Consider the following 72,089-nt stretch of genomic DNA (forward strand, 5'->3'; position numbering starts at 1 on the left):
TGGTTTGGTGATGATGAACTCTTTTAGTTTTTTCTTGGCTGGGAAGCACTTAACCTACCCTACCATTCTAAATAATAGCTTTGCTGGATAGAGTAATCTTGGCCATAGGTCCCTGCTTTTCATGACTCTGAGTATTTCTTGCCAATCCCTTCCAGCCTGCAAAGTTTCTTTTGAGAAATCAACTGACAGTCTATGGAAATTCCCCTGTAGGCAACTAACTGCCTTTCTCTTGCTGCTTTTAAGGTTCTCTCTTTATCTTTAACCTTTGGCATTTTAATTATGATGTGTCTTGGAGGGGGCCTCTTTTCATCCACTCATTTAGGACTCTCTGTGTTTCCTACTTGCATGTCCATTTCTTCGCCAATTAGGGAAGTATTCTTTCATTATTTTTTCAAAAAGATTTCCAATTTCTCGCTCTTTCTTTTCTCCTTCTGGCACCCCTTTGATGTGAATGCTCAGCCTCTTAAAGTTGCCCTAAAGGCTGCTTACACTCTCTCCGTTTTTTTGGATTCTTTTTTCCTCTTGTTGTTCTGATTGGTTGATTTTTGCTTCCTTATGTCCCAAGTCGTTGATTTGATTCTTGGCTTCATCCACTCTACTGTTGTTTCCCTGTAAATTGTTCTTTATTTCAATTAGTGTATCCTTCATTTCTAAAGGGATCTTTTTTATGCTGTTAAGGTCCTCACTAAGTTCCTTGAGCATCCTTATAACCAGCGTTTTGAACTCTGCATCTGAGAGATTGCTTATCTCCATTTCATTTAGCTCTTTTTCTGGAATTTTGATCTCTTCTTTCATTTGGGCCGTGTTTCTTTGTCTGCTCATGTTGACAGCCTCCCTGTATTTGTTTCTATGTATTAGATAGAGCTTCTATGACTTCCTGCCTTGGTAGCATGGCCTAATTAATAAGTGTCCTGTAGGGTCCAGTGGCACAGCCTCCCCTATTACCCAAGCTGGGTGCTCAAGGTGTGCCCTTCATGTGGGCTGAGTACACCCTCCTCTTGTAGTTGAGACTTGATTGCTGTTGGCAGATCAATGGGAGGGATTTACCCAGGCCAGTCAGCTGCAAGGACTGGCTGTAACCACTGACTATGAACCTCCACCCTCCGTGGAGGATCAGCTGTGCAGGGATAGGGTGGTGGTGCTCCAATGTGGCCTGTAGCTGTCCACTGGGTGTGCAATCTCTGGGGTTTCCTGGGTGGTGCAAGCCAAGGTCAGCCCCTACCTGTGTTTTGCCTGGGGCCACTCTGCCTGAGCTATAAAGCATTCTGAGATGGCTGCTACTTGTGCTGGCTTGGAGATTCCCAGGTGAAGCCCAGCTGTGAATCTAGGCTGGTTGCTGCTAGTGCCCAAACTATGGCCACTTACCAAGAGGTACAAGGAGTAGGGGCTTACTGAATCTGGCTTTCGCTTGTTTTAGGGGATTTAGGAGGTTGTAAAGCATGAACCAAGACTAGCCATTCATATGGAAAAGTCACTGTTAACAGCTTGGCTGAGCCCAGTAAGTTGGATGGGACAGAATCTCAGGCAATCTCCTGGGTGGGGCAAATGGTGTTAGCTGGGTTGATGGAGTCTCACATATGGCACCAGTCTGCCAGTTCTGTGGAGGGAGGGTTCAGAAAAGGGACAATGGCCTCTGCCTGCCTTTCTGTCCCACAGCTCTCACCTTGATGTCAGACACATCAGTTCTTTCCTGTATGCTGCCTTTCAAGCTGCCGTCCTGGTGCTGGAGCTCAGACAGTGTGAATCTGAGTATGTCCATGTGTGGATTCTTTAAAAGGAATTGCTTGGGACTCCAAGTGGAGGTTCTTCCACTGACTTAGTTGCCACTGGTTTTGGCAGCCGGAAGTTATGGGGACTTATCTTCCTGGCACTGGAACTTTGGGCTAAGGGGCATGGTGTGGGGTAGGGACTCCTTGCTCCTGAAATATTCCTCCCAAATTTTTATCTACCACACGTGGATGTGGGACCAGTCTGTTCCGTGTCTGCACCCCTCCTACTAATCTGGATGGATGGGGTTTCTTTAATTCCGTAGTTGTCAGACTTCCATTCAACTTGATTTCTGATGGTTTGAGTGACAGTTGTTCTATATTTTAGTTGTAACTTTGATGTGGTTGTGAGAGGAGGCGAGCCGTGTTTACCTCTGCTGCCATCTTGACTGGAAGTGTCCTATAAAAAAATGACCTCTTCTTATCCTTAGAGAAAGAATCCTCTGTGAAAGACTATATCTAATGTTAACTGCTGAATGAAGTTTATTTAATTTTCTTGTTTCTCTTGTTTCCCTTTTGATCTACTGTACTGAGCTTTAACTCAAGTGTATAAACCTGATTTGAATGGAATTGGAGCTTCTGACCTGTCATCAGGATCAGATTGCATGGGTAATAGTCCTTGTAGAATTAACTTAAAGATAGGTCTTTATGAGCGTGTGTCTCTCTCTATTTATACACACACACACACACACATTTATGTATTCATAAAGCCTACAATATGCTAATGTATATGTACATGAGATATACATATATACAATATATACATACGTGTATGTATACTATATACTACATGTTCCAATATATGTATGCTTGTTTAAATTCTGTACATTAACTTTCTAACTAAACAATAGTTTCTTATAATAAAGTTTGTAATACCTATTTTAATGCCTTTAATAGTAATGTACTTGAATTTTAACATTAGTCTCTCTCTGAGCATAATGTAATACAGTGCACTAATGTTACTGAACAGCAAGTGGGTCCTGCTCCGGCCATTGTCCTCTAAGCAAAATTCCAGAGGCAAAGGTTTGGTGTAAAGGAAAGCAGTCTTTATTCAAAATTTTGGAATAACAGCTTTCCACGTGCATCAGTCACTTAAGCCTATCAATTAAGGCTAAACTCTTTAACATCTGAGTTCTCCTATCATTCTCCCTGTTAGTTTGAATTACCCTATTTCTATAGGGTTAGTTTACAAACTAAAACAACATAAGACACAAAAGCTACGCAATTTTGGAAGAGTGGCAGGCTTCTGCCTCAGAGCTTGTCCCCTCTAGACCACCCAGAGAGGAACAGCACTGCCACCCTCTGCCAGGGCAGCCCGATCCTAGGCTGCGCCGCCGGGAGTGCCTTCCCATCCAAAATGCCGTCTGTTGGGAAACGCAGGCAGCTGCAGCGCGATCACCCAGGTGTCCTGGAGCGAGAGAGCCAGAGAGCCAGCCAGCCTGCCAGCAGGCCCAAGAGCCCGAGAGCCCTTCTTTTTCTAGCCGGTATTTCCACGTGCCCTGGAAGCAGTCAGCTTCTCAGCCACTCCCTCCCAGACTGTTTACCTTTCCCTCAGGCAGCCTCCCCTTACAGCCCCCTTCCCCTTTCCAGTGAGCTGATCAGATCTATCATTAATAGGTTGAAACCATAACAGATTGCTATTTTTGTAGGTCAAAAGGGTCAAATGTTGGCAACTGATACGGTACAATATCCAATCATTACGTAAGTGCTCACGTGCCTACAGCGTGCATTAGTCCAATTACTGTCGGAGACTAAAGAATGAGAAGGATGTATTTCCACTTTGGAGCTCCTAATTTGTGCACTGCAACGTGAATACCAGGTAGAAAGTGGTCCGTCCTTTAGGAGTGAAAAGGCAGCACCCCGATTTCGAGGCGGGAACCATACTTTCAAGGTAATTTTGTACATTGTTACAGTGCCTGAAAGTCCACAGAAGCCCATAAAAAGCTCCATCCCCAAGAATCTTTCATTTCCCCAAGCCTCCTGGGCCAAATTTAGAGCCCTTAGTCTGGAATTCAAAGTACTTACACAACATTATTCCTTTCCCCTTATGTTTATACCTCTGCTTTCCCGCCTCTGCAACGTTTTTCCCTTCACTCGAAAGTCGAGTGTAATGGTTAAAGGTGCGGGTGCTAGACTCACGTTGTCTAGATTCAAATCCCACTTCCCCACTTATTAGGTGTACAACTACTGGCAAGTTGTTTGATGTCCACGTATTCTCCCATAAAAGAGGGGTAGTATTAGTGTAACCTCACAGGACACTGTATGTTAAGTGAATTATACATAAAGCACTAGAAGAGAGCCTGATGCTGAGCAGAGTAAGAAAGGAATAAATGTTGTTTATTATTATATTATCTGCACATCCAAATCTTGCTCATCTTTCAAGGCTCCAGGCAAGGGCCACCTTCTGCCCCCAGTGCCAAAGCCCACTCCAGTGTCCCCAGTTTCGGTTCTCTTTTCTGTCTCTCATTCCCCACAGTACCTCTGTAACTGTCATATGACACTTAATTTTCATTAGCATCTATGTCTCATACTGTGTCAACATAAAAATGTCCAAACCAGTAGAGAATTTTTATAAAAATTTATTTGAGCCAAACAGAAGGTACACCTGGAAGCAGTCACTCAAAAGATTGAGATAAATGCTTCTGAGAACAACAGTTTGCAGTTTCTTTTGTATCTTTGAGATTAAAGGGGTAGCATCAGGATGATTACATGAAACCACGTCAAAGATCCCATTATCTCTTGCATACTTTTAGTAAAGAAGCTGTACGTCTGCGGCATGACTACCCACCATGACCTGCCCACTTAGGAATTTATGATGAGATTGCCCTGTGAGGTTACTTTCCATAGAAACACGCCCCCCCCCCCACCCCCCCCCCTCACCCCCTGCCCCATCCAAAACTGCAATGCAGAGCCACTGCAGACTCCAGAGGTGAAGGGCGCTGTCCTGGAGAACACTGCCCTCGCTTCAGGTTCGGACACCAGCCATACTGCACGAGGTTCCCAGGCCACCTGCCCTTCTCTGACCAACTAGCTACAAATTCAGGGGTTCCCACCACCTCCTCAGGTGTGCTAGGAGGACTCACAGAATTCAGGAAAGCACTATGGTTATGATTACAATATTATTATAAAGAACACATATCAGGACCAGCTAAGTGAAGAGACAGCCTGGGGAAGGGTCGCCATCACTGCGTTTCCATGTCCTCCCAGAGTGGTTTCAGGACGCATCCGCCAGGCGCATGGATGTGTGTTCACCAGCCAGGAAACTCACCCCAGCCCTGGGCGTCCAGTCCAGAATTTTTACTGGCGTTTCATTATGTAGGTCTTATTGAGTGTATGATTAATCGTGTGTTTGAACTCAATCTGCTGTCCCTCTTCCCTCCCTGAAGATCAGGCTACTATCACCTGGATCAAAGCCCCAACAACCCCCTAATCACACGGTTGGCCTTTCCATCCTGAGTCATCTCATTATCACTGACTCAGGCCTCTCGTTATCATAAACCCAGATGTGATCCAGGAGCCCAGCGAATAGCAAAGGCATTCCTATCACTTGCAAAATTCCAAGTATTTAGATACCCCCTCCCAGGAATTCAGGACAAAGATCAAACAGATTCTTTGTTATAGAACAGCAGCTCCATTTGATTCATCTTTGAATCCTCTCTGGTGTCTAGAATTAAGCTTTGCACATAATAGGCACTCGCGTTTATTAAAGGAATGGGCAAGCGTGGGCTTTAGGAAGCTAAATTTGTGTAGGATGGATTATAGAGACCAGGTAAGGCTATTGTAATAGGCCTGACAGTAACTCATTGATCAATATTCCATTGATGGCAAGACTGAAGAAATATAAACCTTAAAATGTTAAATCTTTCTATTGCTCCCACCAACTATGAAGTTCTACATTAATTTCCCACATGTTGAATTTATCCAAGAAAGCCTTCCATTGGGGGAGTTAAAAGTAGTCTTAAGTGTGAAGAACTTTGACCTCTCATTTGTTTACCTGATTAAAATAAATAACTTGTAATAATATTGCACAGACGGATTTTACTTAATATTGCCACTGACATATATTCTCAGGATCTCTGAGATGGCTTATCATGATCTATTCACAATATCTGCACCCCATGATACTGGGGATTTCCTTCGAAATAAAGAATTGCGGAGGAAATGATGGGGGTACAAATGAAATACAGCTGTTCGGGAGTTACTAATTCACTTGGGCCGGGCGGGGCAGTTATGCACCGTGCATCTCGGCTCCTACCGCAGCAGGCGCCCCCGAAATGGCTGGCTCCGGGGCACAACAGAGGACGAGCTGCAAGAGACTTTTGGCGGTACTGCCTCTGCCCTGGGAAGAGTGGATCGCAGGGAATGTGAAGTTCATGGGGACCATAAACGGAAAACAACCGCTGCACAAGCCCAGATGGAGGTGGCTGTTATGAGATGTAACTAGCAGTATTGCAAATAGCAAATTGGCAATAAAGACTTCACTTTTATGAGGCTGACAGGAATCTAAGTGATTAGCATCGACCACAGGAAGTAAAGCATCCTGGATCAGAAGACAGGAGCCCCTAAACAGTATTCTTTTTAAAAAGAAAATCATTTTAATCTAATGTTTGTACATACAAAAATATATATCTCATGTGCATGCAAATTTCGAAGCCCAAGTGAATGAACACGTTTGAGCCTCCTGTCCAATTTAAGAACTAGAGTGCTACCAGTTACACCCTCCCACACGCCTTTCCTTCTACCCCCACCCGTGACAAATATTTAATACCCTGAATATTCTGTTTACTGTTTCCTCGCTTTTTATCACTTATTGCGAATCCCTAAGCTAGTGTTTGGACTTCATAAAAATATCATCATGTCTGTTCTCTATCGGAACTTGCTTTTTTTCCACCTCACATTATGTTTTAAGCTTTAAGCATTCATAGAGATGTGAGGAGCTGGAGTTCATTCATTTTCATGGCTATGTAATAATTCATTGTTTGAATAGACCACAATTTATCCAGCCTGCGGAGGGCTGTTCTCAGCGTTCCAACGTCCTGGCCACTCTCACACACATCTCCTGGTGTACATGTGCAAGAGTTTCTCTGCGTGGAAAACACTGGACACCCTGTATGTGAATGTTCAACTCTACACGATAAACAATTCAAGGTAAAGTCAAATTGTTTCCTGAAGTAGTTGTTCCAGTTTATACTCCCAGCAGCACTGGGTAAGCATTTCCGTTCATTTACATCATCTCCAATTGTTTATGTTGTCAGATTTCTGAATTTTTGCCAACCTAGTGGGTATAAAATGATATCTCACTGAAGTCTTAAATGGCATTTCCTGGTTACTAATGAGGCTTAACCTCTTTACCTATGCTTATTTGCCATTTGTTTTTCTTCTTCTGTGAAATGCCTGCTTCCCATTTCCCCCCTTATAGGGCTGTCTATTTCGTAATCGATTCTGCAGGTGTTCTTTATATACTAAGCAGTGTTCTTTACCATGTATCAATTTGTTGATCTTTAAAACTTTAGATGTATGGCATTTAGAACGGAAAGGACCTTGCAAAATGTATAGTTTATCCCTCTCACATTACGGATGAGAAAAACTGAAATGCAGAGAAGTAAAGCAACCTGCCCAGCATCACAATTTGTGTTATCAACAGTGCTGAAATGAGCACATGAAGTTTTTAACCCTGAATTAAATTATTTTCTCATTATATTATAACCTCTTTTATTGGTTTATCTCATTTTTATTTAAAAAAATTTTTTTAAGTGCCCAAGTAGTATGTTTGTGGTAGAAGAAGGACACACTAGCATGAGCAAAATGAAGGAAGTCGAAATCAGCTCTAATCCTACCTTCCAATGCAAAGACTGTTTATAGTCTGTATTTTCTTTCCAGATAGTAACTATTATTATGGACTAGATAAATATTATGGAATGCTTCCTGTGGGCTGATTAGTATGAAGTGCCCACTATGTGCCAGACACTGTTTTAAACACTTTCTATGCATTGATTTGTTTGATCTTCCCCACGATCTTACGATGCAGATTGTCACCATTATCACCAGTATGGCAGGCAGAATGATAGCCTCCCAAAGATGTCCCCTTCCTAATCCCAGGAAACTGTGATGATGTTTCATTACATGGCAAAGGAGAATTAAAGGAGCAGATGGAATTAAGGTTGCTAATGAGTTGACCTTAAATTAGGAAGATTATCCAGGTGAGCCCAATGTAATCACAGTCGTTCTTAAATGTGGAAGGAGAAGAGTCATGTGGAAGTGACAGAATATGAGAAAGATTCCATCAACCATTGCTGGCTTTGAAGTTAAAGGATGGGCCTGTGAACCAAGGAATGCAGGCAGCCTCTAGAAGCTGGAAAAGGTGAGAAGACGAATTCCTCCCTGGAGTCTCCAGTAAAGACCACAACTTTGCTGATGCCTTGATTTTAGCCCAATGTAGAAGATAGAATAGTGGCCAAAATGATGTCCACACTTTAATTTCTGGAACCTATGAATATGTTACCATACATGGCAAAAGGAACTTTGTAGATGTCATCAAGAATCTTGAGATGCTGAGATTAGCTTGGATTTTCCAGGTGGGCTCATTGTAATCACACGGATCCTTTTAAAAAGGAGGCAGGAGGGTAAGCATCAGAATGATGTGACTACAAAAGCAGAGGTTGGAGTGCTGTGCTTTGAAGATGGAGGAGGGGACCACAAGCCAAGGGATACAGGCGGCCCCTAAACAAAGGGGCCTTTATTTTGGTGCAGTAAAACCCGTTTTGGACTTTTGACCTCCGGACATGGAAGATAATAAATTTGTGTTCTTTTAAGTCATTGTTTCTGGTAATTTGTTACAGCAGAAATGGGAAACTAATACACCTCATTTAAAGCTGACCGAAGCCCCATAGCTAGTGGTAGAAAGTGCTGTGACCTCAAGCCACCTGGATTCAGAACCCATATATTTCACCACTGTGAGAGACAGACAGAGATTTGAGTAGTACATACATTTCAATACATGCAAATCTTCCACATTATTTTAATATCCATTCGGCACCACCATAATAAATAGTTGTGTTCCACTGACTAAATATACCATTACCATATTTTATGCAATAAATTCCCTACTATTAGATACTTAGGTTATTTCTAATGTTTCAATATTCTAAAATTGGCAGTGATAAACACCTCTCTAGTGATATTAATAATTTGTTTAGGAAAAGCTCTTAGAAATGCTAGGTCAAAAGAAGTGCATTTAAAAAAAATGGCCGAATCCTCCACAAGATTGCACTGGAATAAAATTTAAAACACAACTACAGCATGGACATACCGACCTTCTGTTTCTGTAACATTAATCTATTTTTTAATCTATTGTATGTACTTGACTTAATTGTATTTTTGTTTTTGAAAGTCTTAACTGTGACATTAGACCTTCTGTAGAGTCATAGGTGTTAGAGAGTATTTAGAGGTCACCTAGTCTAACCCTTTGGCTTATAGGTAAAACACCTGTGGTCCAGAAAGGTCAACAGACTAGAGGTCAGGCTCCTTGAGTGGGGCATGTCTGGTCAGAACCCGCTGGCCTGACTCCAAGTCCAGCGTCCTTCCACATCTGCTGCAAATGTCACATTGGTACCATTATTGATTGTTTTTTCTTCAAATCATGCCAGAAACCTCATTAATCAGAGGCACGTTTTAGGGACTGTAAATCAATGGTGATCCATATGCCTAGTATTAATAGGTAAACTCTAGCCTTTTCCTAGAGTGAGCCTATTTACATTTTCTCATTGTGAAATTTGGTAGGATTGAGGGAAGACAATAACTCCTTCCCCCCAAAATGTTTTATGTAGGAGTTCTTGGAACGGATAATCAGAGGTTTTCCACCATTGTCCTTTTTGCCTATATCATTTTCTAACTCGGTTTGCGGGTTACCCGACAGCGCTAAAGCTACTTGGCCCTGGAATTTGATGTACACAAGGGTATGCAGACCTCCTCCCTCTCTCTGAAGCAAGCAATGAATAGGAAAACACACTGCCATTTTCTGACTGACCTCAATCGCTGAGGGTAGACCCCGCACGTTACATCAGCAGGCTGGCTCCATTACACTGCCCTGCGCTGTGCTCGAGCTACTGAAATATTGATTTTTACAGAGCTGGCGTGCACACACTGAAAAATCAATATTCCAGTGCACACAACAGAGCAGGCGGCAGAGCCGGGACCCACTCTAAGGCCCAGCAAGCACTGCCGGAAAGCCTTGGCCAGGAGGGGGTGGGGGCTGGAGGAGACAATGCCCGGGGTGAAGCCCCTGCAAACCCGGGAAGGGTCAGATAAACAACCGAGTGTGGAGAGGGAAGAGAAAGGAGAGTGGAGAGAAAGATCCTTGAGGATAAAACAGTGGGAAGGAGCAAAGATTTATCTTTCCATAAGGGGGAAGGGGGAGAAGGAGAGAGTAAATTAAGAAGACAGGATGGGAAGAATTTTACAGGTAAGACTCTTCCCATGAAAATTCCTTTTGCTTCTCTGTATCATTCGGTCAGACTTACAGTGGGAAAATTATAAAGATGATACGGATATTTTACTACACGAAAAAAATAACTAGGCCAATTCTGGGAAATACTTATATTAAAAAAAATAGCCTCTTTCCTTTTTCTTGGTGACTAGAAGCTGGCAGATCTTACAATAACCATCAGAGAGTCAGCATTTGTCATCTGGGCTCTACCTTCGCAATGCTGTTACTTTCTTTTCCTTGGGGAAGGGGGAGGGAAGAAAGACATCCTGGTCATGTGGCCATCCCCTGTCTTTCTAGACAAGCACCTTCTTTGACGTGCTTGGGGAGCCACGTTAAGAATTGATTCCTTTTACAAGCCCGTGAGCTCTCAGGGAATTCTGAGCTCCCCTGAAGCACACCTCCATCCAGATGTGGGCGGGAGAACGTGTCCCGAGCTCCACTCTCCGGTGCCCAGCACTCAGCAGAGGTCCGGGGGCAACAGACTGGCCTTTTGGTTAGTTCTTCTAGACGTATTTAAAAAAAAAAAAAAAATCAGAACTAGCACTTTTACTCTTAGTTAGCATTTTGGTCTCTTTTTATTTGGGGGAGGGGCAGTGGGTAGGCACTAATTAAAAGGGAATACTTTTTAACCTCGATGAATTCTTGATTTTTGCTTTGTCCTAGAATTTTCTTACCGAGGATCTCGCTATTAGTTCTGTCAACTCCCTGCCAGAGGAGGAAACTGCCTTCCCTAAGGTTTCCATTTCGTTCTCTGCCCTTCTGGCAGCGCCGCCACTTCCTCCTCCCCAGCCCAAGAGAGACCCGGGCCCAACCCGGGCTCTGGTGGGGTCTGGTGGAAGGGGAGCTCCTGTGTTAGTGCGTAGTGAGAGGCACCTTGCAAAACGTGTTTCTTAGGCCCGGCGGGGCTGCCCGGGGACAAGGTCCAGCAGACTGCCGCCAGTGGCAGAAGGGGCAGGGTGGCAGAGGGGGTGGGCAGAAGGGCGGAGCAAGACACCGAGCCAGGTGGCCACCTGGAGTGCCCCGCCCCTCCCAGCACCTCCCCCTGCCCAGCCGGCCAGCCGCGCCCCTCGGGCCCCGCCCACTCTCGCCCACTCCCCGCCCCCTTCCTCGCCCCCCTCCAGGCTCCCAGCGGTTTCTTTGCATAAGGAGGCGGCTCCTGGGTCGGCCAGGAGCACACGTGACCCCAGGGGAGGCGGAGGGAACCTGCTGACTTGACACGAGCGGCTGTGCAGCTCCCCTTGGCGCGGAATAGCGAGAGCAGCCGTGACCTCCGACCCCGCCCGCCGGCAGCCAATAAGAGCGCAGGTCGTCTCCAAACCCAAAATTTCCACGTCGGCAAAAGTCAAGATGGAAGGGAGCAGAGCGGAGCGCGAGGGGGGGAGCCCGCCGGGGCATGCCTGGCGGCCGGCGCTGGAAGGACAGGCAGAAGAGCCTGCAGCGGTCGCAGAAGGGGCCGCACGGGAGGGCGTCCGGGCCGAGGGAGTGCGACCACCCGCCTCCAGCCGCGGGAGCCTCTGAGCGCCCCGCACTTCGGCCCCGCACTTCGCCAGCCGAGTGTGCGCCCCGGCCAGGGGGACGCTGCCCACTGCACCTACGGCCCGGGCTCTGGGGAGTCGCAGGGGAGGGGACGGTGGCGGGAGGTTGGGGGGGGTAGATGGGCAAGACACTTTCCAGACCTGTTGCTCGGTGCAACAGCTGTTCCGTGCGGTGTGTAGGGGGAGGGGGCTGCAGGGCTTGGGAGGGAGGGAGGGTGGTCGCACATGCTGCCGTGTGGGGGTGCAGAGCAGGGACTAAGAGCAGAAGGGCAGTGTTGGGGGCCCTATACAAGGGGCAAGGCTGTGTGCAGATAGGGGTCCGCGGAAAGCTTTCTGCCTAACGGGGCAGTGAGAATCCCACGTAGTAGGTGGGTGGAGCGGAGGGGAGAGGACTGCATAGACCCGAGTTCTGGGGCCAGCGGACTGCGGGAAGACCGGGAATAAAGTGGTGGGAATGGCTGGAGGACGGGGAGACGCTTGGAGGCCCCGTAAAGCCTTACTTTCCTGGGCCGTCCCAACTGCGGGGCATTTCCCGGGGCTTGTTTTCGCTCCCACCCCCATTTTTTTTTTTTTAACTCTTCTAGCTCCAAGAAGGCGTGCAGCCCCCTCCCTCACCAACTTTCCAGACAGGAAGGTAAAAAGTTGCCACAAGTTAGAGTTTGCAGCTTGCCAAAGTTTGAATAGCAGGACCGTGGAGGAGGTGGGGTTCCACCGAGGATGGGTTTTGATCGTGGATGGGTGGGGAGGAGAGGGAGGATGTGATTCCTGCAGCCCGTTTGCTGTGACATTGCGACCAGAATTTGTCCAACCGGGCTGTTAAAACACTATTTCTGTTGGGCATTTGCTCTTGCTGACTGCTGCAGTAACTTTCCATAATTAATGACCCGTTCCATTATCGGTCGCATCCTGAGCTAAATTGCTTTTAAAGAGTTATTCTTCTTTGTCTTAGTTGGGTGTGGGGGGAGCACACCTGCAGGAAGAAGCTTCTGGAGGAAGACGGTCTGTTTGGTCTTTTGAGGCAAAGTTCTGAGACACTCCGACTCTGAGTATGATAGAAGTCAGTGCACTACAGAACTTTGTCTCTAGAGACTGTGGTCGTCGTCACCGCCGCCACCACCCCGTGCCTCAAGAGCTTCGGATGCCTTCATCCTCCAGATGACAGGATAACCCTGGTGGCCACGTCGTCGCAGCGCCTTTGCCTTGGGGGAGGGGCGAGGCCAGAGGGGGGGATCCAAGTGCTGCTCCAGGAACTTGGCCAACTCCTTGGAAGCCCTTGGGTTAAACCACGGAAGTGGAAACAAAATCATCCCGGATCTCCCACACTTCATCTTACCTTGGCGGACTCCTTACTGTAGAGTGTTTTGTTTTGTTTCTTTAAAGATTTGGGCTTTTCAAGGTTATTTAAATGGTACTCAAAAGATCGGCCTCGCTTGCTGCGTGGAGAGAGCCACAGGTTTAGTAATGGGAGTGTGGTGCAGCGTCTTCCAGGAATTTAAAGTCTACCTTAGAGGGCAATGATGTATGTGCAAAGCCACGGATAGTGGCCCTTTTGCTCAAGGAAAAGGTAAATGAGGTCCTTCAAGGATTGAGTTTGGCAATCTATTCTCATTTCCGTTTCTTGGATATAGGTCCAATTCACTTGTATTTTTAAAAAAGCGTTTGATTAGACGGAGAGGGTGGGGGTGTTATTACACTTTGAGGTGGTAGAGATACTTTACGTGGAGACACTGCTCTTCTCATCCCTCCTGGAATGTGGGTTTTGGTGGGAAGCTTCTATCAATAGCCTGCTCTGTGCAATGGGCCAGTAGTGCACCAAATTGTTGCCCTGTGCCTTCGACAGTGACATACTTGGATTTTATGAGCTTTTGGCTGGACAGCTGATTGATCCAAGGAGTTACAAAAACTCCTTATGAACAATGGCATTTATCCAACAAATATTTATGGAGGGCCTGCTAGGTGCTGGCACTGGGTGCAGGGTGGTGAGCAAGAAGGAAACCATCCCTGTGCCATGTTGCTGACAGTCAAATGAGGGAGGGACTCACTTTTGACCTAATTTGGGGGGGTGCTTTGAAGCTTTGGGGTTGCATGTTTGTGTCTCAGAGGTTCTTGATTAAAAAAAAATGTCACCATCTTTCTACTTGGTTATATTCCAGTTGGCTTATTCAGAGAGGGATGATAATGGGGAAGGGATCAACTGGGTGGGTTTGGGGGTGGGGTCGGGGGAGTAATCAGTTACTGGGTATTAGAGCTTAGCTGTTGCTCTTCATAGCAATGATATGTCCTGATCCTAAGTCAGCCTGTATTCTCTTAACGCAGCTATTACCCATTTTCTCACCTTTCCATCAGTAACTCTTGCTTCAGTTTCTCGATCCTTTACCCGAAAGATGGCTGAATTGTATTTGTGCAGTAAAATAAAGTGACTCCAACTCATGTCCTTGCATCCATTTGAGATGTAAGATGTGCTTGCTTGTAAAAAGGATTTTCCCCCTTGATTTTTGTGTTTAAATGTGTCCACGAGATAGTTAGAAAATACCAACCTCCAACAAAACTTAAACCAACTTTGGGAGAGAACGCAGGTGGCTGTTTGAGGGTGTGGGGTGGAGAAGCTGAATGAGAGAGCCATTGTCCAAGCAGAGATGAGCTCAGAGTCTCCAAAGAAGGGTAGGGTTTGGAGTAAGGGTAAGCCATGGTCATGTCTGGTTTGACTCTATGCTTACATGATTTGCTTAGAAATCCTTTGCTTTCTTTCCTGCCTGTGACTACTGGTGAGTAAGAGGACTAACCAGACAGGAAGGCTCTGGTTTACTCTGCGGCAAAGATGAGGGAGGAAGACCCAGGAAAATGGGTGGTCTGGAGTCCTTGCTGTAAACGTTGGATTGTCTCAGACCTCAGCCCTTCAGCAACCTGTGTGTCCTGTCACTTCCCAAGTATCAGGTGTTGTAGATACTAAGGATGCAACAGTGAGCAAAAAAAGCCAAAATCTCGGTCCTCTTGGTCATTCCACCAGAGGCGGACTATAGAAATAGAAGATAGAAGGACGGAAAACATTGTGCGCTGGGGAGACGGTGCCGTGAGAGCTGGGGTCGCTGGGCGGAAGGACGCCTTCACCTGCAGCTCGCTTTGCATGGCCGAGGCCCGCCCTTGATTCTAAATGAATAAAGCGGATAATAAGTGCAACAGAAACTATGTATTGTGAAACATTGGTAGACTTTATCTTTATTAAAAGCATTTTTATTTTAATTCGCAAAGGCTGGGAAATGTGGGGTACTAGGAAATCTCCTATGAGGGACTAGGGACCCACATTGCTGGCTCCTACCTGTATGTCATGTCTAATCCCATCTTCCAGCAGTGAAATCCTAGGCTTGTAGGTAGCCTTGCGTTTCTAAGAATGTTTATTTCAAAGAACTCCGCAAGTGCTTTCAAATGTTCTTTGAATAGTGGGATTGGGGGTGGACACATATTTCCTGGGATCCACAGGAGACAGGAGTCCACCATCTAGTTAACATGTAATTCCAGAACTACTTTTTTGGCTAAACTTCCTGTTATTTGACTTAAATTTTTCTTAATCCTGTGGGTTGTCTGCACAGGGAGGTTTCATGGGTAGCCACTCCAGACACAGAAATCTTATAAATACAAGCTGTGGGCAGGAAGAGAGAAAGGCAGAACTCATTGTTCACCCTGCTGTATGTGACATGTAAGGGATAAAAATTGTGTCACTTTGGTAGCCTTAGAGGAACCAGGTGGAAGGAAGGTGTCTCTCCAGCAGACCCCTGCAATGTGAGACACGGCTCATCATTCTGATCTGTGAATTCATTAAATGGGCACTAGGAGAGCCAACAGTGGCTTCACCGCAGCAAAAAGCCACTCCAGAAGTGATCTCTGCTTTGTGCCTCAGATATGCCTCTCTTTTTTTCCAATTTAATAGGAAAAATACAAGAAAAAAAAAAAAAAGCTAGTAGTTAAACAGTACCTAATTAGCGCCAGGAGCTGCTGTAAGCGTTCACGTATGTGAAATCATTTACACTGAGGTCAGTACTGTTCCTATAATTCCCATCTTACAGAAAAGGAAACTGAGGCATAATAACTCACCCAAGGCGCACAGCTAGTCAGTGACGGAAGCAAGGTGCATATGCAAGCGGTCTGGATCAGAGCCTATGATCTTAGCAGCTATGCTATGTTGGTATCTCTCAGTTACCTGATTCCAGCATAATACAAAGCCTGGGATGCTAGACTCAAAGTTAAAAGCCCTGAACAAAATTAGGGTTCAGCTCAGTGCAAGTCTTCAGTCTGTCGTTAGCATGTGAGCTTGGTTTCCAGGGTCCTGTAGTAGTGTGGCTTTGGGGATGACTTTGCTATTTTGAATCTCCTGGGCACTTTTGCCACTGGGTAGAATTGAATGCTGAGAAAAAGAATGATTTCTTCATAAAGTTCCCTGGGTGGTACAAGTAAGCAACAGAAACAGCAAATTGCTAAATTCATGCATTCATTCAACAACTTCGGAGTTTCTACCATGTAAAAGCCCCTGGACGTAAGCAGTTTCGGGGAGTGTGAAAGGCACAGGGTGCTGGGAGCTACCGGTAACAACCTGGAATATCCAGGAAGGCTTCCCAGAGGAAGCAATAACTAAGCCTTGAAGGATGAGGAGGAGGCGAATGGAGCGTGGGAAGGGAGGAGCAGCAAGTACAGACACAGAAACGGGCAACATTATGGTGTGTTTAGGAGTCGGTAAGTCCTTCCGTGTGGCAGGCGTAAATGTCACATGTAAGTGAGCGACAGGAAATGAGGCCAAGGAGATTGGCAGGAATAGACCGTGAAAGGCCTTGTGTGGTATGTTAAGAAATTTGAACTTCATCCTGAAAGCCATGGGAAGCAACTAAAGGATCTTCAGCGGGGAAGTGGCCTGATCGGCTCTGCTTTTTTAGAAAATATACTCTGGCAGCCAAGGGAATGGGGAACTGTTTGGAGGTGGACTAGCCAGTTATGAAGCTATTAGAGTGATACACACTCTAATGCACTGAGAGCCAGCGGGGTGCCCAGGAGTGGCGTGGAGAGGCCCAGGGCAACACGTAAGAACTTCCCAGCGAGCCCGGTCCCAAGGCGCTCACATACATTTTGCTTCTGGTATTCCCCCAGGGAATCAAACTGGCGCTAAACTGCATTGTGTATGATATTTCGAAATATTAAACTTGCTTGGCTATAATCCCAGGTTAATTCTGGAAGTGTAATATTGGAAACATCTCTTTAACCCTTTACAGCATATTGGAGCTTTTACCCTCGTTCATCAGGTGGGAGGAGTCAGTGATTGTAAATGCACTATCATTTATGTACCACTAAGTAAGAAAAAGTGCTGTTAATTCAACTACGCCACCGTGCTCATGTATCACTTAGGTTTTCGATTTTTAAAAATTTATTTAGGTATAGATTTTAAAAAACTAATCAGAACCCTAGCAAGAAACAAGGGACAGCCTCCCCAGGTGGGGGAACTGAGGAGGGTTTGAAGAAAAGAATATTTACAAACTGTGGGTGGGGTGGAGGTGAACCAACCAGGAAGAGTGAGGCACCTGGGGCTGGCAGCTCTGGGAAGCAGGTACTGCTCCCAAAAGCCACCAGGGGTAAAGAACAGATCCTGGAGGGAGCCCAGGCTGCAGAACAAAGCAGCCTGGCCGGCGCTATGGCCTTGGGTGGAGGAAGACAGCCATGGCCAACCACAACCCCGACCTCTCCCCACTCTCCAGGGTTCTGCCATTGCTTGCCATTGGCTGAACCCAACTGGAAGCCAGAGCAAGGAGCCTGGCCAATGCAGTTCACAGAGGTCAGCCTCCAGGAGGTAGGCAGCAGCAGAAATTGCATCTGAAGGGTCACACGTCAAAAATTGCCAGAGGAGTTTTTTTGTCTTGTGTCTCTCCTATGTGTACGTAAGAAGGAAAACTCTCAGGGAAATAAATTGATTGAAGCAGTCCTAGAACCTCTTCATTCACATGGCCCTCAGATGTCTAATCATTACATGCAGACTCGTCCTCCCTGACATCAAGAGCTCAAGTCAAGGAGCAGAGTGCCTTAGAAGGGTGCCCCGCTGTCCTCCCTGCATCTAAGCCACTGACATTCTTTTTGCAAGGTTGATGCCGGGCCTTTAAAAAACAAACAAACATGTAGTGAAATGTATGTAACATGACATTTACCATTTTAACCATTTGTAAGTAGACACTTCAGCGACATTAAATACATTCACACTGTTGTACAGCCATGACGACCCTCTATCTTCTAGAACTTTTTCACCATTCCAAAATGAAACTCTTGACCCATTCAACAATTACGCCCCCGGTGCTGGGGCCTTCTTGGCCTCGCCAGAAAGGACCAGCAGAAGATTTTGGGTTGAATTGGTGCAAAGGTAGAAAATGTCAGTGAGGTGATGGCTGTTGCTTGGCTGGCGGCATTTAGAAGGTGCTCATCAGTTGTAAGATGCATCCCGGTTTCAGAGGTATTAACTCTGGAAAAATATGTTGCTTAGCACTAATGAAATGGGATGAATCTCTCAGGAGCAGCGATCACGACCAGGTTCCATGAATGGGTTTCAGGTGGGTCAGAATGCCGTTCTCCTCTGCTCTCAGGGAAGCTAGTCACCAGCCACATTTCAAATGCCCGGCAGTCTCCTGTGGCCAGGGCTGGTATGTCGGACACCTGAGATAGTAGAACATTTTGATCATTTCAGGAAGGTCCCTTGGTCTGTGCCACTCTCAGCCTGGCTGTGTTAAGTTCAAATGTATGCTTAGTCTCTTGGTAGTTATGTGACTTTGGGCAAAGCTATTTAACCTTTGTTCCTTTGCTGTCTAGCCATTAAAATTGTAATAATGATAGCATTTACCTCACAGAACTGTTGGGCAGATTGAAATTCTTAGTGCCTGGTACAAGGCAAATCATCAGTAAAGTTACTCATTATTATGGTAATTTGTTATCAAAAGCATTTCTGCCAACACTCACTGAGCACTTAGGGAGCTCTGGGCATTGTCCTCACACCATTTTGTGGATAAAATTTAGGTTTGACAAGTGAAGTAAAGCTGCCGTCTCACTAAAGAGGCAGGGCAGTAAGTTCAAGTCAGGTCCCATGACAAGGCTTGTGTTTCTTGGTGTTTAAAATGTCAATGACCTTTATTTAGGGACTGGAGAGGTCGGAGTAGTTAGCCCCCCGCTGGCATCCTTGCCTGCCTCCTGCCCTCTCCTCCTTTTCTGTACAAGAGCTGACCAATTCCAAAGGACAGTAAGATTTTAGATTTTGGATGAATTTGATTAGTTTGATGGTAGAACGTTTGGAGATGAGAGGACAATGAAATATATCAGCAGTCCAGTCCCCATTTTCGGTGGTATGTGCATAGTCTCCGCTTCTTCTTACGGGTTTTCCAAAAGTCAGATAGTCCTTTTGAAAGGAAACCACTATGTGACCAAGTTAAAGAAGGGGAAATCTTGCTAGAGGATGGAACAGGAAGAGACAATGATCTTCAAGAGCTCCTAATCAACCTTAAAATCATCTCTGCTTAAAGTTCAGTTACACAGAAGCCCCTGCTTGGGGGAGGGGGGGTCTGTAGGAAAGGATGTGACAACTGCAGATATTTGTTGTGGAGGCTCGTGAGAAGGGACTGGAGGTGGCGTTCTCACTCACGCATTTGGGAGGAGACGTGTGTCGGCCACAGCAGTTCGTGGGCCGGACCTGGGCTCGTCTTCACGGGCGGAGATGGCCCTGCTAATGAGAGAGCCTTCAGAGCTGTTTTCCCGACGGGGCTGCGGGCTGCCTGGAAGACGCACTGCGTCTCCCTGGTGGGGACAAGCCCCGTAGCGGCCCAGAGAAAGAACTGGTATCTGCAGATAAGCCCTTGCTTTGTATTCCATTTCTTAAGCGACAATTCCAGTTGGCTACTGTTTCCCTGTGAGTCAACATTTATATTGAAGTTATTACCATGAGCTGAAGTGCTGTGGAAAATACGCCTTCGGTTCTTTTCAGTCTTTCTAAGCTGTGAGCCTGTGTGCACGTGCGTTGGGGAGAGGAAAGGCAACGAACGCAGCTTTTGAAAGGCCATGGAGAATTGGTGTGTTTGGATGTCCTGATGTTGTGTCTGGGGATTAGAGAAAAGGAAGAGGATGGTTAAATAAAACCAGCGTGGGCAGTTAAACCACCTGATGTTAATAGTCGATCAGGATTTATTTTTACCCTATGAAAACTGAAAATTAAATTCGGTTCATCTGTCTAGCTTCCAAAGAGTGGATTTGAAATTATTTCAGGCATTTCACTGTGTAATAAAATGTGGGTAATTTACCTTAAAAACCTGAACTTGAATAGAAAAACAGGAAATAGCAGGAAATTTTACCCTCTTCTATCATTTCTTCCTTCCGAATGCACAGCACAAGGTTTCTTTTTGTTTCTTGAATATGACATATTGAAAACAAATCGTAACACAATGCCTAGAATATTCACCATGCCAGCTTCAATTCTAAGCTCATGAGGGTGGGGACAACTAGTGCTTGATTTTTTTTGCTATATCCCAGCACTTCTCCCCATTCCTGGCACAGTGTGGCCTTACCCTCAGTATTTGAAAGTGTGAACGAGTTAGTGGGTCTCTCACATTTATGTGTGTTTAAGTAGCTTTACTCTGAGAGTAACATAATTTCAATTTATTTTCACTGTTGGTTCCTTAGATGTTTGATATGATAATAGCTGAGAGAACCACATCCTTCCACACACCTGCTTTCCAAGGTTTTCTTCTGTGAAATTAGTTAAAGCGTACATTTCTCTTCCAACACTTCTTGTTAGGTTGATCCTGGATTGGCAAGTTTCCAGCCTGGAATGATTACAGTCAAAAGAAGCTTTGCTCCTCATTCTTTCTGATGCCAGCCCACACATTTCTCTTTTTTAATACAATAGCATCCCTTCTTGGATTTATGTTATAAAGCCCAGAAATCTTCAGACTGGGACCTCCATACCCCGGGAGGTAGATGAAGACTTTAAAGGGGCCTCAGGCATCGAAGTGTCAAGAGAATGGATCCTATATCCCCAGCTTCCCTAGCACTGATTTGCTAGCATGGACTTGCCTCAGAATCTCGCCTGGGCCTGAGGTTCTGCATCCTCTCCTAATTCCTCTTCCCCCAACATCCTTTTCCTTCTCTCCACTGTCTTCCTTTGCCCTCACCCACCCCAAATCTTACCAAACTGCATTGCTTGGGGTGTGAGGCCCTTTGAGATATCAAACAAAGGGACTGTTTTATTTGCCAACATATATTTCTTGAATATCTACTATGTGCCAGGCACAGTTCTAGAGAATTAGCTACAGCAGTGAGCAACAAACACAGTGAAGACTCTCTCCCCATGGGGTTTCCATTGCGAGGCCAAGAGGCAGAAGGGTGTGATCTGGGCTGTTTCCTTTAATCAAAACCCTGCGACTTTCTCATTAACCTCATAGAGAAATGGTTTCTAGAAAAATTTTTTTCTTAGGTTCAATAATTGTTAATAAAAGCTTTTACCATATTTACATTATTTTGCTCAGCTTTGTCCTTGTAATAATTGTCATGAAAACTCATTCAGTCTAGAAAAATTATTTAATACTTGGCATGTCATGGTCCTGGGAAATTTAAAAAATTTTTTGATCATAATTCATGTATGTAATTTGACTGCCAAGAAGTATAATTAGATGATCAATAAAAGTGAAAAAATGACATCATAAAAAATTCTGTGGGGAAAATAGAGTGAATTATAGTTTCAAAAAAAGGGAATATACATTCTGATTATTAAATGAATTTGTATATTTTTAAAATAAATAACTTGGTATCAAATTGCTGTAACAATTAAGTTTCACTGGATACATATGAAAGAATAATTCACAATTTTATTTTAAAATTTAAATATTTACAATTACCAGAAATTGGATCCTTTGCAACTATTTAAACTTCTTTTTTAAATGTTAAATATTTTCTTAAATTTGTGCTGGGGACATATAATTTTTAAAAAGTCTTGAGATAAAGGGGGCTGAGGGACTATGTAAATAAACTTCTAAAGACTGAACTGTAGGTTATGTTTTTTGGAAAGGGAGCTGGTAGATGGAGTGGTACAATAAATATGTGATAATATTGCCTGATTGTAATTGATATTGGGCATGATGATACTAAAGTTTTATCTGGAGGGCTAAGAAAAAAAGTGTGCAGATCATTTATTAAACATTGATTTAAAAATCACTGATTTTATTGTTTTAAGCATTTTTTAAAGATTTTATTTATTCATTTTTAGAGAGGGTAAGGGAGGGAGATAGGGAAACATCAATGTGTGGTTGCCTCTCATGTGCCCCTTACTAGGGACCTGGCCTGCAACCCTAGACACGTTTCTTAGACTGGGAATCGAACCGGCCATGTCTTGATTTGTAAGCCAGCACTCAATCTACTGAGCCACATCCTCCAAGGCAAAAAAATCACTGGTTTTAAGTGAATAATATATATGAGTAAATATAAATAATTAATATTTGCAATAATTTTGGATTGTCAACCCTAGAGGCCAGGAAGTTGTGATAATAACATTAAGACCCTGTTCTAGGTCTTACCATTCTAGGTATAACCATTCTACAGCTATAATCTCGAGAGAGTCGGACTCAGGCACAAGCATCGAATTCACAGGGAGCTCACATGAGCAAAGTAGACTGCGACAGAACCTTATGTGAGAAACAGCACACGCATTATGTATAGCTCCCTACCTTGTGCAACACGGTAGCTCTGCTGTACTTCATGCCTGCCACACATGTTTACTGAGCCCCTACTATGTGCCAGGCATTTTGCTCAGGGATGGTTGTATACTGGTGAGCAAAAGGATGTGACCTGTTCTCTGCTGGGTTCAGTGTCAACCTCTTGGGGAGGATCAGGTGAGCTTTGCAGGGGAAAGATAAGTAAGGAGAAGCTTCCAGACAAGCATAAGTGCCCGCAGAGTGCTAATATGCAGTAAACGTAAGCTGTTATTAATTAGTGAAAAGTCATGCTGCTGCTACTAGGACTACAAGTCTTAACTCTAACCCTAGTTACTGCCACCAGCATTACTACCCAGGTCCAGATATCTTACTTGTCTATCCAAAGGCAACATTGGAAAGAGCACCCATATGTATTTTTAAATGTGCCGGACACTTTTAAAAGTACTTTACAGACCTTACCTCATTTATTTCTTGCAACAAGCTAATATTACGTCCCTTTTACAGGTGAGGCTACCGAGGCCCAAGGAAGTGAAATATCTTGCTCAAGGGCACAGAGCCCTGCGAAAGGGCGGAGCTGGGATTCAATCCCGTGCAGTCGGGCTCTCTGGTACTAACTCTTCCCTTTTAATATAATAGAATTAAAAGTTCACATTTATGGAATGCCTCAGCCTGGATCAGGCTGCATGCTAATCCCTTTACACAAATTATCTAATTTAATTTTCACAACAAAGAAACTCTGGTGTATTATCTCCAACTTTTAAGAAAACAAAGTCATGAAGCAGTTAAGTCACTTGCCCAACTTTGCAAAGTTGGCAAATGGCAAAGTCAGGACGTGGAGCCAGGGTTCCATCCAGCTCCCAGAAAAGCATTTTGTGGAGGTCAGTAGCAGCCAGTCCCCATGGGCACTTCATGCCTGATGGCCTTACTTCAGGCTTCCTGCCTTAGGGCCTCCCCGGCTACCTTTCACCCATTGTTCACCCTCTGTCAGAAGCTGCCACAGCGTTTTAACATACCAGTTAAGTAACTTCGAACTGCCTCACCCTAAAAATCTTCTTTCACCATTACCGAGTGGACTGAAAGTGCCAAAGTTGCGGAATTCACAGAGAATATGAATCGTAATAGCTGACAAACCTTGGCAGGTTGATACTTTGACAATGGTACATTTTAGGGTGGAGTCACCATCAAATTGCATGATAAAAATTCAAGTTGGTTATTTCATCTACAAGGCTATAATTCCACCTTGGAACAGTTGGTATGAAATGGGGGCTTTTGGCTGTTTGTTTTACCAAAGGACACAAGTAATCAGATTTGCCCCCAAACACTGGTCACTGGGGTCAGGCCACTGTCCAAGTGCTACGTGACACAGTTCACAGTTGAGATTCTGGTCAGGGAAGCAGCCGACTGTCCCTGAAGAGCACAGAGACCTGAAAGTGCAGGCACACAGGTGGCTGCAGGGGCCCCAGGCCCAGAGAGCATTTCCCCCTTCAGCAAAGGATTTGTTTATTAAATGAACAGTTGTTGAGAACCTGTTACTCACCAGAAACTGTCCATCTACAGAGATGAGGAAGGTGCACTTTTTGTCCTACAGAAACTTGGAACCTGATATGATTTTTAAAAGAATGTGTTAAACCCAATGTCTCACTGTGGCAGGTGGATATTTACAGGGCTGGGGGTGGACCAAGGAAGAGGGTCCATCTAGTTCTGGAAATGAGGGTCTAGGAATAGAAAGATACAAGGGGGAGAGGACCCAATAAAATGATATTCGCTCATTCACATTCATGGCCTTTGCTTTACCAAAGGGATGATTCAGTACTGCCGGGCATTTGTGTTTTAGATTTGAAGCGCAGTTAGTTACCAATAAAGGAACATTATTTAATACTTAGAGTAAGTATATAATCCTCTAGGCACTTACTGGTCTGTTTCTCTGAATATTTGTTCTCTTCCTGGTAATTCATGCTTATGGGGGCACTTATAAACTGAACATGGTACTTTTACACAGGTAAAAAATTCTTAATAAGAAATAAAATATTTCTAGTTGGGAGCTCGTGGTTAAGAAAACTGTGTTATTTAGAATTAAGGTAGCATACCTAGGTGGTCGTGACTACGGTCACCTCTCACTGAAAAGCCCTCTTTTGAGTCCTGAACGAGTCGTTGCCACACACAGGGCCTTCCTTCCTGATCGCAGCGGCTGCTGCCAAGGCAATCCTGGCCCCAGGACGGCGATTTGTTAGCTGCAGTTGAGGAATAAGTTACTCCTGGGGCCCACTCAGTTCAAGTGTATAGATACAGTTCAATCAAACCTGGGATACAAAACTATGTATTTACACAGCAAATAGATTAAGGATAATAGTTCACTTTCTAAAGGATTCAACACTGCATGCCCTTCGAAAACGAACCTATGTATTTGAAGTGTGGTTTGATCTTTAAAACATCCTGCTGTGGGCGGGGTGAGGGGGGAATCTACCGTGTAAATGAAGGTAGCCAGGGATGATGGGTCTTACCGACGTGGAATGTGGCAGTTGGGTTTCTAGTTCCTTTGTGACTCTCTTCATGTTCTGCCAACTTTTGGGTTGAGACATTCTTTAGAGTGTGTTGTGGTATACAGAGATAGAGGCTTGATTGCAAAGATTCAAAAGATTAATTGAATATATAAAGTTCTAGCATTCCTTACTACAATGTGAATGCCAGCAGTCTTTGCAAGGGTCTAAAAAAAAACTGCCTTCAATAGAGCAGTTTATAGCTTTCTGAGCACATTATATGAGGTCTGTCTGAAAAAGTTCAGCCATTGTTAATATTACAAGAATGGTTTGCGTGCCATCGATGTAACCAGGCAGCCAAGGAGAGTGGACTGGAATGTGCATGTGTGAACAATGATGACTTCACTGTCCTAGTCAGTGGGGGTGGTAGATGCTCTTGAGTGAGCATGTGCACTGTGTGGCCATCACATTCAAAATGACTGAGTAGAGCAATGAACCTGCATCAAATTTTGCTATAAGCTTGAACATTCCTCTGTAGAAATGATTCAGATGATTCAGGAGGCTGCAGCTGTGGGCAACTGGTGATTGGCAGCTTCATCATGACAATGCTCCCTCTCATGCATCACGTCTTATGCAGAGTTTTTTGGTGAAACATCAAATCACCCAGGTGACTCAGCCCCCTCACACCCAGATTTGGCGCCCTGTGACATCTGGCTTTTCCCAAAACTAAAATCACCTTGGAAGGGAAGAGATTTCAGACCATCAATGAGATTCAGGAAAATATGACAGGCCAGCTGATGGCAATTGGAAGAACTGTGTGAGGTCCCAAGGTGCCTTCGTTGAAGGGGACTGAGGCATCATTGTCCTGTGTGCAATGTTTCTGGTATCTTCCTCAAAAAATGTCTCTATTTTTCCTATTACATGGCTGGATACCTTCTGCACAGGCCTTTTATGCATTATTGCATTTGCTTTTCATAATAGTCCTATGAGGAAGAAGGCAAGGTTTCATTTTTGTTTCATTGATCAGAGTCCAAAGACACATGGATCAGAAGCGGTGGAGCTGGGTCTAGAACACAAGCGTTCTCCTCCTAGTCTATGGCATGTCCCACTATCCCAGAACACCCTTTCTATCTGCAGTTGGTTTTAGAGTGAGCCAATGATCCCTGATTTATCATTTTAACTTCCTGAATTTCCTGTAATATTCGTCATCTCTGCAAGAAAATCAGTCTTCCTTACCACTTCATGGATTGTCTTAATCGGCTCTGAAATGCAGATTTAGTGATTCCTGGATTTCATGTGTGACTATAGATACTGACAGTAGGAAGTGTTTACTCCTGAAGCCCTAAGGAAAAGTAATATGAGTTGTATAGATTTCCTACCAAATATGCATTAGCTTCTTCATAGTAAGGAGAAATGTTGACAGATGCCTTTATTTATTTCTGGTGATGAATGCTTATATAAAAATGGGAATTTGAAAACTACTTAGATAGTAATCCAAATTTTTAGAGAAATTATATTAGGTGTTCTCTTTAGTAGTATGTGGCAAACACTGTCTTGGGAATGGAAAATTTAGTGCAAGTATCATAAAATAATTCTGCTGTAATAAAATGTACCTTCAAAAGAAAGACTTAAAAAAAGTCAGATACAGCTATTGTCCAATAAATGCACAAGTTAGAATAGGCACCTTGGGAAGGTCAACTTTGCCTGGAGTGAGACCTCAGAGAAGAACCATCCTTACTTCCTCCACATGGAGGGGAATTCTCCCAGGAGACATACTCCCAGGACAAGGACCGACCTCAAATCCATTCGACTCAAGTACAGACAATAGCGATTACTCATTGGTAGGAAGAACCTTTTGGATTTCCCTTTCAAAGAGGGAGGGGTCCTCTGGGATAAGCTGAAATGCTGTTGAATGACTGACATTAGAAAAAGTATCGTATTCTTCTTGACTCTGAGTGCAGGGGGAAAATATATGGACACCATATATTTGGGTTGAGACATTCTTTAGAGTGTGTTGTGGTATACAGAGATAGAGGCTTGATTGCAAAGATTCAAAAGATTAATTGAATATATAAAGTTCTAGCATTCCTTACTGAGAACACCTGATTCTCAGAACAAAGTAGAATCCCATAACCTTTCTAAGCCCATCAGAATTTTTCAACAATTAAATGTCATGTGTGACCTTCATACTGACTGAACTTGGTTGAGGTTTATGCATAAACTATCCTTAGAATTTGTGACCAATATGCTTTGACCTCTGTTTCTTTACTTTAAATATTTCTGATTTTTTGAATAATTTCTTGACTTTTTTTTGAACTCTGAACTTTTTATTGGCATCCTTCCTTGACAAGGAATGCCCCACTTTTGCTGCCTTACTGCCTCAAAACGTTGGTGTCGACCTCAGACACCACTTTGCTGTCCACAATCTTGCGGGGTGTGGTCTTTTGGATGGTTTGTAAGGAGTGGCTCTTGTCTAGGGTGTCAGCAAGATTGAAGTCCTCCCCTTCTTCCAGTAGGTGGCGGTAGGTGGCAATCTCAGCCTCCAGCTTGACCTTGATGTTCAGCAGGGCCTCATACTCCTGGGCCTGGCGCTGCCCCTCTGCCCGGGTCTGGGTCAGCTCTGCCTCCAGGTGCAGCAGGATCCCACTGAGTTGTTCCATCTGCATGGCATAGCACATCTCCACCTCCCTCAGTCTGTTCTCCAAACTGACCTTTAGATTTCTTATTGAGTCCATGTCAATCTCCAAGGACTGGACCATACATCTCAGCTCTGTGAGTGTCACCTCAGCAGCACCTATCTCCGCGGTCTGTGTGGTGACCACTGTGGCGCTCTCTTCAGTCTGATGGGACCAGTACTTGTCTAGCTCCTCTTGGTTCTTCTGAGCCAGCTCTTCATACTGGGCCCAGAGTTCCGCCATAATTTTGCCCAGGTCCTAAGATTTGGGGGCATCCAACTCCTCGGTCAACCCAGAGTTGGCAATCTGGTTTTGTAGACCATTTACTTCCACCTCATCATTCTTCTTCATGAAGAGCAGCTCCTCCTTGAGAGCCTCGATCTGTCTCCAGCTGCATGAGAGTGATACTGGTGTCATCGATGACCTTTTGGAGCCCATTGATGTCATTCTCCACAGACTGGGGCATGGCCAGCTCTGTCTTATATTTGACTCTGAAGTCATCAGCAGCAAGACGGGCGTTGTCAATCTGCAGAACAATGAAGGCATTGTCCACAGAATTTGCAAAGATCTGAGCTCTCAGGTCCTCGATGGTCTTGAAATAATGCCTCCAGTCTTTGACCTGGAGTTCCTTCTTCTCTACGTGTTCCCGGATTTTGATCTCCAGTCTCCAATTATCAGCCTCTAGGCTTCTCACCCTCTCCAGGTTGGAGGCCAAGCGGTCATTCAGGCATTGCATGGTCTCCTTCTCACTCTGGATCCCCCCTATGCCCACCAGAACCCCTGCCATCCCTGCAGCCAGGCCTCTGGATCCCCAGCTGCCCTGCATGCTAGTGGAGCAGGACAATGAGATCCGGGAGCCCAAGCCCCTGGCACCTGCATAGATGCTGACCATGCTGCTGACTGGCTGGACCCAGTAGCTGGGCAACTGCACAGAGCCCAGGGTCTGGTAGCTCGTGGAGAAGCTGGAGTATGTGCTGAAGCTCAGGCTGTTCAGGGAGGAAGGCGAGAAGCCAACGCTCAGGAGGAAGGCGAGTAGCGGAGACTCAGGTTGAAGCTACCTAATTTCTTGACTTCTTGACCAAATCCACTCTAAATGTAAAGTGAGACAATATAATTAATAACTACTCTGTAATTAATTAGCATAATGTGGTGGCACTATGTGGCAGAAAGGTCATAGGTATTCAGATCCTCACTTTGCTTCTTTTTAATCTTGTGATCTTTGATAGATTACTTAGAAATTTGTCCCACATTTTCCTCACTTTACACAGGGATAAAGATGTCTGATTTGCTAGGGTGTTGTGAGTAGTACAGGTGGCAAATACATATAATGTTAGTGAATACTTGGTACACATAAAAGGCATTCAAAAATATAAGTTTGCAAAAGCTGAAAGTAAGCTTCAACATAAGAAAATTCAGCCTTGATCTATCCATATATTCTAGCTTTCAACATAAATTCCTGATAGCTCACAAGTGACAGAGCTTTTATTTGCTGTGTAACCAACATGGTTCAGTTAAACCAGGCAAAATGCTGTTCCTAAAAAGTTAGAGATGTCAAACAGGTTTCATCTAATATGCCATCCTGATCCATTGGCTGTGCCTGTCTGAGAGCTGTGTCAAGGACACTGAAACTGTGTGTGCAACCATTGATTAGTCATGCCTGCCATGGAGCTGGGAGTAGCATGTGGTGGTACGTGTGCAGGCACTTTCCTTGGCTGGCCTAAGATGCTTTTCTTCATGTCTTTACCCGACACCAGAGAAATGGATACCTAGTTCTACTACTGTTGAACTGCATGCAAGATGCCCAGAGATAACTCTTCATTATTGGAAAGGCAGCTTGTTTAAGTGAAAATATAGAAGGGAAGAGAGCAGGGAACCTAGTCTCCCTGGCTTCAGACCTCTACACTCCACCCATGCAACTATGCTTCCACACTGAAATGTCTCCCATTTGCCAGGATGGGTGCGGCCCTTTCACATCTATATGCCTTGACACATGTTCTTTCTACGTTTGAAAATGCTATTCCCATCTATGTTGCTTGGCAAATTCTACTAACACTTCAAGAGATAGCTCAAGTGTAGGTTCTTATTGTAAGGAAGCCCGATAAAATCAAGCCCTGATTCTCCTTGTATCCTTGTTGCCCAGTTCATAATAGGCCCTACATGAATGTTGAGTGAACAAGGTACATTCATATAAAGAGAGAGATGTTGATGAGTTGGAGGTCAGGAATTTTCCTGAGAAAATAATCCAGGTTTGGGTACTATATTGCCTCCCTCTGAAGTTTGTAAAAGCACCTTGTTTTTCCCCTTTCATCTTTTAAAAAGGGTGCTAGTCCTGGTTAAGAGGTAAGATAAAAAGCAATGTTAATATGTGAGATAGACTTACTGAATTATAACAATTGAATCTTACAGTAACTAAGACTAGCAAAATATTGTGCTAAAATACATCTAACATAAAATTTATAATTTCAGTGATTTTAAAAATATATTTTATTGATTATGCTACTACAGTTGTCCCAATTTTTCTCCCTTTGCCCTCCTCTGACCAGTACCCCCATTCCCCCAGCCATCTCCCCACTTAGTTCACATCCATGTATCGTCCGTGTAAATTCTTTTGCTTCTCTATTTCCTATACCATTCTTAGCATACCCCTGCCTATTTTATCCTACTAGCTACGCTTCTTAATCCCTGCACCTTTTCCCCCCATCCTCCTCCTTCCCTCTCCCAGCTGATAACTCTCTAAGTTATCTCCATATCTACGATTCTGTTCCTGTTGTGGTTGTTTGCTTAGTTTGTTTTTATGTAGATTCAGTTGTTGATAATTGTGAATTTGTTGTCATTTTAATGTTCATAGTTTTGATCTTATTCTTAAATAAGTCACTTTAACATTTCATGTAATAATGGCTTGGTGATGATGAACCCCTTTAGCTTTACCTTGCCTGGGAAACACTTATCTGCCCTTCCATTCTAAATGCTAGCTTTGCTGGATAGAGTAATCTTGGTTGCAGGTCTTTGCTTTTCATCACTTTGAATACTTCTTGCCTGCAAAATTTCTTTTGAAAAATCAGCTGATAGTCTTATGGGAACTCTTTTGTAGGTAACTCTCTGCTTTTTTCTTGCTGCTTTTAAGATTCTCTCTTCATTTTTAACCTTTGGCATTTTAATTATGATGTATCTTGGTGTTGCCCTCTTTGGTTCCAACTTGTTTGGGACTCTCTGTGCTTCTGGGACTTGTATGTCTATTTCCTTCACCAAACTAGGGAAGTTTTCTTTCATTATCTTTTCAAATAAGTTTTCAGTATGTTGCTCTTCCTATTCTCCTTCTGGCATCTGTATGATTCAGATGTTGGTGTGTTTGGAGATGTCCCAGAGGCTCCTTATACTATCCTTGTTTTTTTTTTAATTCTTTTTTTTTTTTCCCTGCTGATCTGGTTGAATGCTTATTTCTTCCCTGTGTTCCAAATTGCTTTGAATCCCGGTTTCCTTTCCTTCGTCGTTGGTTCCCTATAGATTTTTATTTATTTCGCTTAGTGTGAACTTCATTTCTTCCTTTATGTTGTTGCCATACTCAGTGAGTTCTTTGAGCATCCTGATCACCAGTGTTTTGAACTCTGCATCTGATAGGTTGGTTATCTCTGTTATGTTAAGTTTTTTCTGGAGTGTTGTTCTGTTCTTTCATTTGGATCATATTTCTTTGTCTTCTCAAATTGGCAGCCTCCCTGTGTTTGTTTCTGTGTTTTAGATAGAGCTGCTTTGACTCCTTGTCCTACTAGCATGACCTTTTGTAGAAAAGGAACCTGTAAATTGTATGGTGGAGCCTTAGGTAATTGCCAGGGCAGGGCAACTTGTTTCACCACTTTGTGGCTCCGCATGCGGAGAGGACTTGGGGTAGGGGCAATGCCACTGCCTGGCTTCTGGATGTTTGCCTGGCACTTGCCCCTTTTCCAGTCACTTCCCCCTTCCCTGTATGCAACTGGTACTCCTCCAGCTTTTGCCCTGGGGCTGAATCCCAGAATGGGTGGGTTTGCATGTGTTATAAGTCTGTTCAGGCCCTTTAAGTAGAGTCTCCTAAATGTCTGGCAGTTTCTTCTGCCACCCCAACCTCCAGAAGTTGTAGGGGTTTATCTTCCTGGTGCTGGAGCCCTGGGCTCTGCAGTCCTGCCTGAGGTTGGGATTGCTCACTCCCAAAGGTATCCCTCCCGATTTTTACCTACTGCACGTGAATGTGGGACTGCTCATTCCACTGCTGCCCCCACGTCTCTGTGCCACTGAGTCTCTGTCCCTCTCTGCCCATCTTTGTATCTCTGCCCCTCCTACCTGTCTGAATGAATGTGGCTTCTTTAAATCCTTGGTTGTCAGACTTCCATACAACTCGGTTTTCTGATAGTTCTGGGTGTTGTTTGTTTTGAGGTCTAGTTGTAATTCTTTCTGTGGTTGCATGAGGAGGTGAAGTTTGTCTACACCTCCATCTTGATCAGAAGTCACCCATTTTAGCTATTTTTAAGTATACAGATCATTTAAAGTAAATTCACATTGTTGCATAACCATTATCACTGTCCACCTCTAGACATCTTTTCATCTTGGAAAACTGAAACCCTGTACCCAATAAATGATAACTCCTCATCCCCCCATCCCTAGAGTCTGGCAACCACCATTCTAATTTATGTCTCTATGAATTTGATTACTCTACATAACTCAGATAAGCGGAATCATGCAGGACTAATCGTGATCAGTGTAATTAGCTTACTTCACTTAACACAGTGTTCTCAAAGCTCATACATATAGCATGCATCAGAATTTCCTTCCCTTTTAAAGCTGAATAATATTCTATTATATGTGTATTCTACATTTTATTTGTCCATTCCTCAGTCAAGGGACACTTGGGTTGCTTTCGCCCCTTGGCTATTGTGAATAATGCTGTTGTGAACATGGGTGTACAAATATCTTTTTGCATCCCTGATTTCAACTCTTTTGAGTATATACCCAGAAGTGGAATTGCTGAAACATAAGGCAATTCTATTTTTAATTTTTTTGAGGACTGCCATACTGTTCTCATAGCATCTGCATCATTTTACATTCCCACTAACAGTGCACAAGGGTTCAATTTCTGCACATTGCCAACACTTGTTATTTTCTGTTTTTTGGGGTTTTTTTTGTTTTGTTTTTAAATAATAGCAGTCTTAATGGGCATGCTGTGGTACCTCATTGTGGTTTTGATATGCATTTCCCTAATGATTAGTGATGTTGAGCATGCTTTTTTCATGTGCTTATTGGCTTTTTGTCTATCTTCTTTGGAGAAATGCCTATTCAAGTCCTGTGCCTATTTTAAAGTTGGGTTGCTTGATTTTTGTCATTGATTTGCAGGGGTTCTTTATATAGTATGAATATTAACTTCTTAACACATTATATAATACTTGCAAATATTTTCTCTCATTCTATGCATTGTCTTTTCATTCTATTGATTGCATCTTTTGATGCGCATATGTTTTTTAACTTCTTATGTTGTCCAGTATATCTATTTTTTTTGTTTTTGTTTGTACTTTTGGTGTCATATTCAAGAAATCATCGCCAAATTGAATGTCATTAAAGCTTTTCCCTTATGTTTCTTCTGAAAGTCTTTGCTTTATTTTAAATTAACCTTAGTATAAGTATAATGTAAGGACCCAACTTCATTTGTTTGTAGGTGAATACTTAGTTTTCCCAACACAATCCAAGACACGTTCTTGGGGTGGACAAGAACATGGAAAGCGCCAGACTGACAACTTCCTTTCCATGTGTGCAAGGGAGTCTCCTCTACATTAGCAGAAGGGTTCAGCCTCTAATCCTCTGGCTTCTCCTCTGTAATTCACCACCTACAAAGTCTTTGAAATTGCCACCTTCTAGGAGGTGAAGGCTCCTAGAAAACCAAGTCTACTGATAAGAGTGCATACATGTGAATGGAAGTGGTTGTGGAGCAGGGGGCACCATAAGATCAGGAACTCTGGGTGGCCCAGGACAGACCATTCCCCTTTGAAGAAACATTTCTCTGTACTCTAGATGGTCAACTGCCTCTGGAAGCATCCATTTTGTCCTTTGACAACAAAAGTTGTTAGATATATTCCTGCCTGTGAATAACACTTTTTATTATATTAAACTTCAATTGCCAGAGAACACCTTGTTATCTTCCAGATATAAAATGTAAGAACAGCTTCAGTTTGGGCATTTAAGGTAATGTGGAGTCACCATGATACACAGACTTGGGAATGATGGAAGGTATAAGATTTAGTCTGCAACCAAAAAGCCTAGGAGTTATTTTTCCCACAGAGCATATTTATTTCTCTTTGACAGTATTTGAAGTTACAGAATCTATTTCTATCAGAAGAAAGAAAACAGGATATAATAAAATCTTGTAGTATCACACTGGGTAAAACCCAAATGCACTGATTTTCTTTTAGATGAAGACACCCCTTTCAATAACCAAAGGAACTGAGAATGTTTAGCATTCTGAGAACAGGCTAAGCTGAATTTAAGGGTGATCTTTTTATTCTTGCTTTAAAAATAAACTACATAATTAAATGACCATAGATACTTCTTTTGCGGGAGGAAAACAGCAGTCAAATTCTTTGCAATCGTGCCAAACAGGCTGTATATCCTAACCCTATGGCAAAATAGAGAATCAATACCAATCAGAAAAAAAAATGCTAACAAACGGGAACGTTTTACAGGAGCCACAGGTGATAAAAGATTTAAAATGTGAGCAAAACATCATGGGTCAGCATTAAAATAGACAGTACATTTTGCTGCCAAGGCAAAGCATCCAAGTGCTAAGGTGCAAAACAGACTGAACCACATGGTGGGCAGGGGTGCAAAGAGCAAATCCCAGACCAATCATTTCACTTCTCTTTCACTTCTTTGGGAAGAAAGCAATCTCCTTTCATGGGGAGCCAGTCACTGCATAAGCAGCACTTTCTTTAAAGTTAACAGTCTCTGGAAATACAAGTATTGCCCATACATAATTTCTAGGATTATAATATTTGGAGTTTGAGAACAAAGAGACCAGACTTGCTTTCAGAGAAGTAAAGATGACTACCTGTTGGTTAATTGTGTAAATGAATAAGATGATTTAAAATACTTCCTAGGGGAATAATGAAGTCAAAAAAAGGTCCATTATAGGCTGAATTCTGGCTGAGAGGAAATTGAAGCCATTTCCAGCTGGAAGAGTTTTATGGGCTTGGTGAAGAGGAACTCTCCGTGGTTGATAATGTTTCAGGATCATGTTCTCAGTGAGTGACTTCTCATCATGGGAATTTCCATACTTCAAAGACAAATCCTTAAAACAAAACAAAAATATCCAGAAAACAATGTTTTGGGATCTAGCCACCATCAAGAGAATGCATTTGGCAAATATATGAGTAAATCAATTTTATTACCTTTTTGCCAAATCATGGAGAATGGATCGCTATCCTCACCACTTGTAAGAACACAATCAACCAACCTGTGATCAGAGGCAGCCCATTCGAGGGGGCCCAGGTGACCCGATCTCACATTTCTTAAAGTCGCTGGTTTACCCGCACCCATGACTTACCGTCTCAGTTCCACAACTCGTCTTGCCATGATGCACTGAATATCTATTTTAATGACTAGACTCTACACTGGAAACTTGCATACAGATTTCATAGTGCTTTAAGTTTAGAATTCAGAATGTTTTAAAAGTGGTTGTAGAGCCAACTTTACATCCTTGTGTTAAAATAAACTACAAAATTTATCACAGGAGCATAGTAACAACATCTAGTTCCTGTTTTTCTTTCCCAACTGGCTATGTGTCTGGATTTTCTTAATCTTTAAAAGTTCATGTAATAATGGCTAATGCTTATTGAGCGCACACATGTGCACTACGCACAATGCCTAACCCTTTCTTTATATGGGGTTTTGCATTTAATTCTTAGAGCATCCTTATGAGGTAGAAGATGTTATTACAGCCACTTTAGAGATAGAGAAACTGAGGCATGGTGAACTTGGCCAGGGCCACCCAACTCTACTCCAAGATTGAGCCAAAGCACTTTGCTGAATGTTACTTGCTTCAGAGTTAGAAGTGTGGACCATGTCAATATTCACATGTATCTCACCTGATTATTCAGCTAACACCTCTGCCCTGGAACTGCCAATATTTTCAGTCCTGATGAATTTTACTCAATTTTCTTCCTTTTAGTTTTGCCTTACCCACTTATTTCTCATTTCCAGAATTGTTTGTCTTACATGATGTGTAGTTATCTAGAAACACTTGTTTTCTCAGTGTTAAATGAAATTCATATCATTGTTTGATTTATCGTACTTGCTGTTCTAGCTGGCCTAGCTTCAGTAATGTAGTTTTTACTTCAATTTAGAGGCAGCCTGTGGAGGCAATACCTCGGCATCTGTTATCTACATATTGATGTGAGAGACCTATAAATTATAATGGTGGTGTCTAATAATGCAGTATCTGTGCTGCCCTTTTCCTGACTCTTTCTGAAATGGTGATGCAAACCACTATTACCTGGATTGTTATTTTCCTGGAGCAATGTGATATTTTTAGAAAGATCTAAAATACAGGAGGGTTTTTTTTTGTTATTGTTGGTTTTTTAATGGCCATTCTTCCTTCAGAAGAAGTTGTTATACAGCTTATTTCCAATTGGAAATATTTTAATTAAGAAACAAGAAGAACTCAATGGTTCAGAAATATAAGTGTGAAAATGAATTAAAATATTAATGTTTTATGTTTATTATAATATTATTTATAAGACTTAAAATTGAGAGTACTGTAAATATGCCTAAATAAGACATTGGCTAAATACATTAGGTGTCATCCATATGTTGGAATATCATGCTGCCCTGAAAAATCATATTTTGGAACAGATTTTAAAGTTATGAGAGGAATGTTCATGATCAATTATAAGTGATAGAAGCAAAGTATAAAGTAATATGAATTATTCCTTAATATAAGAATTATTTAGATGTGTATTTTTCTTTTCTAAAAATAATGTTTTTTAATCTTTGCTCTCATGTTTATTATTGGCTTGTAATTTTTATGTTATTATAGATAGACCTTACAGGTCTCTATGATACTGGTTCTTTAGAATTTATTGAAATTTTCTTCTGAATTGGTATAGGCCTTAGGCGGGTAGCCAGCTTTTATGTTGGTAAACTGGCTGGATTTCCATGTCATGTGATAATTCAAAATTAACTCCCATGTACATGATTGGGCTTCGCATCCCAATCTTTCTCAGACATCTCCCAAACCAAGGTATGTGGTATTGATATTTTTGCTCGATATGTGTCTGGATTTTGGAATGTAAGGGACACATCTTTGGCCAGTTCTAGAATGCAATCTAATGTCTGAGCCAATAGATTAACCATTTTGGTTTCTGGGTTTGACATTTTATAATTTAAATATTAATCAACAAATTTGATGATCTATTGGGTGACCTTGGATATAGATCAGGATTTCTCAACTTCACCACTATTAATATTTTGAGCTGGATAATTTTTGCTTGTTGTGGGGGTGTTGCCATCCTGTGCACTAGAGAATGTTTGGCAGCATCCTTGGCCTCTGCCTACTAGATAACAGGAGCAAAGCCCTCTTCCTCCATTGTGACAGTTAAAAATGTTTCCAGACATTGCCAGGTGTCCCCTAGGGGGACAGCTCTATAGAAAACCAGTAGTATAGAGAAATGGCAAGTTCCCATTTAAAACTAGTGACTCAGCATGAGTTTCATTGAGTCAATAAGCACACTTGTTGGGTCTTTAATGCATACAAGGCACTGTGCTTTTACAGAGCAGTTTCATTTACGCATGACGAAAGAAAGCTGTAGTCTGCCTTACTCTCATGAAGCATCTGTGGTACATGATGACATTATAACACCCGACTTCAATCTGTGCAATGGGCCCAATCATCATCGCTCTTTGAAGGACACGTGTGCAGAGTCAAATGCTGCTGGGACATAGCTGCCGCGCAATAAATTGTAGCTTCTACTGTTATTATCCAAATTGAGCTCAGGCATGTAGACCAGGGCCCATCACCCAGCTAGATTCGTCTCCCCCTTCGGCTCATGATACAAGCCACGCATTTTTCTGAAATGCTTTTTTTTTTTTTTTTTTTTAAAGCAAAACAACCTCAGTTTTGTCCATGAGCAAACAAACAAGCAAGCAAACAAATGAGTCAAAGAAAAGCATGTGAATCAAACAAGTGTCTGGTCAATAGTTAAAACTCGTGCTCCAAGGTCTCTGCATGGGAAGGAAGAACAGGGGTCTTTGCTTCGGCATGCGGCCCGGACATGCTATTCATGTCTTGGGTGGCGCATAGATTCTACTGCTGGAGGAATGAATGGTTGTTAGGAGATTTCTTCAGCCTGGTTCATTATCTGTTTTAAACTATCAGGGCTTTAAACCATGTGAGCAGGCCAACGGGAAGCCTGCTTTTGATTTAACCACGCTCTGAACAAGCTCCTTCTATGGCTTTCCAAGAATTAATTACAGAGCTTAGTAAAGGCGCCTGCCGCAAAGTCCCAAGGATGGCTTTATGAGCAACTACAGCAGCCGTATTGATGCCAGCAGAATAAGAATTTCCTTGGAGAACTGCTTGGAAAGAGAGGACTGACTTGTGGAAATACAGGCACGCAGGGTTCCCATCTATAGCTTACAGGGGAATGTAAAGTCATAAACCAAGAAGAGTTTGGTTCACTCACACAACATCTGGGTGATTGGGTAGTTCTAGACCTTGGCTTGTGTAATTTGTCCAAAGAAAGAGAGAGGGAGAGAAAGATTTTGACACCCAAGTGCTCATGGGAGGTGCGAAACTGAAGAATGCTGGGATCGAATTGCATGGCCATGTAGTGAGGAATCCTGCAGACCACATGCTTGCCATGCTGGGGATAAAGCAAACCCATCCAGGGGCCCTGAACCAATGGCAGCAATGCAGTGACTTCCTGAGAGCACATTTACTTGCCGAGGACGAATCAAGTATTATTGCGTTCCTTGCTAAAAGTTCCAGGTGGTTGTGTTGGCAGCATGAGATGGCAGGATGCAGAGGTGAGGTCAGTGGGTAACCGACCGAGAGGAGGTGGTTCTTTGGCTGAGCAAGGGTGGCAGGAGCCTTCCTGGGCCAGGTACCAGCTGCCTTCCGCGGGGCAGACTCACTTCTCCCTTGTGCAGAGATGGAGCTGACATGGCTTTTCATGGCTGCCTAGTGAGCATATGAAGTAACGAATGATTGGCACTGGTAGCCTACCAATTTGAGGAGATTCTAGTATAGTGGCGGGGGGAGGGCCTCAGCCTCCCACCCATGGTGGTAATGATGGTAGGTTCCATAAGGGTAGAAATGTTAATATAGTATAATAGAGGTTTCATGGGACTTACTCAGGCCTTCCTCACTGAGGATCTGTGTGTCTCCTCTCTCCTGTGTCCAGGGCTGTCAGATGCTAGGGCAGCTCTGCAGACACAAACCTTAGTCTCCCAGTGACACTAATTTAAGAGTCTGGCCTCTGGGACTCTACCACACTTTCTGGTTTTGTCTGGTGCCAACATTTTCATGCACACAAGAAATTCTGGGCTTGCTCCTTGCTGGAACATCTGTGAGTTTTCTGTACAAAGGCCTGGGGCCTCTGGCCAAAAGTTGTTACCATAATTGAGAAAAATAAATGTAAAAAAAATTACATTTGCTTCTCTAATTTTCAAACAATCCTTTTGCTCTTAATCATTCCTCCCTGTTCTTACCAATGTGGAGAAATGAAATTCTCCATTTGAGTGAGTGGGCCATTCTCACCAGCTTTTGTTAGGTAGGATAAGCCCCTTAGTGGTCCTGTCCAGTCTCATGACTAACTCCCATATTTACATCTCAAGCCCAGACGTTCCTCCCAAGACAGGCTCCCATCTCTAACACGACCACCCCCAACTCCTGAATTCACTACTGCCAATCGGCGCTACCCACAGTCCCCGCAGCTCAGCAAATGGCAACTCCTGCCTTTTAGTTGCTCAGGCTAAACACTCTGTCATGATTCTGGACTCTTCTCTTCTCTTCATCCTCCCCGCCACCCTACCACCATCGAGTCTGCCAGAAAAGTCTTTGGCTTTTTCTTAAAAATATATCCAACATACAACAATTTCTGTGCTACCACTCTGGTCTGTGTTACCTTTATCTGTCACCTGGGTTACTTTAGTGAAGAAGATTCTGGACCCGATACCAGTATGTGTGTGTATGGAGGGGGTGCGGGAGGATTCCCCACACACCCGACAAGTAGCCCTTTGACACCAGCTGGGTGTTTTACAATTGTTGACGAACATCTGGCCTAAGAAAAAATTTTATAGGAATTTATTTGAGCCAAACTAACAACTGGAGGGAAGCAAAGCCTAAACAGATTGAGTAAATGCTTCAGATCATGGCAGTTTTGCAGCCTGCTTTATACATTAGAATCAAAGGAGGAGACGTGAGGGGGTTACGTAAAACCCTCTGGTGGCAGATTAAGGGGACAGGAGAAAGCAAAGCAGGGAAATCTAGATTGGATAAAAATAAAGAGACACGTACTTCTTTTACATTGGTGAATACAAGATAGTTAACTATAAACATTTACAGCGCCTAGTGATGGTTTGTCAGAACGAGATAACAGTGGGTCTGGTGGCCTGGTGCCTGAGGCTGTGCCTTTGAAGGGTCTGGAAAAGGACTCTGAATTTTCAAAGGGATGGTATCTTAGGTGCATGAAGACCACAGGCAGGGAAGCTACAGTCCTAGGTCGTGACTCCTTCCCCTGACCCACTGCTAGTTAGGAATTTTTCCATTCGTACCACGCTGTGTGGCAACCTTGGTCCTTGGGTTTGTGAGGCCCACCACGTGAGCCTTCCCTGACCGTGTCAGATTTAGTATGTGGCCCCTTACTGTCCACACAATTCAACTCTATTCCAACAAGATCTACTGGGAGGTAGCATCAGATCCCACAGGTGAAGGGCTCAGTCCCACAGATTGCTCCCCAAATTCAGAGGCCAGTTGCAAGTGCAGGTTCCAACATTTTACCCACCTGGTTGGTTCCTCTGGCGTCCCAGCCTTAGGTGATCTAGCTGCCTCCCAAAAGTCACCTCATTAACACAAGAGACCCCTTTATCACTCTCATCACCGAGGAAATTCTAGGGGTTTTAGGAACTCTGTGCTAGGAAGGGGTTGAAGACCAAATTTGTATTTATTATAAATCACAGCATCATTGTTAGATACTTTAGTATCTCTTAATGGGTCTTCTTGCCTCTGTGTCTGTTCTCAACACAGCAGCTAGTGATCTTTTTAGATCCTAACTCTCATCATCTTCCTCTGCCTACAATCCCTCAGGGACCCCCCACTTCACTTAGGGTAAAGCCAGGTCCTCAGAACGGACTGCATGATCCAGGCCTCCCACCCTGCCTCACTGACCTTCCATATTCACACTTGCTCGCTCTGCTTCGGCAACACAGTCCAGCTTACTGCTACTGCCTCTTGGCCTGGTACTGACGCTTCCCTCTGCTGGAATGTTCTGTGCCCACACATGCACAAGTCTAACTGCCTCACCTTCAAGAAAGCTCAAATATTCTCATGGAGGCCTGCTCTGGAGGCCTATTTAGAATTGCAATCTGTCTCACTTCTGTCTAACATCCAAATTTCCCCTGTGGGAACAACCAGACCAGTTTGAATCCGGGATCTATCTGCTTCTTACCAGCTGTATGACTTGGGGTCTGTTATTTAACTTTGCTGAGCATCATTTCCTCCTCCATAAAATGGGATAACTACTTCCTACCTCCAGGACTCCTGTATGGATTCTATGAGATCAAACTCACTGCGTGGTGCAAAAGCTGTCACAGAGAAAGCGTTCTGTGCACGGTAGCTGTTGTGAGAGGACGTGTGGGAAGGGGGGGGGGGGCACACCTGGCGTTTGAAAATTAGAATAACTCAGGTGGGAGCATCTATGTAAACACAGTTTAAGACATGTGAAGAGTAGATTTTCTCAAACTCATTTATTTTATGACATATATAGAAAATAATAGAAGGATTCTCTAACTATATTTTTGTAAAAAAATAAATTGTCCCTGCCTTTTCCCTTCTTGCTCTTTACCCATAATAACTGCAGACAAGAGTGTGGTGTCTCCATCATGGATGGGTGTATTTGACCAAATGCTCTTTTCTGCTCTAGAGAACAGATCTCTAGAACAGAGCAGAGCATCATCTGCTCTGATGGCCACCTGCATCAGAAAATAAATGACTGTCCCTTGAGACTCTAACTGGGGCTTAGTATAATATAAGGCTATGATTTTCTGAATCTAAGTAAATTTTTTTTTTTTTTTAGAAAAGGGAGGGAGGGGGAAAATAAGAGCTCAACTTTTCCTGAGTGCTTTTGTTCAAAGCAGAAGTCAAGGACAGAACCGGTGGCCTTAAGATGGTATCATTCATGGCATCTGACAAAGTTTCCTCTCTTTATACAGATCTCTGTGAGGTCTGAGTCCTGCATGTGTTTAATTAGATGTAATTTTTGGAGGTGAAGGAGAAGTGATTAAATTATCCAGGCTCCAGAAAAGCAAAAGACCCTTATTTCAGCCATCCATCAGGTCTTGACATCTAGAGTATTACACGCTAAAACTCAAGTGAAAATATTTCACCTAAGAGGGCAGTGCCCCTCCCTGTCTATCATATCATTAAAGGAAATCATTAAGCATTTATGCAGCACTTTGTGCTGGAAAAGTGCTTTACAGTTATTTTTATTGCTCACTAAAACCCTCTGAGGCAGGTCCCTCTGTATTTCTTAAAACCAAAGAGATTAAATTACTTCGGGTCTTAGAGAGAGTAAACGACTGGATCAGAATGAGACCTCTGAGTGCCAAAGTCAGCTGTTTTATTTAATCCACTGGACCATTAGGTTAGAATTTTATTCACTGTATAAGGCGTTAGCTGACTTGGGATTGATCTTTATTCTTTCATGCCTAGATCATTGATGGTGTAGACCCACTACAAGAACTACACCACCTCTCTTTTATCATATCTCTGAAGAGCACTAAGACTAAGTTTCTGGTAACATCTAAAAAGTCAATGTATTTTCAAAGATAGTCTTTATTATGCATGCTGAGATAAATAAATACTGGAATCTCTGTGACTTAGCCCTCATACTGAGTTTTGCATTTCAGATTGGAAGGTACTCCTCCTTCCAGTGACTCAGGGATCCAGGTCCCCTCCATCTCAGCACGTAGTTTCCAAGGTCACTGAAGAAGGAGGTAGGCAAGTGTAGGGGGATGCATTTCTGTTAAGTATTCTGAACCAAAGCGATACACAGTCTATCAGCCCTTATGCTCATAGTCTTTCGGGCTAACTGCAATGGAGGCTGGGAATGTTGGCAGGTATGTGGACCATTTAGAGAGCACTATTGCCTCTTCCATAGACGGGTTTCGGTTTTATTTTAATTGTCTCTTTTAAACTTTGAATTCAAAATGCTAGTGATAACATTTATTCAACTCTTACTCGCAATAGCTGACACGATGCCCCTTGTAATACTTCTTTTATGGCCTCCTTTACACTTTATTATTTTCAAAGTCCTTTCACACATTTCATCTCATTTGATTGTGGCAGAAAGAGAATTTCTGTCAGACAAGGGGACTGCGGTACTTCCTTTCCATTTTTCTCAGGTTCAACACCTGTGGTACCTGGGAAGCAAGGTCTCCAGCTTAAACAGGGTCAACCCCTGGGGCTGGTCTACCACACAAGGTCATAGTCAGAAGCAGTGTTCACTTCATGACTGGAACTAGATCTTTGTAGGCTGCCACCTCATCTTTCGTTCAGTGTCAGTGATGTTGGCTACAGGCTTGGCCTCCTCTTGCCTGGATCTGTGGCACCTGAGACTATTGGAGGACAGATTTCAAGGATGTGGGAGGAATGAGAGTAGGGACTGGGTCTGGGAGCCAGGGTAAAGCTACACCGTTCCCCAAACTGTGGAAAGCCCGGTTTTGGGGGCGGTTGTTCACAACCTTATCTAGTATCTTTGTTTCAGTAATTATATATAAAAAAAGGTTGAGATGATTCTAAAATCAAAAGGGTGCGAGAATAAAAATGAAATGGGAAATGGGATGGAAACACATGAGAAGCTGAAAGTTTTGGGTTCTGGAATAACGTGTGTTGGTGGTGGTGAGGGCAAACTGAGGCGTCAGCTTCTTCTCCTACTGTATTGTCTTAAAACACTGTTGCCAGTGGAGCAGATGGGTCTCCTGGTCTGGTTTCTGAAGAAATCCAATAAGGAATCTGTTTACAGATTGACTGCCCAGTGCTCTGACTTGATCCTCCAGGTCTTCAACTAATGCCGACAACTTTGACCTAATTTAGGGAGGCAATTATATTTGGCTGGGCTGCGGAGCTCTTTCTCAGAACTTCTTCTCAGGATAGCTGCCAAATGGTCTTTTTGTAATTGTGTTGTAAAGTCTGAGGAAAGCTGTCTTGGGTTGGTGCCCAGGACCTGATGCCCCAATCGTAGACATACACGGCTGCAGTCTGTACACTCCACTGGAGTTGAAACCAGCATCAGCGACCTTCTCCTAGAAAGTGGGGGCTATTAGTAACTAGAAAGGTTCTCAGAACCCTCCCAATTGCCCGGTGAGAAGTGAAGAATTTTACCTATTATCATAGCAATTCCTTAGTGCTGCAGAGAAAGTCCTTCTCTTTCATAGAAAGGTCTGCTTGTAAAACCAGTGGTCCCTTTTACAGATCACAGATGTCAAGCTTGATGTGCTGGAAAGGCCTGTAAAGCTCCCTTAACCTCTGCTCTGTCTTTGACATGAGTAATGTAGGTAGACTTCTGCTTCTTGCAATCACACGTGCCCTACCTAAGCCCCTGGAAATTGGAATGAGTCTGGAATTGACACTAAAATGTAGTCACGTTTCACCACTCCAAAATGTAATACGACATTGATGTCCTCAGAACACCAGTATTTCTTTGGGAATCACAATAGTTATACCAAAACACAGACTCTCCTTTGGTTTGTTTTTTGTGTTTTTTTTTTTTTTTAAGTGACATTTAATCAGTGAGAGATTATATTTAGCAAAGAGGGTGGAGGGTGAGGAAAAAAATGAGGAAAGAACAAAACTGCCCATATTAGCCTGTGCCGCTGGGTTGTGAGCTATTCTTATCCTGTCAGCACAATTAATGAGGGAAAATAGTCCCCAGAAGAAATGTGGCTGGAGGAAGTCTCCCCCGTGGGAGTTTCTGGTAAAACTTTCTCTCCCTGTCAACGTCAGGGGCAAATGAATTTAGGTTCAAGAACATGCACGGAGCTGCAAATGGAAAGGAAGAATCTTTCTCCTCGAGTTTACAGAGGAGATGGGGAGGAAATATTTGTGCGCTGGAAATGATGAAAGGGCCTTACAAAGCAGTGGGTAGTCCAGAGCTGGCCTGTGGGGCTCACAGGCGGTAATCCTGAGAACGGAGAGCTTTCTCCTCTTTCTACTTTGGGCAGCTGGGAGAGACTTCAGGGGAAAGGAATCCTGGGTAAACCTGAAAGGAAATACAGCTGCGGATCAATGAGGAAAAGAGGGAAAGAGTATGAATGGGGATCAAGCGTGTGTTGGAATGACTGGAACGGAGGGGCCCGACTAGAAGGAAAGCTTGTATTGGGCTGTAGTAGTTAAAATGGAAAGATTTCCTGAGTTTCTGTCATCTCCATCTAAATCCCAATTACGCCCAAATCCACCTTTCCTGGAAGTGTTAACTATTGGTCTCGTCTGCATAATCCGACAGTATCCAACTTTATTTCATAGGCTATAGTTAGGCTCATTTGGGATTTCAGGCACTGCTGTGTGTGTGTGTTCAGAAGGAGATGTGAGAAAATATGCTAATGAAAAATCACTAATAAAAATATGCTAATAAGAAAATCACCTTCTCTTATTTTTTAAAGGGACATCTTCACCAATATTTTCATAACATTTCATTTGTCATTAATAATTTGCATGCTCAATTCCTAATTTTTCTTAGGTACCAGGAGCAATGGGTAGACACTTGCATTAGTAAGAATGTCTTACATTTTACACTTACAAAGCATTTTCACATTTTCATCATCTCAAATGAGCAGTCAATACTGTTCCAAATTCTCATTCTTTCTGCTAAGGGTTCTCCTCGAAGTCACAGAACCGAGCAATGGCAGGATCCAAATTCAAGCCCAGGCCCCCCGACTCCCAGTCTTCAGCCCTCCCCACCGCTGGGCCGCACCACTTATGTCAACAATGGAAGAATCCTTCGTATTGGCCAAGGTGAAAAAGCAACCCTCCGTGGGGGCAACCGGCACCTCAGTCACTGCTGGGGGGGGGGTCACAAATTGATAAGCATCTTTTGGAAAAAGCAGTTTTGGGAAGTCTGTTAAGAATCGTAATACTGTTCCTAAACTTTGAGCCAGTAATTCAACTTCTAGGAACCTACCCTGAGTAATTAATGAGAGATGTGGCCAAAGGTTTACATAGAAATATGTTTACTGGAAAAATATCCAACAATAGGAGATTAGTTAAGAACATTATGGTATATTACAATGTTAGAATTTATTGAAGTCATTAAAAATCTCATTTTTGAAGATTATTAATAATAAATATTGGAAAGATATTTATGACATAAGATCAAATGAAAAAATCAGCATCATTTAGTATAGACAGAAAAGGAAAGAAAAAAGAAATATACTAACATGTTAACAATGCTGAAGTGTGGGTGATGAGATTACAAGTAATATTTTTAAAATTTTAGCCCTGGCTGGTGTGGCTCAGTGGATTGAGCGTCGGCCTGTGAATCAAATGGTTGCCGGTTGGATTCCCAGTCCGGGCACAGGCCTGGGCTGCGGGGTCAGGTGGAGCGCGAGAGACTCTCACACATCAGCGTTTCTCTTCCTCTCTTTCTCCCTCCTTTCCCTTCTCTCTAAAAATAAATAAGTAAAATCTTTAAAAATTAAATAAAATTTTATACTCACTTCCCATGATTCCTATAAAGAGAATTAAGTGACTTTATAAATAGGAAAAGATTATATTTTAAATTTTAAAAATGGTATAGGCAGTTGGTTAGAGTAAACATTAAAAAGAAAGTGATTAAGAGATTTTTGAATCATCATTTTGCCTAGACTTATTTATAAACTGGATGTCTCATGTTCAGAAAAAAAAAACAAGCAAATGCAATGCTGACTTGTTATGTTTCCAAGAAGATTAATAAGAATTTATGCTATAACATGAAAAAAGACAGTTGCAATAGAATGTGTGACAAATTCTTAAAGTTAGAAAAGTTTGGCTCTAAATAGGTAACTCCCTTCCATGGTCTAAGCAAGTTTTCCTAACTGTGTAGGAGCTGAGCTCTAGGAAGGCATGCTATAAGAAATTCTTAAAAGTTCCCTCAGTGGCTCTGGCCAGTGCGGCTCGGTTGGATGGAGCATCAGTCCCTGTTCTGGGGGTGTACAGTCCCCAACCCCGAACCCCCATCCCTTGTTTAGGCGCTTAAGGGAGGCAACCAACTGATGCTTCCCTCTCGCATTGATGTTTCTCTCTCTCTCTCTCTCTCTTCCTCTCTCGCTCAAAAGTAATGAGAAAATGTCCTCCAAAGAGGATTTTTTAAAAATTTCCTCCACCAGGTAGTCATTTGGCATCTCCTTTCACTGTCTTTGGCCCTGGTTTGTTCTGAATTATAAAGAGGGACAGACACAGCAAGCAAAAGCCCAGAGATAATTTGGAACTTTCTAGGTGGGAGAGAAAGAAGTACAGAGCTGGTGAGGAAAGCAGCTGAAGCTTTCAGGGTTAACACGTTGCTTTTTGAGGCAACTTCAGTCCTTGGAGGGCTTCCAGTCCAAACTTGGAGAATTCATCAACAGGAAAACAAATAGCTGGCATGCTCTCTGTTTACTTTGCCTTTCTCAAGGTTGCAACATGAATTTCCCAACTTCTAAAGTTCTTCAGGCTGAGGAGACATTTTGTGAGTTCAGAGTCTTTCCTCTAGTCCGTGTGACCCACGTGTAACCCCATTTGGGGAAAACACAGGCACCTCCCCTTGGGATGCTGTGGAAGACAGCACCTGTGGGGTCTCCTGGGGTGGACAGTGATGGGGGGGGGTGGCAACAAGGGCCAAAAACCTGAATTCTCCAATGAGAGCTGCTGGGCTGTTTTGGCAAAAATCCACTTAATGCCACAAGAGCAAAAGGCCTGAGCCCTTCTATTTGGAGGACTTTATAGCAGGTTTGCCATGTAGAATACCCAGTGGTTTTTTAGTGAAGTGGTGTCCGAACTATAATACAGCGAGGTCATTTCTGGAAGGAGCCTTCTTCAGCAGCCCTGGGCTTTGTGGGTCCTTCCTCCCGACATTTCCAATTAGCAGAGAAGCTAATGCTGGAAACCACCCCATGTAATCCAGAAAAGACCGTCAATGCAACATTATAAAAATTGAATTTGTGTCAGAAGTGGATTTAGATTCTTTAGGTTAATATTACTTTTGCTATTAGGTAATGAACTGACATTAATTTACTTGTGCTGTGTGATTAGGTTAATTTACTCTAGGATAATCTTGCATTTTTAGAATTAAAAATGGTAGCCAGATCTTCTCATTATCAATAAAAGCAGCGGGAGTACTGTGGAGGCATAGTCAGTTTATACTCAGCTGTGCTCTCCTGGAAGTCAAATAAGCACTAAAAATGACAAATCACCAGGCTTGGATAGACCTTCCTATTTAAGTACGTACAAATAACTGTCCACTTGTGAATGGTTAAACTTAATTATTTTTTCTATAAGCAAGATAACCTCTTTCATAAATAGAAATCTACACATACTATTGAAGCAGTTTAAATCTTATATATAATAATGCCACAGTATGTAAAAACAAAATAGGCTCATATACACAAAATAAAGCTTGTTTATTATTATTTTTTTGACCTTCATAAATATATGTTCTGTCCATGGTTCTATACATTGTTTAAATCCTTTAATGATTCAAATGTGCTGATAATGTTCCTGTGCTCCTTGGATCTATGGTTCTGTTAATATTTTGAAAATTACTTTAATTAACCTTATTTCATCTTGTAGTAGTTACGGAACACGTTTATATATTTTAAGCATGAATTAATTTGTTTCATCATTAACCTTGGCTTTTACCCTTGGTAATTATGGTAACTTATAATTTGGGTTGAGTCAGGTGCTAATGCTTTTAGAGCAGGTCTTGTCAATAGCTTGAGCCGTCAGGATTCTTCAGTTTACAGAGGGACAAGGAAACAGCTTTGAAGAGTGGGAACAGAGGGTCGTAGTTGGGCGGAAAGTCCCCAGGGATCGATTTTATTTGGCTAAGGACGGTGAGGGAGGAGGAAGGATTCTGAATGGCCCAGGTCAGGTATCCACCGCACCCACCCCAGCTCCCCCTCCTGAGATCAGACAGGGAGCGATCTACTGACCAGAGGGGAAGGACAGCATCAGCAGCCAGCCCCCAAACACCGCCCGCCAAAATAACCAAGTTTATTTTAATATTTAATATTAAGAGCATTTATTCTGCCCCTCCTACTCGGCTCCTTTCTTTTCAAACACATCCATACAGCCACACACTGCCAGCATGTACAACAGCCCTGGATTTTTACCCTCAATTTGTCACAACTCTCAAAAACCCAGCTCTCAACCCTCACTGGTTTTTCTAGAAACCCCAGTAGTATCCATGCAACAAGCCCCTGCCACGAACACAGTGAAGCCACGGGGATGAAAATGCCAAGTCCCCTGCCCTCGGGGAGTTTCTGGAGGGTTGGATGCTCGGACGCTCAGGCGCGGGACTCAGGACACCAGGTAGGCAGTGACCGGGGCTAGTTTGTGAGCATTCCCTTCTTTCCTCTGGAAACGCCAGGGTAGACCAGAAGAGGGCGCAATTAACTTCCGCACAGGAGACCCGGCGGGAATCTCGAGTGCTGCAAATAGCTCGCTTCTTTCCTGACTTGTCCAGGAGTACGTGCCATTAAAATTCTCAGTTCCGCCTTTCACTACAGTGACATCATCTTCATTTTGAGCACATCTTATTCAGCGACAGAAAATGGTATCACCTGAACCATTCAAGACAGTCATAATATCTTAGGTATAATTTTTTATGGATGTCTAAGCGACATCATTTGAAGAGTCAGTGCTTTCAAAGGGTAAAATTCCTTCTATTATATTAATTCTTCTGACCCTGACAGTTTTTAAGGTCTTGGTCTACAGTCAGCCCTCCTGTTGGCGAAAGATGCTTATATTCCCATGCAGACCATGGAGGAGGCAGGAGTGGACAGAGGAGGTTATGACGCGCCAGGGCAGAGCTATTGAAAGACGCCCATCCTCCTGACGGTGCATCTTACATTTCGTGTTGCTGCCACAGTCGAGAGGGGTGTACCTGTCTGTATCTGCCCAGCAGAGTGAAGGGAAAGTGTCTTGTGAAAAAGAAAACTGGGTGGGTAAGAGTTTCGGCCAAGTCCAGACAACTTAGCTCCTACTGGCAAGGATGGGTAGTGGGGGGAGGGGCACCACAGAATTCCGGGACTTTTTCAGATCAGGGAAAATCCTTCAAGGTCACTTTTCACTGCTCTTCTTTTAGCCAGGAAGATTGTAGCAAGTTCAGTATCACAGAATTCAAACAAGGCCCGAGGGCCCCTGGGTGGGTGAATAGAATCCTTCGTGGAAACCATGATCTTTCCTTGTACATTATTTATCAAAAGCTAGCTATCTACTCAACGACCCCAAATCACAGGGGCTTAACACGGTAGAAGTCATATCTTGCTCGCAGAAGCGTTAAATGTCAGTATTTGGCAGGCACCTTCCATGCAGTGATGCAGGGACACAGGCATCTTTCATTTTGGGCTCCTCTAGCCCCAGGCCTCAAAGTTAGTTGTTGGACTGAGACAGGCAGGGAGTGGAAGTGGAAGATTGTGGAAGTTGGGTGTGTCACTTCTACTCCCATCCCGCTGGCAGAAAGCTACTCAAAAGGCCCCATCTTGCTGCAAGGAAGGCTGGGAAACGCTATGTGCCCAGGAAGAAGATGGATGAGTTTGGGCAAGCACACAGTAGTAGCATTATTTCCAGTCTTTGGGAGGTTTACAGGGGTTAGCAAAAGTAGGTTTACAGTTATGAGTTTGTGAAACAGTTTATTTTTTAATTATTTATTAATTATTGTATTAGTTATTGTTAACCTGTTTTTGCCCACCCCTGTCTTCAGTAGCAGAGGGCACATAATTTTTCCAGATGGATGGACTTGAGTTTGAATACTAGTTGTATGACCTTGGACAAAGAATTAATTCCTTCCATCTCCAAGGAGGACACACAGGGGGCCCAGAAACATGAAAGGATGCTCAGCATCACTAGCCACCAGAGAGATGTAAATTAAAACCACAATGAGATACCACCTCACACCTGTCAGAATGGCCACCGTAAACAAATCAACAAACAACACATGCTGGCGAGGATGTGGAGAAAAGGGAACCCTAGTACATTGTTGGTGGGAATGCAGCCTGGTGCAGCCACTGTGGAAAACAGTTTGGAATTTCCTCAAAAAACTAAAAATGGAACTGCCTTTTGACCCAGCAATTCCACTGCCGGGATTATACCCTAAGAATCCTGAAAAACCAATTCAAAAGAACTTATGCACCCCAATGTTCATAGCAGCACAATTGATAATAGCCACATGTTGGAAGCAACCTAGGTGCCCATCAGTACATGAGTGGATCAAAAAATGTGGTTCATTTACACAACGGAATACTATGCAGCAGAGAGAAAGAAGGAGCTCCTGCCCTTTGCGACAGCATGGATGGAACTGGAGAGCATTATGCTAAGTGAAATAAGCCAGGGGGCGAAAGACAAATGCCATGTGATTTCACCTATAAGTGGAACCTAATCCACAAAACAAACAAGCAAGCAAAACATAACCAGAGAGATGGAAATAGAGAACAAACTGAAAGTAGTAACCAGAGGGGAGGGGGGCAGGGAAGCGGGATTAGTGGGGAAAGAAGGGGAAGGGTCATCAAGGAACTCATATAAAGGACCTGTGTACAAAGTCAAAGGAGGGTGGGATTGAGGGTGAGAGGTTGGGGTGGGTGGGGTGGGCAGAAGTGGTGGTGGGAAAATGGAGACAACTGTCCTTGAACAACAATAAAAGAAATAAAACAAACAAACAAAAACAAACCAAACAAAAAAAGAATTAACCTCTTCCAGCCTCAGTTTGCTCAGCTGAGAAATGGGGACAGCTTTGAGGGGGATCGCTGTGAGCATTTAAAGAGAAAAATGGATGTAAAATGTCTGTGTCACAGTATGGTCTCACCTCACGGATGGGGAGGAGGAGAGGAAACGGGTGACTTTCTATATCCCAGTTTGACCAACCCTGGGTACGAGGATGGGCAAGCAGGGTCCAGCGGAGTCCAGAAAACATGCTCCATTAGATGCCAATACTAGTGGTGTGCGCCTCCGTCTCTTGCTCAATTCTAATCAACGTAGAACTTTGAAAGGAAACCCCCCCAAACCCCACAAACATCTATTTTATTTGATTAATAAAAATTCAGTCACTTAGCATGCAGTTCCAGCAAGAGGGTTTTAAGCCTTTGTGCTCAGTCTGAGACTGTTACCTTTGGAAAGCAGTGATTTTTACTATCTTCTGTGGAAAAAATATTATTTCTGGACAGCAGTGGGAAGAGAAATAATCTAAATAGAAGTATCACATTTTATATATGGATTTTGAGTTTTAAGGCTATATCTGGCTCACAGGAGAGAAAAGAACGGTGGCTAAATCTCATGGCATACCCAAGACCTCAACAAATATTTGCTGATGTTGAATAAATAAATGAATGAAGATAGTTACAGAGGTAATAATGATGAAAAAACCCTCTTGCCTGAGACATGGAGATTTTTTTTTTTTTTGAGGGGGAAACCCCGCGTTTAGATAAGGATTTCCTGAATGGCTTCTTTAATTGTAAAGCTAACAATAAAACAGCCCTCCCCCGACAGAGCGACATTATTACATGGAGGTAACAGGAAGGGAAGTCTGATTGTGTCTCCCTTTCGAGGGCATTGTCCTTTCAAATAACCTTCCATGCTTGGCCAGTTAAGATGAGTGGTAATAGCATACGGAGAGCAATAAATAAAACCATGTCCGGGGCTCAGAAGGTTAACAGTGTTTTCAAGAAATTATTTTCCAAAATCCAAGGGTAAAATGGCGCCTGAAATCGCAAACGTGGGCCTGTAGTGCCCCCTGGTGTCCTTTCCTTGGAATTGCCAAAGCCCGAAATTGTGCTCAGTTCTAGTTATTAGCATGATTCTGATTTATTTATGAGTCTGGGACTTTGGAGGGCAGACTTACTCTGAGAGGGAGTAGGGGCTTGAAAATCCTTTTTTTCCCAGTCCCTTTTCAAGTGGATTTCCACCACAATGTCAAAATAATGAGTACGTTAACTCTGGGGTAAGATTTAAAAACTGAAGCCACGTGTTATCTTGGAAAAAAGCTTTCACGTCCAAAAAATTATTGGCTTTTTTTTCAGGAGGCAGATTATTAAGCCGTTTCTTTTCCCCATTAAGAGGTTCTTTGTAAATTCGTTGGACAGAGGACAGTTTTTAATTTCAGAGATTAATTATCACATGTAATAATTGAGCCATTCTTTATATTTTTTATTTTTTTGAGACCTATTCATTTAAATAAGACACATAGAGCTAGTCTATAAAATTGAGAACGAAGATTGTAGACAAAATTAAAATTTTATAAAAGACAGTATTTTGTCATTAAAAAAGTATTGTTGCAATTTATTCCAATAAAATATTTAAATTTCTAGGAAGGGGAAACTAGCTAAATTACACATATTTGGCAAGTGAAACGGTGAAAGGTTCTTGTCAAGAGTTTAAGGTTACTTATTTAGTAATGAATCTAGTTTCACTCAAAACTGCAGCCAAAATGGTGAAATATGATTAAAAAGAAAAGGCGGGGGAGGTCTTTTCTTCTCCTGCCCCGCTCTGTGATGATGAAGGTCAGTGTAATTCAGTTTGCAGACATTTCTGCGTGGCTCCACGTACCAGGGACTGTGCTTGGCCCTGGCACAGTGGGGCCTCTGACCTTCGGGAGCCCCAGGCCCAGGAAGGAGACACGCTGGCAACACCAGCCATTCCCAGTCCATGGGTGGGTGCTGGGCTGGAGAGGGAGCACACAGGACAGGCCTGTAAAGATGGAGGAATCAGGGGGTGGTTCCCAGAGGGCATGACCTTGGAAGACAGAAATTAGTCTGGTGGGAAGGAGGGTCAAGGGCATTACAGGAATAGGCACCGGCACAGACAAAGGAAGCAGCTTTCTAGCAAGGTTTTGCGATGGGAAGGAGGGATAAGCCGGGCAGAGGTCCCCAGCCACTGTACTTACTAAGCCAAGGAATGTTATACCAATGTTATACTGGACAGAGGCAGAGCTGTTGGAGGTCCCGTGTGCAAAGGTCTGTCCTACCTTCTGTATGACTGTCAGATGTCCCATCAGAGAGTCATGCATAGGTGAAAAACCTGTTTATAATTATCTGAGCCTAGTTTTATATTTAAACAGAAAGGCTTAAAGTGTTCTGTCTTTGGCACTCTGAATTTATCGCCATGGAAATGAAGAGAAGATGACACTTGGCTGTGTTCAGAACCCTACTAAGAGTTTCCTGCCGTACGGGACAGTCGCTGCCCATGGCATTTCAGTCACCTATAGAGCATGTCTCTGTGGGTCCACCCTTCCAGCTGCAGCGTCCGTGAGGCTTCCGTGCAGAGGAGCAAGCGCTGGCGGTGGGAACATTCCCCTTGGACTCGCACTAGAACATTTACTTTATATATTTTATATACTTTGTTGTATGTATTTTATCACAGATTGCCGATAGGGCATTATACTGATTTGCTGTTGGTGGTGTTGAGCTTATGTGTTTAAGCAGGTTATGCACAAATTTCATTTCTAGGGAGAAAAGGAAGGTGTTATGGAAGAGTTATTATAAAAGGGGGCCATGGGGTAGGGACCACGGATGGCAGGGGGTGGGGGGAGATGGGTAAAGAGATCAGCGTCATGCTGGTCAGAGCAGGCCCCTGACGGCCTGGGAGCAGAGACCCCAAATGAAAACAGATGAAAGCACATTTAATTTAAAATGCTGCTAGATCTGCCAGAAAGAAACAATTATAAACAATCAGGCCAAATATCTTCTAACATCAGAGTGGGAAGAGTGTTGTGCTCTGCACTAGACCTTGTCTTAACTCCTCCTTTGACTTTGAACCTGAGTTTTCACACCTGTAAAATAATGGGGCTGGTTCAGGTACCTGTCAGATGCCTTTCTTTGCTAGAATTCTATGACTCATCTACAGCACCTGTACTTACAGTAAATCTGCCTCATTTTTCTTAGATCCTGATAATGAACTTCATAAAGAGACATGGATTTCTTTTTTCATATTGTTTCTCAGTAAAATGTTTAAGACCACTTTTAACAGATAAAGATCTGGCAGAAGGAGAGACAAAATCATGCAATTTCCATAAATCCACAATTTTGTAAAAATTTCACTTAACATAAAACTGCTAGGCAGAATTTAATGAAGATGTATGAGTTTCAAATCTAGCTCTACCGATCACTAGCTGTGTGACCTTAAGCTGCTTGCTTAACTTCTCTTCTCAAAATGGGTCTAATAATTATCCCAAGTACCTCTAGTTCTGTGAGATTTAAGTGAGATAACTCCTATAAAGCACTTACATATTCCATGCCTTTCAGTTTTGCAAGATGGAAAGTTCTAGAGGTCTGTTGCATAGCAATGTGAATATACACACTGAACTATACACTTAAAATGGTTAAGATGGTAAATAATGCTACAATTTTTTAGCCATAACTTACATATATCTCTCTCTCTCTCTCCATATATATATATATATATATATATATATATATGGAGAGAGAGAGACTGTGTTTAAAAAATATACTCTATCTATAATTATACTATTTATTTTTATTTTTAGGCGAATCTCAGCCTGCCCACACATTCATTCCACAAACAAGGACCAAATGTCTGTATGCAGGAGAGCAGGCTCAGCCAGGGAGTTCAGGGAAGGGCGCTGTCCCTGACCTCAAGAAGTTAAGGCTTTAGGGAGACGGAGAAGCAAACAGCTGCCACTGAGGGTTTGAAGTGCACCTGCACACAGGTGACCAGCAGGATATGGGAACTCAGAGAAACAGCTTCCCCCTTTCTGAGGGTTTACTGTGGGGAGACTCCGGGGTCGGTGCACTCCAGGAAGGGGGAAAGTCAGAGAAGGCTTTCTGGAATGTTCAGGGCCTTTGGAGGACAACATGGAGCTGGCCAGGCAGGGTTCTCTGATGGTGTGACTGGGGAATGCTGGTTCCACATTTGGAGGGGGCTAGGAGGGGGCGGGGATAAGAAGCCTGTGCTTCAGCAGGGCAGCCAGCGCAGCAGGAGTGAAGGGGAGACCAAACTCCCTTCCAGAACGGAAGAACGCCGCCATGCCTTCTGCTGAAGCCAGGGTTCATCCATCGCTGCGGGCCTGCGGGTCAAGGCGCAGGTCATGGCTCCTGCCACGCGCGGCCCGGGCGGGGAGGTGTGCGTGTCCGTTGCTGGCTAATCCCGTGGGCCCAGCTTTCACAGCGTCCAGAATCTGATTAGGATGGCATTCCCATCTGCTTGCAATTCACCAGCCCCACTCCGGGCAGACGAGCTCCCTCCCACCTCCCACCTCCCACCTGCCGCCCACACCCGCGCGAGATGAGATGGGGAGGCATAGGTCTCTCTCTGGCCGCCCACATGAGCACTTGAGTTAATCTATATGGGGCCTCGTGACTGAACAAACGATTTTGTGTATTTGCTTTATTGCAGACTAGTGGTTATAATGAAATTAGTTCTATTCCACATTATTGGTTCATAATTAGAATTACATGAGCAAAACAGATACAATCTCACCAAGTGTTCTATGACGGAGCCATTGAACTGACTGGACAAATTCTTTTTTTTTTTTCCCCACTTCATTCCTCCAGTTTCATTTTCAAGTTGTTTTCAACACCCTTAAAAAAATATGACCTATTTCAACTGCATTTTCCTAAAGCTCTTAGGTAGGGTGACTATATAGGTTAGCACCCAAACTGGGACAATTGCGAAAGTGAAAGAGCCAGGCTCTTAATAATTTAGCCAGGACAATGACATGCCAGAGCTGCCCCGGGCGAACTACCACACATGGCTCCCCTACTTTTGGGGTCTAGCCACCTCTCTCCAAAGTCACACATTAATTTCGCTCGGCAATGCTGCTTTTCCTAATTGCTTTTTTTAGATGTGGATTTGGGGCAATCGTTTTTAGAAATTAAAAATTTCCCTTTGCTATATGGATGGCCACTGTGCAACTTCCAAATGATTTTGAGAAATTAAAATGGCAAGAAGCAAAGAGTCTTTTTTACATCCAGACATATCATTGCTTGGGACCTTCTTTGATGCGACTCTGCAAAGAGAAAAAGGGACATCTAAGGTGGCCTTTCTTTACTCCAAACTTGTGATTTTGACCAAACTATGTAAATGTACTCATGCTCACCTTAGGCATCAGAAACTTTTGTACAAAGTAATCTTATAGTTTCTCTCCATTCCACAAAAGTCAGGTTTGAGCAAATGAAAAGTTTACCCTTTGGCTTGGGAATGGACTATACAGAGGTAAACATGAGAATGTGTTTTTCTGGGAAATAACCCTCATTTAGAAATATCTAGGCAGCATCTAGAGATGCTGACCTCGACTCCAGGTTGATTCAAATGCAACTGGCTGTTTAGTATCCCTGCCTTCAAGGATGCTGCTAGCCATCCGTTATCCACTCTTGGCTAGTCAAGGAATGGTTTTCTGTATTAAAGTATGAGCCTTTCTCCTTTCGGTTTCTCTAGTGATCCTGAAACACATGAACCTGAGAGAAAAAAGAAAGTACCTTTGGGTCGTTGAAGCAACTGTGATTTCTCCAAGCACAAAAATACAGCTGAGACTCTGCCCTGCCTACTGCCTCACCTGGCACACAAGTTTGTGTGAAGACCATCAGACAATATACGCTATATATGGACTTATTTTGCTAACTGTAAAGCATCACAACAATGGAAGTTATTATTTGTAAGTCAGTGTTTTCTGGATGGATTTTAAATATTCTGGCAGTTGGAGAATGAACTATAGCATATCCAAGTGTGTGTATGATAAATCATGTTTTTACACGTGGTTATGCTCCACCGAAATGTAGTTTACGTATTTCTCTGGCTGCCCAAAGCAACTTAACACTTAGCAAGGTTGGTAGTAGTCTCAAGTTAAGACATATATGGAGTCTTATAAATGGCTACTAAGGAAAGAAAGGAAGAAAAGGAAGAAAAAGAAAGAGAGGGAAGGGAAGGAGGGAAGAAGAGAGGGAGGGAGTGAAGAAGGGAAAGAAGGGAAAGATAGAATATGAACTCATGACGGTTTCAGCAGAACAATTTGCAGTTCATCCTAAGGGAACAGGGGCAACCACCCATACGATCATCGAAAGGAAAATCTTGTTAGAGTAAGGCCATATTTTCCCTCAAAACAAGAAGCTAGAAAATGGCAGGTAAATTGGAGCTGCACTCCCACCTTGCAGTGCATGGCAGGGAGATTCATCTTGCCTCCATGTGCATTGGGTCTCAGGCACCCACGTTGACATGCGCAGGGCATCACCGCAGAGGGACAGCTGAAGCCCACACACCAGACGCCTCCTGCAAGGAACTGTTGGTAACACAAATATTCATCAACAGACAAATTATCATCTTTTATCAAGATTGTTCTCTCCCCTCTCTCATAATAAACCTGTCTGTGCTGTGCTGTGCTGTGTGTGTAGCAGTGAGTGTGTGCTGTGAGTGCATGTGTGTTTGATATCTCATCTGCTGTGATTAGGGGAGGAAACAGGGGGCCAGTTCTTTGTTTATTTTGCAGATAAATCTCATCTCTAATCCAATGCAAAGCAGTGTCTTGTGCAAAGGAAAGGAAGCCCCCTATGCCACCCCGATGACATCCATATAAATCACAGGTTTATTCCTCTGCTGTGAGAGGCATTACAGATCTGAGCAACGTTGCAGACTCTCATTGGGTGATGCTTCATTACTTGGAGAAAATCCCCAGGGCCAAAATGTTATTTAAATGTGCTATGAAAATAAATGTGATTTATATGTGCGTCGTCTGCTGAGACGCTCTTTCCTGTGACTGTAGATGCTGTTGTGCATCAGGATTAGTGCCTCAATTTATCTCCGGTTCAAGCAACACACATGCTCCATGACAGGACGTTGTCTACATCCCAAAAGTTCCAGAAAGGAGACAGTGTTTGCTGAGTGGTGGGTTTTAGACATTCAGTGGTGTAGTTGACTTTTATGGATTGAGAATACACACTTGTGTGTGGATGTGCACGTGCGTGCATGTGTGCCGGGTTGAGCCTGGACCACGTTAAAGGGGGTAGGGAACAGACACTTTGGACTCAGATGCATCAGTTTCCAGTGGCAGCGCAATGGTGTTTCTGGTCAAAAAGAGAAAGAAGAAAGCATAATCTTCATTTCAGTCCAGGGCTGGGACCCACATGTTTAGCTCAAAGTGAGTGGAAATCTCTGAGAAGCAGGTTTGGGCTGATAAATGTCAGCAGGCCTTCAGCCCAAATGGGATTTGATTAGAGCAGGAAGCAGTGTGTTTGGGATGTTTCCATTACCAAAGAGAAAAACACAGGGAAAGGCTTGTCTTGTGGGCGGGAGGAGTGAGGAAAGTTCCCCAGGCGCCTAAGCAGAGTCTTGGCCATCATTGTCTTTCCCAGTGGGTTTTCACTGACACTCGGAAAATGTGGGGTCGATTGTGACCCCTACCACGTGGCATGGATGCCATCCCATTGCTCCAGACAAGGAGGCTCCAGGTTGGGAGAGGTGGTAGAACTGAGGTAAATGTCCTATCGTTAGGAACTTTATAAACCTAGAGAACTCAGATCTTCTGCTTTCAGAATACTTCGTCTCTTGGACAGTTGCTTAATGGGTGGCAGCCTGTATTTGCCAGTCTTGTCTCCTGCTCCCCAGCCTCCTTTTTCCTATGCGATTAAGGGCTCCAAAAGATGAAGGGATCAGCAAGTACATACCGGTAGTAACACAATAGTCCCGGGGATGTAAAGTACAACACAGGCAATAAAATAGAAACATTGTAATAACTATGTATGGTGCTAGGTGGGTACTGGAAATATGGGGGGGTGGGTTGCTTTGTAAAGTGTATGATTGCCCAACTCCTATGCTGTACACCTGAAACTAATACAAAATAATACAAAAAGTAAACTGCAATTGAAAAATAAAATTTAAAAAGATTAAGGTTCTAAATGATATCCAAAATAGCGAGAACCTACATCAAATCCTTTTTTAGGTTGATGTGGGGAAAGCAAATTAAAAACTTACAAATGAACTGTTAGGTTTTTATTTTATTTTTGAAAGATTTTAATTGTTTTTTTTAGAGAGAGGGGAAGGAAGGGAGAAAGAGAGGGAGAGAAGCATTGATGTGTGAGAGAAATACCTCTGCTAAGCCCCCACCTGGGGACCTGGCCCACAACTCAGGCATGTGCCCTGACTGCGTAGGCTGGTGCTCAGCCCTCTGAGCCACACCAGCCAGGGCATAGGTTTTTATTTTAAATAAGAGACAGTGGGGGCTGTGTGTGGGCTGGGGGGCGAAATAGATGAAGGGGTCAAAGGTACAAAGCTCCAGCTGTAAAATAAATGTCATGGGGATAAAATGTAGAGCATGGTGACTACAGTTAATAATACTGTTTGAAAGTTGCTAAGAGGAGATCTTAAAAGTTCTGATCACAAGAACAAAATACTTTGTGACTATGAATAATGGTGAATGTTAACTCGACTTATTGTGGCGATTACTTCACAATACATACCAATTATTATGCCGTACACCTAAAAATAATACATTATATGTCACTTATACCTCAATTTAAACGCAAATAAAAATCTGAAAAAGAAAATTTAAAAAGAAAAAAACAGTGTCTCTGAGGGCCTACATAGTTTTTTTTAACTTTTAATTTTGAAATAATTTCAGATCCACATTAAAGTTGCAAAAATAGTACCAAGAATCCCTGTAGACCCTTTATTCAGATCCCTTGAATGTTAATATTTTACCATGTTTGCTTTATCATTGTGCCTGTGTGTGCATGTGTGTGTGAACACTTCTCTGAATGGTTTGGGAGTAAGTTGTATTCATGCTGCCCCTTTATTCCTGAAGACCTCAGTGCATATTTCCTAAATTCATTTACACAACGACAGTGCAGTTATTAAATCCAGGAAATCCACATTGCTACAGTATTATTATCTAACTTTATAAACTTTATTGAAATGTCAGTAATTGTTCTTACAATTTATTTTTTAAGAAAAAAATTTTTTTTTACCTACGTTGGGTTTGTGTGACACTTATGTCTCCCTTGTGGAGTCTTGTGTGAGTTTGCTAAAGTGTTAGGCTATTAAGCTAAAAAAACTAAATAAAAACTGTGTGTATATATATATATATATATATATAGACTATATAAATAAAAAAACATATGTATCTGTAGTTTCCTTCTATGGTTGTAATTAAATGTCCATAACTGACAAACATCTTTATATCCTTGAAGCAGAAAACAGAACCATATTCTGGGTTCCGCCTGCGTCTCCACCCAGCGTTGGGATACTACGTATCCATCCGACTAGCTCCCTCGGGAGCTGCACATTTGCCTGCTCGGAGGTTTCCGAAGTCTCAGCGATGACTTTGGCTGTGAGCGCAGAGTGGGAAAAACAAAGGTCCAAAGGGGTTTTCTTTTGTGCAAAACTTTATAAGAAAGGGCAATTTAGTCTCTAAATGGGTTTCTGTGAACGCTCCTGATGAAACCGTGACGCTGGAGATGTCCCTCATTAGAGCTGCTAAGAGAGGTCATCTGGCTCCCGTGAGCAAGTCGTGTGTCCTAAGACCCAGAGACAGGCAAGGGACGGAGAGAAAAGACACGGTTGCTGCAGGATTTAGTGCTGTCCACCGGGGAGGATTAGTGGAACGCCGTGGTAACGCCGGTGCTGACAGACAGGACTAGCGTCTGTTTTATAGGCTATCAGTGAGTTCCATCAGGCCTCTCCTGCGGGCCCCGGGTGCGTTTCCGCTGACGTGATTTGACTGGTGGTTTATCCAAACCGGTGTATGAGTCAGCTAGGTTATAAGGGTGTTTACTTTTCCATATATGCTCACATATAGTAAACCTGTTATAAAACCAAGCAAATAGGGGCTTCTGTTTCTCCCGCTGGTACCCAGCGGGGGGACGGGGGAGAGTAATCAACTTGTTTCCCTGCAAGACATATCCATCCAGAGAGTTTGTAAAAGCTCTTTATTCCGCGTAGGGAAATGATTTTAGTCTTAGGAAGGAAACACATGGCTTTCTTCTTGCAGCTTCAAACCCCCGTCTTGCCAGCTGCTTCTATTTCCCTTGGCCTGGCACCTAATGAAAGGGGAGTTTGATGAGCTGTGTAAGTGGTCACTGGGCAGAGAGGGATGCGGAAAGGCTCGGCTTTCTGGAAGGTGCCCATTTGAGAGTATCTCTGCCTTATCTCTAACACGCGTCCCAGAGAGACATCACCGGCTTTGGGTGAAAAGCCCAATTTGCTGCTTTACCTGCCAGCAAGGCTCTCGCCGGGCTGGCGTCCTCGGAGGAGGGATCCGGGGACCGCAAACCGGCTTCCCACTTGCAGAGTGCTTGTGTCTTTCCCAGTCTCTCTTGGGCCCTCTGTACTTTAAAGCAAATTCCTGCCTTTTTTGTTTCAATGTTTTTTTTTTTTTTTTTTTTTTTTTTTTAAAGGTGTTAGCAATCTGTCTTACGTTCCCCCACCCCTGCTGGGATTTACGATCCAGTTTGTATTTTACTACATGATCTTGGCAGGCTCCCCTCGTTGAAATTCAAACCGAAGCAACTTGATGGGGGAACAGACATAAAAATATTAATTTGGTGGATATTAAAAAAAATCACACTGGTTATAAATCAGGGGCTGTCCACTGGTTCCTTTCATCATCTAAATGGTCCTTCTAACCAGACCACAAATCTTACTGGGGAGGAGGAGGGGGTTTGGAAGGTGGGGGTTCCCTTCCTGAGGTTTTGGAGACAGCTTACATCCAACACTTCCTCAAACCTGGCTTTGTTTTCTAAAGGTAATAAAAAGTGAGCACTTCTGGTACAGGCAGGCTAATTAGCTGGCCTCACAGAACAGACTGGGCTTAAAAGAAAGTTGGCTTGGTCTAAAAGAAATCATCTTGTGGAAATGTCTAAATTTTGATTAAAAATAGGGTTCGGGAGGCTTGGGCTGAGTGTTCTGTTTCTCCAAGGCTGTGGAGCTCTTTCTGTCAGGATGTGTGTGGATGGAGAATGGGTGAAGCAGGGTTGGGGTGGGGGCAAGGATGGGGAGCAGCAGACCATGGCACAGACGTACCCGTGACCGAGGCTGAGGGAGCCGATGGCGGGCCCAGGTCTCTGCTGACACCTCCTATGCCAGCCCTGGGATTTAATAGGGGGCCACGGAGATATTGCCGGGGGAGGGAGGGCAGACACATTCCTGTGGGGTAGAATTAAGAAAAAGTGGCAGAGAATTTCTCTTCCTATAATGAGATTTTAATGGACTCTTCCATTTCCATCTTAAGGCTGGTCTTTGCAGTTAAAAGACTCTTGATAGGTACTTTAAAATTTCATGAAAACTCTGGGAATTGGTTTTTAAAAACTGGTTGGAAGGCTAAATACTTCTATGAGAAGGTGCTAATAAAAATGGAGAGCTGTCCCTATTACAAATACCCACATAGGCAAATGGATGTGTAGCTATGATGGAAAATGCATTAGCATTCTAGAAGTCCAAGGTTTTATTTAACGGCCCAAAATCTAATAAAGCAAACAAATCAGAAATTCAACCCAGGCAGGCTCACAGCTAACGTGTGCGCTGTAATGAAGCTCCAAACCCATCTGATCTTGAGATTAAAGAGAAAGAAAAATTCAGTAGCTGGAAAGGGGGTGATCAGTTTTCTATAAAAATCAAAGCAAGTTCTTGATTCAAAATACTACCACGACAGCAGAAAGAAAAATGACTGTAAACCAATTTGTTTTTAAGGGAAAACATTTCTAACCCACAATTGGTTCGTATTACTTCTCTGCCATTTTTATAGGCAGCATTAAAGAAGGGACCTCATTTCTGCCTAAAGAGTGTAATGATGAGAATTATTTAATCTTAAACAGAGGTTTTTCGACTTGGTTACCATGCAATCTAATACTGACAGTGCCTTGGACTTGAAAAATGATATTCTCATCTCCTAGAAATGGAAGGCGGGGAAGCACAGTCATTCTGAGCTTCACTCTAAAGCAATTATGAGCTCTTCACAACTCTCAGACAAGAATTGATTTTTATTTTTAGATTATTAAGCTGTGGGTGTAAGGAAGTCAGGATATGCGACCTAGTTTTGACCTTGCAAATTGAATTCTTCTTGAATTGATTCAACATTGAAAAGGAAAACTTTTAAAAAGGCATTTCTGCCTTACAATCTCCCCAAAATTACGTTGCTTCTTTCCCACCTTTACCAAAATCTTCATGGTCATAAAGATAGATGAATAAATAGAATAGTGTGTGCAGGGTATTAGAATAGAACATAAACATATCAGAATGAATTGCAGTGCGCTGAAGAAACCCAGGCATGAGGAAAACCTTCAAAAGGTAATCATGTGATGTTGGATAATGTTTCATGCCATCATTAGTGGGCTTCCTCTCATGCATCCAGAATACTAAGGTGTCCAGCTTTTATATTCACACTGTGGGAATTCACTCTACTAATTGTTTTGGGGGAGTAGTGATGTTTACATAGACATTTACATGCTGAATTTATTTGCCCCAATGTGTCTAGAAGGCCCTCAGGTTAGACCAAGGGCCCCCGCCCTAGAGGTAGAAGGACCCATGTGACTGCACGTCCCTGTGGGTCACAGTGCTTCCTTCTCTGATCCATTTGAACAGCTCAGACACGTGCTCAAATTGGGCCAACATCCAGTTTTAAATACAGGCTGGAGTGTGGACTCTTGCGCCCACCAGCTTTTCCCCACCCCAGCCTGGGCCTTCCCGTAGGCCGACACGCCCACTGCCCTTGAGAATGTGTTCTGTTCATCCCCATACGCTCCCCTCACCACCTCTGCCAGTTTTCACTCATTTGTCTCACCTTCCAGCTTCTGCTGCGATTCCAGTTGGAGAGCCTGGCAGGGCACTTAACAATGAGAAGTTCTCTTCAATTGTGTTTCTTCTCCCCTCGAGATAACCTAATTCCTTTGAGTCTAGATTTGTCACCTGCAAAATGATACTCTACGCGGAGCTGTGAAGATGAAACAAGATAGAGCACAAGGCCCGGCTCCTAGTAGGTGCTTAATAAATATTGGTGGCCTCTCTCTTCCTCCTAAGGACTGTGTCACATTTCTGCTCGCGCTTCCTCTGCACGTCACAGCGTAAAACAAAGGGCTTTTTTCGCGTTCTTGTTGCTGAACCGTTAAGTAGAAATCAAGCTGCTATACTGTGCCCTACTTTATCATAGGCAGGCTATACTTTTCCTTGCTTTTTCGGGAAGGGAATGGTGTGAAGTAGGTTAACCTAGAAAGAGATAAAATGATAGAAAGCAAGTTACTCAAGATAAAACACTCTACATTGCTCAACCCCGGGGTTCACAGAACTCGGGAGATGAGCCAGCGCATACTTCTCACATTCCTGAGTACTGCAGTCTCCAGGGTCAGCCCCAGGAATTAGACCCAAACAATCACAGATACAGTATTTACTATTCAGAGAAATGAGGTTAGGACACAAAAGGGGTCCCAGGGAGATGTTGAAACCTATTTCTGACAAAAAGGGGACAAACCTGGAAGAGTGTGATTTTTCTGGAAAGAGCTGTGACATTTCCAACCAGACCTTTGAGGTGATACTGACCTGAAAGAGGAGCGGCTGCCTGCTCCCTTTGTGACACTGGTCCTGCAGCGACCTCCCAGGAGATCAGAGATTCAGGAGGCCACATCCCTGCCCCAGCGAGGCGGGCAGAGCCGCCCCCTGATTCTGCACAACAGAACCATCTCAACTGAAGCAGGCCTCCTGCCCAGAGCGGAGACCAGAGACTTTAAGACGTATTTCCCATGTGTTGTGTTTGGTTTAGTCTGCGAAAACAGACTAAAGTACAATGCATGTGCATACATAAACACTGTAAAATTAGTGCAGACAGCTGGCGAATCATTAATTAACAGCAGTAATGGTCTTCCAACAGCACTCTGGGGATGCTACAGAAAGAGGAGGTCCCCAAACCCGGTTTCAGTTTTGTCCATGATCTGAATTCATCCTCATAAAGAAGAAGGGAGGTGGGACAGGGCAGGGAGGAAAAGCCGCATAGATGCCGCTGTAATACCTCCCACGCCCCTCCCTCCTCGCCAGCCCCAAAGAGAACAAACAGCAAATGAGCCACACCACCTCTGTCGACAGGGCACCCCCCCGCCAAACCAGACAGACGCCAAACGAGCAGCGGGTACAGGAGGCTGTGCCCAGCACGAGATAATTGTGCCATAAATATAATTAAAGTCAGCAGGAAGACCATTATGGGGAAAACCAAACTTAGAAAAAAATTAGTACTAGTGAAGAAAATATCATACATTCTTTTTATTTCAGTCTAATTTTGTTTACATGATTCATACAGTTTCCAAGAGGATCCCTGGAGAACATTAGGCCAGTATCACATGCATAAACATTCATATATAACATGTAAATTAGAAACAATCTCAGGATTTATATAGAAATTACAGCCACTTCCAGCAAATTAATTCAATGACAGAAAAGGGGTTACTGTCTCTCTTCAAATCAAGAGGGGGAAATATTGGGCAAAGCAGATTTATTTATTCAAGAGGCTTGTTCCTTGCCAGAAGCTGATGTCCCCTTGGCCTGGAGATTTCCATTTTTCTTATCAGATATGCATTGGTGATTGAATTTACTTTGAATACAGGAGCAGTCAATGAGGGTCATAATGGGCGGCTTTAAGTTAGAGCATTGCTAATACAGTCATAAAGTCGATTATGCCAGAAGAGTTGGCTGTAGGGAAATGATGGGAAAAGGCAAGTTGCTTGAGTTAAAATATTCAAGAATATTGAAGCCTAGAGATGCAAGGCCCCGAAAGTACAAGTTTACCATTTTGTAAATGAAGAAACTGAGCCCCAGAGAAGAAGTGTTCGGACTAAGAAAACAAAGGGAATGAATCTCCAAGTCAGACTAGGACCCAGGCCTTCTCCCCTGCACGTGCACTACCCTGGCACTTCATCAAGCCACTCCTCCTCTGTACTTGAGTCGAGTGGGCAAGTGAGAGTGGAGTGCATTTTCTTGTCCCGTTTTATGCTGACATCTTTTGGTGGTGATTTTGCTCTTGGGGATTGCAGTAGATTGTCAGAATGGCCCTCGTTTCTCACCTTCCCTGTACCCATGTTTTTTCTTGATGTGGCTTTACAGTCCTCGAAACTGGGCTGGGCTTGTGGCTTGCTTTGGCTACTAGTGTGCAATGACGCTCCAGTTCTGAGCCCAGACCGCAAGGGGCTGCACGTGCTTCTGCTGCTGGTTCTTTAGTTTGCCACCGTGGGAACGTGCCAGGCCTCGCCGGCTGGTGGGATGGGAGAGACACACAGGCAGGGTTGCCAGATTTAGCAAACACTTGGGATTAGTTATAAAAAGTATTATAAGCATTATATGTTATATATATTTAAAAAATTACTTATAAAATTAATAGATAAATTGTATAACATATTTTATATGTGTATTGATACACTAAAAAATTTTTTTTGCACTATCTGAAATTCTAACTGAAATTGGTGTCCTGTATTTCATCTGCCAACTCAGCTGAAGAGATCCCAGATGATTCTCATCTGTGTTAGTCAGCCAACCCCTAAACTGACTTGAGAATCCAGCCAAGGTCACAGATCGGCCTGCCCAGCCTGTGGTTGACCACAGGTGCAAGCGTGGGCCTCTTCAGGACTGGCAGAACTAACTGCCTTCAGATTCATGAGCAAAAATAAATAAAATAAATATTCACTGGTGTGTGACACTGAGCTTTGGTGGTGGTTTGTTATGCAACATTATTGTGACGGAGGTAATAAGGGGCTGTGGCTTTAAAAAGTTCTAGACAAAGCAACTTGATCTGGGCTTCAGCTGAGGACAATCTAATAGCTGTGATGTCCTGTGTGCAAGCAGAAATAGCAAGAAAGAAATACCTTTGCAAGGCTAGAGACTCTATACATAAATGCATACTAATAGAATATGTGTCTTATGTGTAGTTCTGTTTTCTTGGGATCTTGCCATTGTTCTGGTGTTTTGTTTTAAATGGCCCACTTTGTGGTTATGTCTTTGTCACAGAGGAGCATGACAGAATGAGACAATGTGGCTTTTTTGACTTCCCTAGACCTTAGATATATTCTCTCTGGACCAACGCTTGTTTGTGGTGTTCCTTTCCTGTCTTCGTGTTTCCCCTGTCTCATCCTTCAGGGAGGCAGGTGATTTAAGTGAAGGCTCACTCAGGGTCCTGCAATTGTGCCTGATCTCTACTTACAGTTACATTTTTCAAAGGCCAGCTTTACCTAACAGAGGCCCTGCACTATGCGCACGTATCTGTCATGGTGTCATGTTTTGTACTTTTCAAAGCCCTTTCACGCTCATTACGACCTTCCCTGAGAGCAGTTGGGGCGGGCATTGGAGCCTCTCTTCTGCAGATCCGGAAAACTGAGACTCAGAGACTTCAAGTGACTTTCTTGGGGTCACGCAGCCTAGTTCACAGCAAAATTAAAACTAGAACCTAGATTCTTGTCTCCTAGCCTTGGACTCTTTCTGACATGCTCTGCTGTTTCGCTTATCCTGGGGCTTTGGACAACTGCTGCCACAGTTAGGTGTTTGACAGGCACCTGAATAATGCTTCTGTCTAGCCCTGGCTCAGGTGGAAACAGGACATTCTTAAAGAGGCCATTAGAAATCCCCAGACCTCCACTAAAGCAGAGTTTGCTGCAGATGACTGTCGACTGTATAAATGCTTTCACCTTGTAACAGCCGGTCTCAGCCTCCAGAACAGAGTTCTACATTGTGGCTTAATCACTCCATATCTCTGTTTTAAAATCGTGTTATGGTCTCTTAAAAGTATGTTTTAAGATGTACTTTTCTGCAAGGAGGCATGGCCCATTTAAAAGCAGGGCTGCCTGTGGGTTGCCGGTGGAGAACAATTGAATGCAGATGAAGGGAAAACTACTAGGATATTACCCAGGAAACCCTCCAAACGTATAAAGCAAAGGCGCAAGCCACTCACACAAGTGTGGTGCTTGCCTTGACTCTCTGCTTCATCTGAATTCCAAAAGATGGTGATGTTGTTATTGGTCTTTGGGTGAACAACTATCCTGCTTTGCCCCAGACTGAGGTGCTTCTTGGGATGTGGCACATTCAGTACTACCACTAGGTCAGTCTTGGGCCAATTGGGATGCTAGGTCACCCTCTCTCCTCCTTGGCACAGCCTTTGAGATGAGGTGACAGATACCCCTGCCTCCTCCAACACCAAGAGGCACCAGCTCACACCTCCCACCCTGCTCATCCTGCGCACAGAGTCCTGGCACAGAGGAAACCCGTGCATGGGTATGTGGAAGAATGAAATGACTGGTCTGCACCTTACCAGAGAAGAGCACTGGCTTGGGAACCAGGAAATTGATTCAGTTACTAACTGGTTGTGTTCACTTTTGCCAAGTCATCAATTCACTACTCCTCAGTTTTCTCATCTGTGAAGAGGGGCAGGGACTCGGGGTCTCCAATGTCTCTTCTCTGTTATGTATTCTTGGGTTTTATTGTATAAGAACCAATGAGATGACCCCACGCTGCCCCACCTCCTTCCATCCAGTGCTCCAGGAATCCCTCACCGAACCCTCCGGAGGCCAAACTCTCAGCTTGGCCCAAAAGATGAAGCCCATCTCTGGGTCAGACAGGGGGCAAAGTCTCAAGGCTCTTGCTTGGTGGTAAATCCTTTAGTTCTATATTGTCTCATAAAATATTCTGTAAGAGACATGCTCTATATCTACACTGTCCAACATGACAGCCCCTAGCCATATGTGACTAAGCAAATTTTAATTTTATTAAATAAAGTGAAATTTGAATTTCAGTTCCCAAGTCCCACTATCCACATTTCAAGTGCTCAATGGCCACATGTGGCTACCATATTGGACAGTGCCTATCCACAACATTTCCATCAAAGCGAAACGTTCTGTTGGACAGCACAGCTTTAGAGGATCATCCTGAGCCTTTTCTCAGTAGCCTGGAAGGTAGATAGGGTAGAAAAAAAGAGGAGGGCAGGAAATGAAAAGGATAATCACTGTCATCACCAGTAAATTTTATCTGTTGGTTGGAATTGTGTGGATGATGTAGCCAGCTTACTGGAGGTGGAACTTCTTAAGGATTATCATAGGCAATGATCTGTTAAAAATTAATGAAAGAATTCAGAAAAAGGACATGAAACTACATCCTTCACTGACACCAAAGCAAAAGGTCACAGTAACTTTCTTTTTACCACTGCTCACATCTCGGCTGACTCTTTGGTCAACTACAGAATGCACCAGCAAATAAAAAGGGAAATGGAAAAAGTTGGGGAAAATGCTTTCTTTTTGCAAATCATGACTGAAGGTTTTCTCAAGCATCTTTTAGGATGAAAAAAACCCCCCACTGTATGGAGCCTGTTTTGTTTGTCATTAAGATTAGGTACAATAAAAATCAAAATGCATGGATAAATGTTCAGCTCTTAAAAGCAGTATTCCCATTCTTATTTAGGGAGTAAATAAAGAATGCTTTGTGATGATGTAGGTAATGAAGCATTGGAACTCCAGGAGCAGATTCACAGGTCTAACGATGCCAGTGGAAGCTGTGTGACCTTTAGCAAGTGATTTATCCTCTCTGAGTCTCTTCAGTTGGAGAAAGATGGTGCTGGATGAGGTCCCTGAAATCTTTAACATTCTCAGATTATCGGGTTGGCCAAAATGTCCATTACTTTTTCCCTAAAATAAAAGACACATTTTTCATTTTCACCAATAACTCTATTGATTTGGATATTTTGACTATGTCAGCCATCTTCTGCTATTGGCTTCTAGTGGGTAGAGGCCAGGGATGCTGCTAAACATCTTCCAATGCATAAGACAGCCCCCACAGCAAAGAATTATTTGGCCAAAATGTCAATAGAACAAGAAACTTCACAAACCACTTTTGACATGTTTGGTCAGTCACAGCACCTTCTCTATGTATTGCACAAATCTTTGTTTTGTATTTAAGTTGTGTTTTTACCTTTCTTGAAATAATAAAGCATAATACACCACAAAAGTTGCATATCTTCTTCCATCTTCAATATTAAAATAACTGCACAAAAATTCACCAATTTTTTAAGTCTTTTTAAAATGAACGCTGATATGACAGCTGACACAATAAATCTAACAAAATTGTTTAGAATGAAGTTAAAGACAACTAAGCAATACTAGGGCCATCTTATGGAAAAAACATAACGAACTTTTTGGCCAACTTAATACTTTTGTCCCCATGTTCCTGACTTCTGTAGACACTAGAGCTTACGTCTTTATCATAACCATAAACATTGTTTCCTACAACATTCATAGATGACCAGTGTTGTCAGCTGCCCTCACTTAAGGCTCCCATAATCAAACCTCCAAACACTGGAGGCCTGGAAAAGCTCCAGGTTTTCTGTTCTTCTCTCAGAGTCAGGAACAAACAGCAAAAGTGTCAACAGAAATGAGGATGACTGAGAGCTGGTTCCAGCTTGGCCACTCGTGAGCTGATGCTGTGGGACAAGTTCCTTCATTTCTCCATACCTCAGTTTCCCAATGTGTAAAGCAAAGGTAATAATATGGTTGTAGGTAAGGCTCATTTACCAGGCAACCTAATGAAGCTCAGACTCCAGGGTCCCTCATTTGCATGAACCTCTTTCAAGGTCCTGCTCTTCATTTCAGCTTTTTTTGTCATTTCATGATTTTATGTTCAAAGAGGGGCCCCTAAATTGTATAAGCTTCAGGCCCTACAAAACCTGGTTGTAGTATTTAAAACGAGATTGCACCTGGCTAGATTGTTCTCTCTAGAAAGAGATTGCTCATCAAACAAGATTTTGTTAAGCCAGCCCAGTGCCTAGCTTTTCTGTTTCTTGCAGATGCCAACCTCTCTCTCATCCCAACATGCCTTTGGGCCATGCTGGCTTGTGCCTCTGGACGCCTCAGGAAAGGCCATACCTACCCAGTCATGGGAGCCTCTCCAGAGCCCCAGTGTGTTTTCTTAGAGGCATATAATTATGGAACCAGAGAGCCAAAAGGCGTGGCCAGGGGCTCTTCAAACACAACCCTTCCCCAGAAATGTTCCTTTCTTCTCTTTCCTTCAAGTTCTCCCCACATGGAGATTCCACAATCTTA

General features: G+C 43.3%; 1 protein-coding gene across 1 annotated transcript; it reads right to left on the reverse strand.

The window, feature by feature from the left end:
* Positions 1–27,347: 27,347 nt before the first annotated feature.
* LOC129062980 (keratin, type I cytoskeletal 18-like) lies at positions 27,348–35,237 on the reverse strand. The gene is given in 3 exon segments (XM_054563983.1): positions 27,348–28,032; positions 28,034–28,636; positions 35,209–35,237. Coding segments are annotated over 3 exon segments (1,317 nt in total).
* Positions 35,238–72,089: the final 36,852 nt, after the last annotated feature.

This window comes from Pteronotus mesoamericanus, unplaced genomic scaffold (assembly GCF_021234165.1).
Source record: "Pteronotus mesoamericanus isolate MK-2021 breed Mesoamerican mustached bat unplaced genomic scaffold, CSHL_Meso_final scaffold_85, whole genome shotgun sequence".
Lineage (NCBI taxonomy): Eukaryota > Metazoa > Chordata > Mammalia > Chiroptera > Mormoopidae > Pteronotus > Pteronotus mesoamericanus.